The 71837-nt window shown below is 38.6% G+C and overlaps 4 protein-coding genes across 4 annotated transcripts; all 4 read left to right on the top strand.

Moving 5' to 3' along the window:
* The first annotated feature begins 24516 nt into the window (after nt 1-24516).
* LOC9310542 (DNA polymerase alpha catalytic subunit) lies at nt 24517-30408 on the top strand. The gene is made up of 16 exons (XM_021023487.1): nt 24517-24600; nt 25739-26605; nt 26674-26844; nt 26964-27047; nt 27137-27211; nt 27303-27367; nt 27484-27574; nt 27669-27854; nt 28101-28264; nt 28371-28485; nt 28752-28928; nt 29000-29113; nt 29359-29478; nt 29568-29876; nt 29949-30038; nt 30211-30408. The coding sequence occupies exons 2-12, from the start codon at nt 25784-25786 to the stop codon at nt 29042-29044; spliced, it is 1995 nt and encodes a 664-aa protein (XP_020879146.1). The 5' UTR covers nt 24517-24600; nt 25739-25783; the 3' UTR covers nt 29045-29113; nt 29359-29478; nt 29568-29876; nt 29949-30038; nt 30211-30408.
* A 9567-nt stretch (nt 30409-39975) lies between these two features.
* On the top strand, nt 39976-42978 carry LOC110227807 (DNA polymerase alpha catalytic subunit-like). Its single transcript, XM_021023488.1, has 14 exons — nt 39976-40084; nt 40199-40291; nt 40520-40642; nt 40719-40816; nt 40888-40933; nt 41027-41140; nt 41253-41336; nt 41419-41625; nt 41714-41790; nt 41900-42110; nt 42218-42271; nt 42331-42450; nt 42531-42605; nt 42697-42978. The coding sequence occupies exons 2-14, from the start codon at nt 40226-40228 to the stop codon at nt 42835-42837; spliced, it is 1416 nt and encodes a 471-aa protein (XP_020879147.1). The 5' UTR covers nt 39976-40084; nt 40199-40225; the 3' UTR covers nt 42838-42978.
* Nucleotides 42979-43511: 533 nt separating this feature from the next.
* LOC9308415 (pollen-specific leucine-rich repeat extensin-like protein 4) lies at nt 43512-53236 on the top strand. The gene is made up of 3 exons (XM_021021468.1): nt 43512-43731; nt 52322-52631; nt 52780-53236. Exons 1-3 carry the CDS (start codon nt 43512-43514, stop codon nt 53234-53236), a joined length of 987 nt encoding a protein of 328 aa, XP_020877127.1.
* A 1749-nt stretch (nt 53237-54985) lies between these two features.
* On the top strand, nt 54986-57986 carry LOC9308417. The gene is made up of 2 exons (XM_002872302.2): nt 54986-56254; nt 57291-57986. Exons 1-2 carry the CDS (start codon nt 55357-55359, stop codon nt 57791-57793), a joined length of 1401 nt encoding a protein of 466 aa, XP_002872348.2. The 5' UTR covers nt 54986-55356; the 3' UTR covers nt 57794-57986.
* The last annotated feature ends 13851 nt before the right edge of the window (nt 57987-71837 follow it).

The raw sequence follows: 71837 nt of genomic DNA on the forward strand, positions 1-71837 counted from the left end.
ACTTCTCCTCCACCTACAAATATTTGGAACCATTACAATGTTTGGCTAGCGGTTTTGGAGTCATATATGACAAGATCCAGTGTTTATGAATAAGTATAAGAACTAGGCTTGCGGTCGGATTCTGAAAGTTAAAGTCGAATGTGTATGTGTAGAAGCTCCCGAAATTCTTATAGAACTTCTCCCCCAGCCATTAAGCTTTGGAAACCATTATAAAGCTTGGCTAGCACTGTTGGAGGCAGATATAACAGGATCCCTAATTTACGATTGAGTATAAGAACAAGGCTTTCGGTCGGATTCTTATAGTAAACTCCTGTGTGATTTAGTACAAGGTCCAAAAAACACTTATAGAACTTCTCCTTCACCTACAAAGATTTGGGAACCATTACAATGCCTGGCTAGCGGTTTTAAAGTCAAATATGAAAAGAACCTGTGTTTATGATTGAGTATAATAACAAGACTTTTAGTAGGATTCTTCTAGCTAAACTCATGTGTTTGATTTAGTACAAGCTCGAAAAAAGACTTATAGAACTTCTCCTCCACTTACAAATATGTGGGAACCATTACAATGTTTGGCTAGCGGTTTTGGAGTCATATATGACAAGATCCAGTGTTTATGAATAAGTATAAGAACAAGGCTTGAGGTCGGATTCTGAAAGTTAAAGTCGTATGTGTTTGTGTAGAAGCTCCAAAAAATTCTTATAGAACTTCTCCCCCAGCCATTAAGCTTTGGGAACCATTATAAAGCTTGGCTAGCACTGTTGGAGGCAAATATGTTAGGATCCCTCGTTTATGATTGAGTATAAGAACAAGGCTTTCAGTCCGATTCTTATAGCTACACTTGTGTGTGATTTAGTACAAGCTCCAAAAAACACTTATAGAACTTCTCCTCCACCAACAAAGATTTGGGAAACATTACAATGCTTGACTAGCGGTTTTGGCGTCATATATAACAAGATCTAGTGTGTATGAATAAGTATAAGAACTAGGCTTGCGGTCGGATTCTGAAAGTTAAAGTCGTGTGTGTTTGTGTAGAAGCTCCAAAAAACTCTTATAGAACTTCTCCCCCAGCCATAAAGCTTTGGGTACCATTACAAAGCTTGGCTAGCGATTTTGGAGTCAAATATAACAGGATCACTTGTTTATGATTGAGTATAAGAACAAGGCTTTCAGTCGGATTCTTATAGCTAAACTCGTGTGTTATTTAGTACAAGCCCCAAAAAACACTTATAGAACTTCTCATCCACCTACAAATATTTGGAAACCATATGCTTGGCTAGCGGTTTTAGAGTCATATATGACAAGATCCAGTGTTTATTAATAAGTATAAGAACTAGGCTTGCGGGTGGATTCTGAAAGTTAAAGTCGTGTGTGTTTGTGTAGAAGCTCAAAAAAACACTTATAGAACTTCTCCCCCAGCCATAACGCTTTGGGAACCATTACAAAGCTTGGCTACCGGTTTTGGAGTCAATATAACATGATCCCTTGTCTATGATTGAGTATAAGAACAATGCTTTCAGTCGGATTCTTATAGCTAAACTCGTGTGTGATTTAATACAAGCTCCAAAAAAACACTTATAGAACTTCTCCTCCACCTACAAAGATTAGGGAAACATTACCATGCTTGGCTAGCGGTTTTGGAGTCATATATGACAAGATCTAGATTTTTTGAATAAGAATAAGAACAAGGCTTGCGGTCGGATTCTGAAACTTCAAGTCGTGTGTGTTTGTGTAGAAGCTCCAAAAAACTCTTATAGAACTTCTCCCCCCAGCAAAAAAGCTTTGGGAAACATTACAAAGCTTGGCTAGCAGTTTTGGAGTCAAATATAACAGGATCCCTTGTTTATGATTGAGTATAAGAACAAGGCTTTCAGTCGGATTCTTATAGTAAACTCGTGTGTGATTTTAGTACAAGCTCCAAAAAACACTTATAGAACTTCTCCTCCACCTACAAAGATTTGGGAACCATTACAATGTTTGGCTAGCGGTTTTAAAGTCAAATATGAAAAGAACCAATGTTTATGATTGAGTATAAGAACAAGGCTTTCAGTCGGATTCTTATAGCTAAACACATTTGTGATTTAGTACAAGCTCCAAAAAACACTTATAGAACTTCTCCTCCACCTACAAATATTTGGGAACCATTACAATGCTTGGCTAGCGGTTTTCGAGTCATATATGACAAGATCCAGTGTTTATGAATAAATATAGGAATTAGGCTTGTGTTCGGATTCTGAAAGCTAAAGTCGTGTGTATTTGTGTAGAATGAAGCTCCAAAAAACTCTTATAGAACTTCTCCCCCATCCATAAAGCTTTGGGAACCATTACAAAGCATGGCTATCGGTTTTGGAGTCAAATATAACAGGATCCCTTGTTTATGATTGAGTATAAGAACAAGGCTTTCAGTCCGATTCTTATAGCTAAACTTGTGTGTTATTTAGTACAAGCTCCAAAAAACAGTTATAGAACTTCTCTTCCAACTATAAAGATTTGGAAACCATTACAAAGCTTGGCTAGCGGTTTTGGAATCATATATGACAAGATTCAGTGTTTATGAATAAGTATAAGAACTTGGCTTGCGGTCGGATTCTGAAAGTTAAAGTCGTGTGTATTTGTGTAAAAGCTCCAAAAAACAATTACAGAACTTCTCCCCCATCCAGAGAGCTTTGGGAACCATTACAAAGATTGGCTAGCTGTTTTGGAGTCAAATATAACAGGATCCCTTATTTATGATTGAGTATAAGAACAAGGCTTTCGGTCGGATTCTTATAGTAAACTCATGTGTGATTTAGTACAAGGTCCAAAAAACATTTATAGAACTTCTCCTTCACCTACAAAGATTTGGGAACCATTACAATGCTTGTATAGCGGATTTAAAGTCAAATATTAATAGAACATGTGTTTATGATTGAGTATAATAACAAGACTTTCAGTAGGATTCTTATAGCTAAACTCTTGTGTGATTTAGTACAAGCTCCGAAAAAGTCTTATAGAACTTCTCCTCCACCTACAAATATTTGGAACCATTACAATGTTTGGCTAGCGGTTTTGGAGTCATATATGACAAGATCCAGTGTTTATGAATAAGTATAAGAACTAGGCTTGCGGTCGGATTCTGAAAGTTAAAGTCGAATGTGTTTGTGTAGAAGCTCCCGAAATTCTTATAGAACTTCTCCCCCAGCCATTAAGCTTTGGGAACCATTATAAAGCTTGGCTAGCACTGTTGGAGGCAGATATAGCAGGATCCCTAATTTACGATTGAGTATAAGAACAAGGCTTTCGGTCGGATTCTTATAGTAAACTCCTGTGTGATTTAGTACAAGGTCCAAAAAACACTTATAGAACTTCTCCTTCACCTACAAAGATTTGGGAACCATTACAATGCCTGGCTAGCGGTTTTAAAGTCAAATATGAAAAGAACCTGTGTTTATGATTGAGTATAATAACAAGACTTTTAGTAGGATTCTTATAGCTAAACTCATGTGGTTGATTTAGTACAAGCTCGAAAAAAGACTTATAGAACTTCTCCTCCGCTTACAAATATGTGGGAACCATTACAATGTTTGGCTAGCGGTTTTGGAGTCATATATGACAAGATCCAGTGTTTATGAATAAGTATAAGAACTAGGCTTGCGGTCGGATTCTGAAAGTTAAAGTCGTATGTGTTTGTGTAGAAGCTCCAAAAAATTCTTATAGAACTTCTCCCCCAGCCATTAAGCTTTGGGAACCATTATAAAGCTTGGCTAGCACTGTTGGAGGCAAATATGTTAGGATCCCTCGTTTATGATTGAGTATAAGAACAAGGCTTTCAGTCCGATTCTTATAGCTAAACTTGTGTGTGATTTAGTACAAGCTCCAAAAAACACTTATAGAACTTCTCCTCCACCAACAAAGATTTGGGAAACATTACAATGCTTGACTAGCGGTTTGGCGTCATATATGACAAGATCTAGTGTGTATGATTGAGTATAAGAACAATGCTTTCAGTCGGATTCTTATAGCTAAACTCGTGTGTGATTTAATACAAGCTCCAAAAAAACACTTATAGAACTTCTCCTCCACCTACAAAGATTAGGGAAACATTACCATGCTTGGCTAGCGGTTTTGGAGTCATATATGACAAGATCTAGATTTTTTGAATAAGAATAAGAACAAGGCTTGCGGTCGGATTCTGAAACTTCAAGTCGTGTGTGTTTGTGTAGAAGCTCCAAAAAACTCTTATAGAACTTCTCCCCCCAGCAAAAAAGCTTTGGGAAACATTACAAAGCTTGGCTAGCAGTTTTGGAGTCAAATATAACAGGATCCCTTGTTTATGATTGAGTATAAGAACAAGGCTTTCAGTCGGATTCTTATAGTAAACTCGTGTGTGATTTAGTACAAGCTCCAAAAAACACTTATAGAACTTCTCCTCCACCTACAAAGATTTGGGAACCATTACAATGTTTGGCTAGCGGTTTTAAAGTCAAATATGAAAAGAACCAATGTTTATGATTGAGTATAAGAACAAGGCTTTCAGTCGGATTCTTATAGCTAAACACATTTGTGATTTAGTACAAGCTCCAAAAAACACTTATAGAACTTCTCCTCCACCTACAAATATTTGGGAACCATTACAATGCTTGGCTAGCGGTTTTCGAGTCATATATGACAAGATCCAGTGTTTATGAATAAATATAGGAACTAGGCTTGCGTTCGGATTCTGAAAGCTAAAGTCGTGTGTGTTTGTGTAGAATGAAGCTCCAAAAAACTCTTATAGAACTTCTCCCCCATCCATAAAGATTTGGGAACCATTACAAAGCATGGCTAGCGGTTTTGGAGTCAAATATAACAGGATCTCTTGTTTATGATTGAGTATAAGAACAAGGCTTTCAGTCCGATTCTTATAGCTAAACTTGTGTGTGATTTAGTAAAAGGTCCAAAAAACACTTATAGAACTTCTCCTCCACTACATTTGGGAACCATTACAATGTTTTGCTAGCGGTTTTGGCGTCATATATGACAAGATCTAGTGTTTATGAATAAGTATAAGAACTAGGCTTGCGGCCGTATTCTGAAAGTTAAAGTCGTGTGTCTTTGTGGAGAAGCTCCAAAAAACTCTTATAGAACTTCTCCCCCAGTCATAAAGGTTTGGGTACCATTACAAATCTTGGCTAGTGATGTGAGTCAAATTAAGACCTAAGACTACTCTCTCAAATAAGAGATCAATTGCAGTACTTTAGGGTCGAATTCCACAAAGCTCTCGTGTTCACACAATAGACTAACAGGTTTCGAATTAAGCTAAACAAGTAAAGATTGCAAATTAAAATAAAACAAGTAATTAAAATTGAGATGTATATCAGATGGGAAAACGTCAAGTTTGGGGAATTCTCAGGAAATAAACTAATAGTAAATCTAGCAAATTAATTAGGAATATTTAACGAACCGTTTTAGAACTCGAAACACTAATGAATAGCTAACCACCTCTCGATGCGCTAACTAACAAATCTAATATCAATAATTCCACCTCTCGATGCGAATTTCTAGATCTAGACTAGCATTAAATTCAGGTTTGATATGTTCACCTTAGTAGATAGGCCGATTCTTATTACAAACCTATAAACCAGGCTCATCTAAGGTAGTTACAGTAACAGGTGCCCTCTCGGATCAAATACCTATTATCCTAAGATCAGGTTCTAGTTAGCTACTCTAGAACAAGCATTAAGAACAACCTAGATGAAGAACTCTATGGATTAATCCTAACAGGTAATCAATTTACTAGTTCATCTAAATCCCTAATGAGAATCCCTAAACCTAACAAGCAAACTACTCAGACATGGAGATTGAAACAAACAACATGTTATGAATAGAAAGCATAAAGAAATTAAGAGAAGAAGTAAAAGAGTTTAAGAAATCTTCTCTGAAGGAGCTCTATCCAATTATCTCCCAAAGGGTTCAAGCTCCAAAGTACAATAGAATGAGAATATGAAAGATGTCTTTAAAACAGAACCCTAAAAATCCATATATATGTCCTTAAAAACGTGCAGGGACTTCTTTGAAAATAGGGAAAACTTCTGGGGCAAATCTTCAAATCTTCATAACTTCAATAAGACGTGAAGTTCAATTGCCGTCAGATCTTGGTTTTGACCAACACCAAGGGTGGTGTTGTTCGACACTTGCACGTATTTTCGTCTCCGGATTGCTCGCGCAGCATAACTTCTCGGTTTTGCTCAAGAATGATTCATAATCTCCAAATTGGTCCCGAACGTGTAAAAACCTGAAAAGACTCAAAAACACTCTAGAAACAACAAAAAGACTCTAAAAACAATACATATATCACGGCTAAAACCGGTAAAATCCGTGATATATCAACTCCCCCAGACTTAGCTTTTGGTTGCCCTCAAGCAAAACACAAAAACCGAACCTGTGGAAGAAGTTTGAAAACAGAGAAACTCCCAATTTCTCTAGCCTATTGCCTTGATCATTCAAACCAAATCCATATGCCTAGCAGATCGCATCAAATCCTAACCACCATGTAATTCTCCGCAAGCATTCTCAACATTCCAAATTCCAAACCAAATTCCACAATTATATCCTATAGCCCTCATCGCATAAATCTCATCAATAAAATCAGTACTCAAGAACCTTCAAGACTCATTCCCGTACTATACCATGATAAATCAACATTTTTCAATATTTCCTTGGTACTCTTTCTCTCCCCCAGACTTATTCTTTTTCAAACCTTTTTTTTTTTTTTGAACTTCAAAGGTGTAGGCGAATAATGGTATCATCGGAAATTTTCCTACCCTCGCTTCCAACCTTCATGTGATCATTCCTCTTGAAGTAAAATAATGAGATCACGGGAAATTTTCCTATCTCTTTACTCCAAAAAAAAATCTTCTCAATCTTTTTTTTTTTTTTTTTTTTAGAATAAGGGAGAGGAGCACCATTCTTTTTCCACATTGGTCTCATTTATCAGGTATGAACGAGGAGCCAAGTTCTACGAATACTAACCGTATTAACGAGGTGAAGAGCATGAACTTTTCCCAGGCTTTAGCGGATTGTGTTGGAAACGTGGATGTCTTCTGGTCTATCGATTAACTCTCTGGATTTTCCATTAGTCGGATTGATTTGAATATGCAGCATAAAACTAACCAGGCCATAACCTAGAGTAAAAGATCATAATTTCCAACAAAATTTTGACTCAATAAAATGACTCAAAAGAAAAAGAAAAATAAGAATAAGAATAAAAAAAAACGTAATTAGTAACTGCCTCCCCCAGACTTAAACGACACTGTCTCCAGTGGCATTCAAACCCGAAGTTGGCGAAAAATAACAAAAAGAGAAATAAAAAAAAATAATAGAAAAAACGAAAAACATACCAGTGGGTTGTCTCCCACTAAGCGCTTATTTTCAGTCATTAGCTTGACTGTGTCGGGATTCTGTCATTAGGTGGATCAGATGGTGGCAGCAAATACTTCTGGGAAAAACGTCTCATCATCCGTGAAGGTGTATAAGCGGTTGGTGCATGAGATCTACCAAGGAAGTGAGGAATATCAGCAAGGCGGGGCTTAGGTATGGGTGGTCTGCTCTGTTTTCCTGCACAATCATCAAAAGAACGAACAAGCGCTCGACGAGAAACTCGTGGCTTGCTTAACCGTGAAATAGTCTTGAAAAATTTTAAAGTCTGATTGATGAAATCAGGAGGTTTAGGTGGAGAACGTAAGTACCATAACTATTTAGGAGGAGGATGGAGTGGAAGAGATGCAGTGAAAACAGCGATTACAGCCCAAAAAACAGCTTTGTTTGACGATTCTGCTTTAGCCCGTGTCGGGTGTCGATCGACACTAGGTGAGTGTCGGTCGACACTACTGTCTGGTGTCGACTTGTTGGTGTCAAACATGCTCGATTCTGCTCCGTAAAACGTCGAAACTTCGTCTATTCCTGAGGAGTGTCGATCGACACCCAGGTGGTGTGGGTCGACACTAAGACTGCGTGTCGAGTGATCCTGATGTCGAGCCATGTAGATTTTGTTTCGTCACAGTTTGATTTCTCGGATTTCTGTACTGATGTCGGTCGACACCAATTGGTGTCGGTCGACACTACCTCTACAACCACAAAATCAGCATCATTCTCCTCAATTTCAACGAACTCAACCTCGCCTTCCATTAAAACAGCATGGCAGGCAGTCGTGATGTTGCTCTTACTCCATCTAGGAACAATACTAACATCCTCTCTGTTGATCCGAGCATTCAAGGCTTGAAATTTCCCGTTGAAATCATCAATTCGTTGATTCGTCCTCTCTTGGCTCATTAGAATCTGTTCTAGCATGTATTCCATCCTACTCGCAGAAGTGGGTGGAGGGTGGGCTTGGTAAGAAGAACAACTGTATCGATCTGCATAGAACCTATCAGGCTTGTTGTAATCACCAAGTGGAATAGCACATCCATCTGCAACAGCTGCAGCTCTGTCTCCTCCTTGGTGTCGAGCGTCACCGTGGTGGTGTCGATCGACACCCTCTGCGATTTCTGGTAGCACGTCGCCCTGTTCATCAATTTTCTGACCATCCTCGTTGTATGCCTGACCATTTTTGTCACGTAACACTCCAGCAGCATCAGGTCTAACTATTAGCATCTTGTTGTAGCGTTCGAATTCCGTAAGCTCCTGTCACAAGTCAAAGAAGAAAAAGAACGCGTAAGTAAAAATAAATAAAAGAAAAGTTTAGACTAAATTCTCGACCTAATCTAATGGTGAAGCGAAGAGAACTTCGGCAACGGCACCAAATTTGATATGAGTCAAATTAAGACCTAAGACTACTCTCTCAAATAAGAGATCAATTGCAGTACTTTAGGATCGAATTCCACAAAGCTCTCATGTTCACACAATAGACTAACAGGTTTCGAATTAAGATAAACAAGTAAAGATTGCAAATTAAAATAAAACAAGTAATTAAAATTGAGATGTATATCAGATGGGAAAACGTCAGGTTTAGGGAATTCTCAGGAAATAAACTAATTATAAATCTAGCAAATTGATTAGGATTATTTAACGAACCGTTCTAGAACTCAAAACACTAATGAATAGCTAACCACCTCTCGATGCGCTAACTAACAAGTCTAATATCAGTAATTCCACCTCTCGATGCGAATTTCTAGATCTAGACTAGCATTAAATTCAGGTTTGATATGTTCACCTTAGTAGATAGGCCGATTCTTATTACACACCTATAAACCAGGCTCATCTAAGGTAGTTCCAGTAGCAGGTGCCCTCTCAGATCAAATACCTATTATCCTAAGATCAGGTTCTAGTTAGCTACTCTAGAACAAGCATTAAGAACAACCTATATGAAGAACTCTATGGATTAATCCTAACAGGTAATCAATTTACTAGTTCATCTAAATTCCTAATGAGAATCCCTAAACCTAACAAGCAAACTACTCAGACATGGAGATTGAAACAAACAACATGTTATGAATAGAAAGCATAAAGAAATTAAGAGAAGAAGTAAAAGAGTTTAAGAAATCTACTCTGAGGGAGCTCTCTCCAATTATCTCCCAAAGGGTTCAAGCTCCAAAGTACAATAGAATGAGAATATGTAAGATGTCTTTAAAACAAAACCCTAAAAATCTATATATATGTCCTTAAAAACGTGCAGGGACTTCTTTGAAAATAGGGAAAACTTTTGGGGCGAATCTGCAAATCTTCATAACTTCAATAAGACGCGAAGTTCAATTGCCGTCAGATCTTGGTGTCGACCGACACCAGGGGTGGTGTCGTTCGATACTTGCACGTATTTTCGTCTCTGGATTACTCGAGTAGCATAACTTCTCGGTTTAGCTCAAAAATGATCCATAATCTCCAAATTGGTCCCGAACGTGTAAAACCTGAACAGACTCAAAAACACTCTAGAAACAACAAAATGACTCTAAAAACACGACATATATCACGGCTAAAAACGGTAAAATCCATGATATATCAGCTAGCGGCTTTGTAGTCAAATATAACAGGATCCCTTGTTTATGATTGGGTATAAGAACAAGGCTTTCCGTCAGATTCTTATAGCTAAACTCGTGTGCAATTTAGTACAAGCTCCAAAAAACACTTATAGAACTTCTCCTCCACCTACAAATATTTGGAAACCATAAAAATGCTTGGCTAGCGGTTTTGGAGTCATATATGACAAGATCCAGTGTTTATTAATAAGTATCAGAACTAGGCTTGCGGTCGGATTCTGAAATTTAAAGTCGTGTGTGTTTGCGTAGAAGCTCCAAAAAAATCTTATAGAACTTCTCCCCCAGCCATAACGCTTTGGGAACCATTACAAAGCTTGGCTACCGGTTTTGGAGTCAATATAACAGGATCCCTTGTTTATGATTGAGTATAAGAACAATGCTTTCAGTCGGATTCTTATAGCTAAACTCGTGTGTGATTTAGTACAAGCTCCAAAAAAATTATAGAACTTCACCTTCACCTACAAAGATTTGGGAACCATTACAATGCTTGACTAGCGGTTTTAAAGTCAAATATGAAAAGAACCTGTGTTTATGATTGAGTATAAGAACTAGGCTTGCGGTCGTATTCTGAAAGTTCAAGTCGTGTGTGTTTGTGTAGAAGCTCCAAAAAACTCTTACAGAACTTCTCCCCCAGTCATGAAGCTTTGGGAACCATTACAAAGCTTGGCTAGTGGGTTTGGAGTCAGATATAGCAGGATCCCTTGTTTATGATTGAGTATAAGAACAAGGCTTTCAGTCGGATTTTTATATCTAAACTTTTGTGTGAATTAGTACAAGCTCCAAAAAACACTTATAGAACTTCTCCTCTACCTACAAAGATTTGGGAAACATTACAATGCTTGGCTAGCGGTTTTTGAGTCATATATGACAAGATCTAGTGTTTATGAATAAGTATAAGAACTAGGATTGCGGTCGGATTCTGAAAGTTAAAGCTGCGTGTGTTTTTACCTATATACTACAAGAAAACCTGCAATTTGGGACTCTTTGTTGTGACTATTTTTATGTTCGCAAAAAAGCGCGACTACTTTGTGTCTGTTTTGCCACTGTTAAACAACTACAAAAGAAACAGATGGAAACTAGTCGCTTATTAGCGACGGAAGTAAAGAGTCGGCCAACAGTCTCAATTTTGCGACTACTATCCGACCGTTTAGCGATTCTATATATTTGGTCGCAAACAGGTCGAATTGTGAGACTAATTAGCGACTTGTTATTTGGTCAGAAATGTTAGTCGCAAACCGGTCTCTACTTAGAGACCATTTTGCCACATATTTCGAATGTCTCTTGATGATGTGTGTTTTGAAAAACAGAATTAAGACTATAAATATTCAGTGTGATATATTTATTTACTTGTTTGCGTAATAAGTTAACGATTTATTAAACTTCACAATTTGGTAACATGCTTTCCATAATTTAAAGACAAGTTCTGGGTTCGATATCTACAGAACTCTTTTTTTCCACAACTTCTGGGTTCGATATCTACAGAACTCTTTTTTTCCACAACTTGACTAAACATCAAAAAACGGTCGCAATTTTGCCACATATTTGCGACTAACAAAGATAATCGAATTTCCACAACTCTCGATATTAAACATTCGAAATATCAGATTAGAGGTTTGTATATATGATTTCTTATACGTTACTACTTAGATATGATCGAATTTAGTTATAAAATACCTAACCAACCTTTATAAACTAAACATTCAAAAGTTCCAAAACAATTTAAAATAAATCTAAAAAAAGTTGTGAAACCAAAGGTTAACAGCCTAACACTTATATTTGTACTCTATACTACAAAACTAACAGTTTATGAGTGATTTCTATCACTTGAATGAGTCAAAATCCATAGATATATAAATTTTGTTTTGTGACGATTTCTTGTCAGTCACAAGTTAATCACACTTTGTGACTATTGTGTAACTTTAACGCGACTTGTACTGTGTGTCACTCCGTGTACTAGTCAAACCTAGGTTGTGACCATAATCTGACATATTGTGTGACCATTTTACGACTGATATTGTGACCCTTTCGCGTCTAGCACCTGAGATTAGCGACTATTTTGCTACAGATTACCAACGCTTGATATTTTCAATTCAAAATTTGTAAATTGAGGTTTGGTTACATGTTTTCTTATATTTTACTACTTTGATTTTATTGAAGTTAGTCAAAAAAGACTTAACCAACCTCTTGAATTTCAATGTTTACAATCCAAACATTCAAAATTTCCAAATCCATATGAACTAATCATGCTACTTTATGAACATGATAGAGAATTTTGTAAAATTTCTAAAATAAGTTGAGAAAGCCAGGTTTGACCAACCTAACACTTATATATGTCCTCTATTGTGATATAAGACTCGGTTAAGAGACTTATAAGAGCGCAAGGACTGACTCGAGTGATGGACTCGACCTAGGTGATCGAGCAGAAGCAGTTTCGACCAAATAACTCGACCAGGGGATCGAGTATGACTAACTCGACCAACTAACTCGACTTGAGGTCGAGCTTGATTGTTTTAAGCGTGGACGAGTGAATATGAGGAGGATTGATGTGAAACTTAAGCTGGCTGTAGCGCACTCTCTTAAGTTTCAGTGGGTGAGTTTATACGACAAGACTCAAAGGGATGAGGCCTGAAGTCGATGCGGAATCAAACAAGCTGGCTGTGACGCTCTCTCTTGTGAGATCAAAAGATGGATGTTAAGTGGATCGATGGCACCACAGAGATGATGGAAGGATCTCTGATACAGCAAGATAAACTCGAGCTTAGGTGAATCACACAACCTAAGAACAAGCAATAGTCTCTGCAAGGCGACGGCTTGAGAGGAAGAAAGTTCTACTTTATTAATATGAGAAAAAGCGTGAATGTTACAAAGCTGCAGGGGAACCTTATAAAGGGTTCTTCAGCTAGCCCTAGGGCGACTCAAATAACCAAAAACGACACAGCAACAGGACTTATTCGAAATTAAAAGAAAAGGAAAGTACTTAAACAACAAAAATGGAAAATAAGCAAAAATAAGCTAACTACGGTGCGCACTTGCTGGGGCTCGTTCCCTGGTCTCTTGGTATGCTCAAACCACTAGGAGAACTCATTCTTACCTGCACAAATCATAAATATTGAAAATACCTGGTTTTGGCTTGAAATGAGCTTGCTTGAGGCTGAAGTGGTCTTGTCTGGGTCTGGTCCGTCCAGCTTGATTTCCTTGATGCTTTCCTCCTCTTGGAGTCCTTTAAACTCTAATAGATGAAGATCTTCAAGAGTTTCCACGTGATTACCTTCAAGCTTGTGTTCTTGTTCTACTTGAAGCTTGTTAGATCCATGGCTTGTCTTGGACGTTACTTGCATCTCTGACGTGTTCTTTGTTGAAATCTTGATGTTTTTAGCTCCTGCACCTGCCAAAGAGATACACTTACAATGGGTTTCGGTTGGAGATGCTTCCTTGAGGCTAAGACGTGCAAAGTCCTCTGTTAGGTCCAAATCGGGTGCACTTGAGCTCTCTTGCAAAGTTATTGATTCTTGAATGTTTCTGGACATCTCTCCAAGTTCCATGGTGGGGAGAAGAGTCTCTACAGCCTTGTTGAACCCTTCCTTGAGCCTTCTTGCCTTAGAACGAGTCATTGGTCCATCTTTTACTTCGGGAATCTTTGGTTTGTCTTGGTTTGGTTCACAGCTCAGGTCAATGACCTCATCATCTTGGCTCTTGAGAATCTGTTCTAGCAGGTATTCCATCCTACTCGCAGAAGTGGGTGGAGGGGTGGGCTTGGTAAGAAGAACAACTGTATCGATCTGCATAGAACCAATCAGGCATGTTGTAATCACCAAGTGGAATAGCACGTCCATCTGCAACAGCTGCAGCTCTGTCTCCTCCTTGGTGTCGAGCGACACCGTGGTGGTGTCGATCGACACCCTCTGCGATTTCTGGTAGCACGTCACCCTGTTCATCAATTTTCTGACCATCCTCGTTGTATGCCTGACCATTTTTGTCACGTAACACTCCAGCAGCATCAAGTCTAACTATCAGCATCTTGTTGTAGGGTTCGAATTCCTTAAGCTCCTGTCACAAGTCAAAGAACAAAAAGAACGCGTAAGTAAAAATAAATAAAAAAAAGTTTAGACTAAATTCTCGACCTAATCTAATGGTGAAGAGAACTTCGGCAACGGCGCCAAATTTGATGTGAGTCAAATTAAGACCTAAGACTACTCTCTCAAATAAGAGATCAATTGCAGTACTTTAGGGTCGAGTTCCACAAAGCTCTCGTGTTCACACAATACACTAACAGGTTTCGAATTAAGCTAAACAAGTAAAGATTGCAAATTAAAATAAAATAAGTAATTAAAATTGAGATGTATATCAGATGGGAAAACGTAAGGTTTAGGGAATTCTCAGGAAATAAACTAATAGTAAATTTAGCAAATTAATTAGGATTATTTAACGAACCGTTCTAGAACTCAAAACACTAATGAATAGCTAACCACATCTCGATGCGCTAACTAACAAGTCTAATATCAGTAATTCCACCTCTCGATGCGAATTTCTAGATCTAGACTAGCATTAAATTCAGGTTTGATATGTTCACCTTAGTAGATAGGCCGATTCTTATTACACACCTATAAACCAGGCTCATCTAAGGTAGTTCCAGTAACAGGTGCCCTCTCGGATCAAATACCTATTATCCTAAGATCAGGTTCTAGTTAGCTACTCTAGAACAAGCATTAAGAACAACTTAGATGAAGAACTCTATGGATTAATCCTAACAGGTAATCAATTTACTAGTTCATCTAAATCCCTAATGGGAATCCCTAAACCTAACAAGCAAACTGCTCAGACATTGAGATTGAAACAAACAACATGTTATGAATAGAAAGCATAGAGAAATTAAGAGAAGAAGTAAAAGAGTTTAATAAATCTTCTCTGAGGGAGCTCTCTCCAATTATCTCCCAAAGGGTTCAAGCTCCAAAGTACAATAGAATGAAAATATGAGAGATGTCTTTAAAACAAAACCCTAAAAATCTATATATATGTCCTTAAAAACGTGCAGGGACTTCTTTGAAAATAGGGAAAACTTCTGGGGCAAATCTGCAAATCTTCATAACTTTAATAAGACGCGAAGTACAATTGCCGTCAGATCTTGGTGTCGACCGAGATCCATAATCTCCAAATTGGTCCCAAACGTGTAAAAACCTGAAAAGACTCAGAAACTCTCTAGAAACAACAAAAAGACTCTAAAAACAATACATATATCACGGCTAAAACAGGTAAAATCCGTGATATATCAGCTAGCGGTTTTAGAGTCAAATATAACAGGATCCCTTGTTTATGATTGAGTATAAGAACAAGGCTTTCAGTCGGCTTCTTATAGCTAAACTTGTGTGTTATTTAGTACAAGCTCCAAAAAAATCTTATAGAACTTCACCTTCACCTACAAAGATTTGGGAACCATTACAATGCTTAGCTAGCGGTTTTAAAGTCAAATATGAAAAGAACCTGTGTTTATGATTTGAGTATAAGAACTAGGCTTGCGGTCGGATTCTGAAAGTTAAAGTCGTGTGTGTTTGTGTAGAAGCTCCAAAAAAACTCTTACAGAACTTCTCCCCCAGTCATGAAGCTTTGGGAACCATTACAAAGCTTGGCTAGTAGTTTTGGAGTCAGATATAGCAGGATCCCTTGTTTATGATTGAGTATAAGAACAAGGCTTTCAGTTGAATTCTTATATCTAAACTTGTGTGTGAATTAGTACAAGCTCCAAAAAACACTTATAGAACTTCTCCTCCACCTACAAAGATTTGGGAAACATTAAAATGCTTGGCTAGCAGTTTTTGAGTCATATATGACAAGATCTAGTGTTTATGAATAAGTATAAGAACTAGGCTTGCGGTCGGATTCTGAAAGTTAAAGTCGTGTGTGTTTTTACCTATATACTACAAGAAAACCTGCAATTTGGGACTCCTTGTTTTGACTAGTTTTATGTTCGCAAAAAAGCGCGACTACTTTGTGTCTGTTTTGCCACTGTTAAACAACTACAAAAGAAACAGATGGAAACTAGTCGCTTATTAGCGACGGAAGTAAAGAGTCGGCCAACAGTCTCAATTTTGCGACTACTATCCGACCGTTTAGCTATTCTATATATTTGGTCGCAAACAGGTCGAATTATGAGACTAATTAGCGACTTGTTATTTAGTCAGAAATGTTAGTCGCAAACCGGTCTCTACTTAGAGACCATTTTGCCACATATTTCGAATGTCTCTTGATGATGTGTATTTTGAAAAACAGAATTAAGACTATAAATCTTCAGTGTGATATATTTATTTACTTGTTTGCGTAATAAGTTAACGATTTATTAAACTTCCAATTTGGTAACATGCTTTCCATAATTTAAAGACAAGTTCTGGGTTCGATATCTACAGAACTCTTTTTTTCCACAATTTGACTAAACATCAAAAAAAGGTCGCAATTTTGCCACATATTTGCGACTAACAAAGATAATCGATCACATTTATCAGAGATTTAGCGACTACGTTGCTACACACTAACAATTCTCGATATTAAACATTCGAAATATCAGATTAGAGGTTTGTTTATATGATTTCTTATACGTTACTACATAGATATGATCGAATTTAGTTATAAAATACTTAACCAACCTCTTTAATTTCAATCTTTATAAACTAAACATTCGAAAGTTCCAAAACCATTTGAAAATAAATCTAAAAAAAGTTGTGAAACCAAAGGTTAACAGCCTAACACTTATATTTGTACTCTATACTACTAAACTAAGTGTTTATGAGTGATTTCTATCACTTGAATGAATCAAAATCCATAGATATATAAAATTTGTTTTGTGACGATTTCTTGTCAGTCACAAGTTAATCACACTTTGCGACTATTGTGTAACTTTAACGCGACTTGTACTGTGTGTCACTCCGTGTACTAGTCAAACCTAGGTTTTGACCATAATCTGACATATTGTGTGACCATTTTACGACTGATGTTGTGGCCCTTTCGCGTCTAGCACCTGAGATTAGCGACTATTTTGCTAAAGATTACCAACGCTTGATATTTTCAATTCGAAATTTGTAAATTGAGGTTTGTTTATATGTTTTCTTATATGTTACTACTTTGATTTTATTGAATTTAGTTAAAAAAGACTTAACCAACCTCTTGAATTTCAATGTTTACAATCCAAACATTCAAAATTTCTAAATCCATATGAACTAATCATGTTACTTTATGAACATGATAGAGAATTTTGTAAAATTTCTAAAATAAGTTGAGAAAGCCAGGTTTGACCAACCTAACACTTGTATATGTACTCTATGCTACTAAAGTGAGTGTTTACGAGTGATTTCTATCAATAGAGTGAATCAAATCCATAGATTTTGAATTTTTCGTGTTGTGAGTTTTTATTGTCTGTCTCAACTTAGTCACACTTTGCGACTAGTTTGTGACATTATCGTGACATGCACCTATATTGTGACTAATTTACGACAAGTTTTGTGACTATTTGTCGATGAATATTGCAACTGTTTTGCAACTTTAGTTAAATTTTATGAAATTTTGCCAGGTATTTGGGCGCTTAATATTCCCCCCGAAATAATTGATGTTGCGATTGTTTTGCGACTAAAGAGAGACTCCTTTCGTTAATTACTAGGCAAAACACCAACTCGACTTTTCATTATCTCACAATCGATCTTCTTCTTCTCTCTCGATCTAGGGTTTCGTCAACCACAAACACTCTCTCACTTTGCGATTCTTCTTCTTCTCTCTCGATCTAGGTTAAAGTTTCTGATTTGCCCATGCATCTATGGGAAGAAGCAACACTAAGGGCCATTGGAAAAAAGTGGGATTCATCCGTTATATTGACGTGGACTCAGGAAGTATCAATGTTACAGTAAATGGTTTCAATCCTCTTGTCTTTCAAATGGTGGTGCCATTTGATACAGGTGATGAGGTGGTGGTTTCTTTAGAGTACGAGAAACTAGCCAATTTCTGTAATCATTGCTCTAGGCTTACACATGATATGGGATCAAGTCCAGACCTGCAAAAGAAAGTTGGAAGCAGGTCGTATGAGGAATATGGGGATAGAAGAGGTGTATCAAGGCAGCAACACATTACAAAACAAATGTATCAAGGGCAAGAAGGTGGATGGGAAAAACCCAGAAAGCCTGCTGCTAAGAGAGCTCTGGAATTCTCTGGAGAGGAATCTAGGGGAGGTTTCCATAACCAAATGGAGGTGGGAGATAATAGTAAGCATCTTCACCGCCGTTTTGATAAAAACAGGCACTTAATTGGGGGCAAAAAAAGAGTTTCCCTGGGACTTGGGCTGAAAGCAGTGAAGCTAAGAGGAATGGAATACCGAAGGTAGGTTTTTCTGTAACTCAGCATCAGGCACAAAGTACAGGTAATGCAAGAAATGCTGCAGGTCTAGCTTGGCTGAAACCGTTGTACCAGCCTAAATCAGTCTCTAAGGAGACGCAGGTTACCCTAAAGGATATTGGAAGTCCTAAAATCCCTGAGTTAAATGAGGTTCAGAGTGCTTTGGCAATGGAAGATGTTCCAGAGATGCAAGTAAAGAATCTCAAGGCAGGCTTACAGCTCTCGGAAAGTAATGACGATTTACTAGAGGATGGAGAATATCAAGTCGGTGAGGACAGTGATGTCCAGGCTACGAATGAGGATATTATTGAAGAGCAGGGGAAAGAGAGTCCCACGGAGAACAAGAGTGTTTTGAAAGGTAATATTCAAGCCTCTAATCTTTTTCATGCTGATATTGAATATGTTAGTCAAGGGATGAAAGGTATTAATCTAAAGAGTATTAAAAATCAGAAGAGTAGAGATGTTAATACTCTCGGTTCTAAAGGAATAACTGGTAATAAAATTTTTGCTATGTTTGTGGCTTCTCGAAGGAAAAGATTGTTGGCTAAGGTTATGTCTCTTAAATCTGCAGATGAAGTAAACAAACAAATCAGGTGGACCAAATCGAGTGTTGAAGAAAGGGATGGTGGATCTCCCAAAACCACAGGCTCATACGTGAAGATATGGAGCTGGAACTGTCAGGGAGTAAGGGATCTATGGAGAACGCACCAGCCATATATTTTATTTTTATCAGAAACTAAAAGATGTCTTTCTTATTTACAAAAATTTCAATCTCAATTTGGTTATAATAATTTGTATTCGGTTGATCCTCTCGGTGCTAGTGGAGGTTTAGCTTTATTCTATAATAATGAAATAAAATTACGTACAGTTTCTTTATGAGAGCAATCGGATTATCGATGTTAAAGCATTATTTGGGAAACAAATTGTGTTTATGTCGTTTGTTTATGGCGAGCCTGTTGCTACAAAACGCGATATCGTATGGGAAAAAATAACACAACTAGGTTCCAATCGGAAAAAACCTTGGCTCATGATTGGAGATTTCAATGAGCTTACTGGAAATCATGAAAAGACAAGTGGTATCTTACGATCAACAGCTTCTATTGTCTCTTTTAATCTTATGATTCGTCATAACGGTATGTTAGAATTTCTATGTTACGGAGATCAACTATCATGGAGAGGCAATAGGAACCAACAAATCGTCAAATGTAAGCTTGATCGAGCTCTAGGGAATGAGGACTGGCATAATTTGTTCCCGTATTCTAAAGTGGATTATTTGGATATGATTGGATCTGATCATAGACCGATTTTGTTGAGTTGTGAAAAGTTTTGGAAGAAGAAAAAATGACAATTTAGTTTTTGATAAGCGATGGGTTGGAAAAGATGGCCTTTCTGAGGCAATAGATTCATGTTGGAATCGAACAAAATTTTTTAAAATACTTGTTTTTGTGGATAAAATAAAAAATTATAGAAATTCTATTTCTTGGTGGAGGAAAAATAATATCCCAACGGGTCAGGCAAATATTTCTTCTCTTAAAATGGCTTTAGAGGAAGCAAAGAACGATGATTCGATCCCGCAGGGGGAAATAAGAAGAATCGAAAGTAAATTAAAGGAAGCTTATCATGAGGAAGAGCTGTATTGGAAACAAAAAAGTAGGAATTTTTGGCTAGAGGTGGGAGATAAAAATACGAAATATTTTCATGCTTCTACAAAAAAAAAAGGGGAAGAAATAAGATTTCAAGTCTATATGGACCAAATGATATTTGGGAGGAATCAGAGGCAGGAATGGAGAATATAGCGACAAACTACTTTAAAGATCTTTTTAATGTATCTAATACAAATGGTATAGCCGAGGTGGTTCAGGAGGTGTCTCCAATTATTATGGAGAACATGAATAAGGAATTAACCAGAGATATTACAGAAGCAGAAGTTAGGAAAGCTTTATTTTCCATGCATCCGGAAATAACACCAGGTCCAGATGGAATGACAGCTTTGTTTTATCAACGGTTTTGGCATTCTTTAAAGGAAGATCTGGTTGTATTGGTTCGAGAATTTTTCCGGACAGGAAGTTTCGATAAAAGGATAAATGAAACAAATATTTGTTTAATTCCAAAGACGGAAAGGTCACAACGCATGACAGAATTTAGGCCGATTTGTCTGTGTAATGTGAGTTACAAGATTATATCTAAAATTCTGTGTTTGAGGACCACGGTTAATTTCGGAGACCAAATCGGCGTTCGTATCAGGTAGACTTATCACAGATAACATCATGCTGGCACAAGAAATGTTCCATGGTTTACGTACGAATCATTTGTGTAAAACATAATTTTTGGCTATTAAAACAGATATGAGTAAAGCATATGATCGGATAGAATGAGATTTTTTAGAGGCAGTTATGACGCGACTAGGATTTCACTCTAATTCGATTTCTTGGATCATGTGGAGTGTTAGTTCAGTTTCATATCAGGTTTTGTTGAATAGGCAACCTAGGGGAAATATTATACCCAAAAGAGGTTTACGGCAAGGTGACCCTCTATCACCCTATTTATTTATTTCATGCATGGAGGTGCGGATTGCTAATATCAAAAAAGCGGAACGAGAGAAAAAACTAACCGACATTAAGATAGCAAAAAGAAGTCCTATATCACATTTGGTTTTTGCGGATGATAGTCTTTTCTTCTGCAAAGCAGACACTGAGCAATGTAAAACGGTTATGGATATTATTGGAAATTATGGAAAAGCTTCAGGGAAAGAAATAAACTTCAGTAAATCTTCGGTTATATTTGGTAAGCGTGTAGAAAACCAAAAAAAAGAGCAACTAAAACATTTCCTTGGTATTACTAAGGAAGGTGGAATGGGTACCTATTTGGGTATACCAGAGAGCCTTGGGGGCTCAAAAAGTAAAATCTTTAACTATGTCCAGGAAAGACTTAATGAACGGATCAATGGTCGGTCAGCCAAGTATCTGTCAAAAGGTGGAAAAGAAACAATGATTAAGTCTGTTGCTTTGGCTCTTCCAACATATGTCATGTCTTGTTTTAAAATTCCTCAAGAGTTAACATCTAAGTTAACAAGTGCTATTTCAAAATATTGGTGGAGTTCCAACGAGAGAGATCCTGGGCTCCGTTGGTTAGCATGGGAGAACATGTGCAAGGATAAAGAAGAATGAGGTTTAGGATTTCACTCCCTTGATAAATTTAATGATACCATGTTGGCTAAACAGTATTGGCGATTAATCCAAAATCCGAATTCTTTAATAACCCGAGTGCTTAAAGGTAGATATTTTAGAAATATTCATCTTTTACAAGCAAAAAAAACCAAACTCTCCATCGTTTGGTTGGAAGAGTATTTTTGCAACAAAAAAACTGGTTGAAATGTGAGCAAGATGGAACCTAGGATCTGGTTTCAGTCTATCGCTATGGCGGGATCCTTGGATTCCAGATATTAATCCTCGTCCTGCTAAAGGCAGATGAAAAATACTCCATCCAAATCTGATGGTTAACCATTTAATTAATCTGGTATCTAAACAATGGCACCTACCTATTCTGCAAGAATTTATGGACCCGAAAGATATCCAAATCATTAGGGGTCTCCCTATAAGTCAAGTGTATAAGCTGGATAAGCTTATTTGGCATCACACAAACTCAGGAAGGCATACAGTAAAGTCAGGTTATCGACTTGCCCAAGCTATGACAGATTTGGTTGAGTGGGGTCCAAGTTGTAAAATGCTACAAGCACAAGCATGGAAAATCAAAGCTCCTCCAAAAATAAAACATTTTTTATGGCAAATAGTTTCGGGATCCTTGGCAGTTACTTCTAAGTTAGCTCATCGTGGGATACGATGCGATATTATCTGTCAACGGTGTGAGATGGCTGAGGAAACAATTAATCATACGCTCTTTGAGTGCCGACATTCTCGAAAGATATGGGAGTTATCCGAGATTCCTTTAGTAACATGGTGTTTTCCTCTAACTTCGGAATATTCAAACCTAGATTACCTTTAATGGAGGTTACCACCTCCTCCGGAGGGGAGGGATAAAAATTATTGTTATGCCTGGATTTTGTGGTTCATATGGAAAGATAGGAATAGAAAGGTTTTCAAGGGATTATAATCTGAACCCATAGATATCTTAAACCACGCTCTGAATGAAAAATTAATGTGGGAAGAAGCTCAATTGGATCCGATTGAATCTTGTGCATTTAGGGAAACTTTAGATGGTCCAATTCCAACGATTAGATGTCGGACTGACGGCTCATGGAAATGTTTGGATCCAACTATGGGGCTTGGTTGGTGGTGTTTTCAAGGAAATGATCATACAATACTGCTTGGTGCTAAGTGTCTTTGTAGGTGTCCCTCTCCCCTTCACTCGGAGTTGGAAGCTTTAATTTGGGCTATGGAAACTATCCTTTCAAGAAGGATTGATTGTCAAGCGTTTGAAACAGATTATTTAGAGTTAATCTCGATGGTTCAGTCCCCTGAAGAATGGCCTGCTTTCTCCAATCTGCTAGATGATTTTAGTTTGCTCCGTGCTTCTTTTCCTCTTTTCTCTCTTTCTTCTATTTCACGTTTATGTAATTCTAAGGCGGATTGTTTAGCTCGATCTTCTAGACTTCTACTTTCGGAAGTTACTTTTGTAAACTCTTCTCCTCCTGATTGGGCAAACTATTCATTGAGTGACTTTTTAATTAATGTGTGGTTGACAAAAAAAAAAAAACTAAAGGTTAAAATGGTTCATAAAATAAACCAAAAGTTGCAATAACCAGTCATAAAAGGTCATAAAAACGAGGGTTCATGATCCAGTTAAATTAGTAATAGAACAAAAAAAGTGTTGCTAGGAGAAGAGTATCCTATGAGATATTTAAAGAAAATATTGTACAAAAGATTTTAAATGTAGTTATCTGAAAATCATTGTATTACTTATTATTTTATTTTATTTAATTAAAAATAAATAAAATATTAATTGCAACGAAATATTTCAGTATTTTTTTTAGTTAACAACCTCTATTTTTTTTTGTTCTTGTTCTTTCTGGATCCTAAAATTCAAATAGAAAATTGAGGTGAATCAGAAATCTAAAGGAGGTTTCATGGCCAAGGGTAAGGATGTTTGAGTAACAATTATTTTGGAATGTACCCGTTGTGTTCGAAATGATATTAAGAAAGAATGTGCAGGAATTTCTAGATATATTACTCAAAAGAATCGGCATAACACCCCTAGTCGATTGGAATTGAGAAAATTCTGTCCACATTGTTATAAACATAAAATTCACGGAGAAATCAAGAAATAGATCAAGGGTCTAAGTGGTAACCAAGGAATCCGGTTGCATATGGTTGAATTGCTAAATTTAGCTGAATTTATTTGTGATTTTTTGCGGAATATGGCTGAATAATTTAAAGTTCAAATGATAACTACTGAATATGGCTGAATTTTTTGAAAATGAAGATAATCAAATAAACTTCTAAAATTTTGAATTAGAAAAAAAAGATTCCAACAATATTAGTTAAAAACGAAATATTATGAAATACTTGTAACTAGTAAAAAATAAAGTTGAATTTTGAAGCAATTTAAAATTACTATATTAGAGATATAATCAAGTTACACAAACAAGAATTTGATTTATGCTTTTAAATTAATCAAATTCTCTAAAATATCTAAAAGTTCTTAAGATTACAAAAATTATCGAAAGTTTTAAGTTAATATATTTAAAGTTTTATCAAACATAATTATTAATTATATTGGTGATTTTGGTGAAATCTAAAGTTAATATATTTGATAATTTAATAAAACATAATTATCATTTAAAACCATAAAATCTTAAAATCAATTTTCACTTTTTGGTAAAAGTGAAATTATAATATTTGTATAATTTAGAATTTTTTACTAACAACTTTTACTATTAAATTTAAATATTTATATTTTCAAGAATAATTTAATTTTTTAATTAAAACAAAAACAACCTAACAAAAATAACCTCAAGTCTTCAAATGATGTAACATTATTTTATACTAGCAAAATTCCTCAACAATTCCTCAGAAGTCAAAACTAATGAATAATGCTAATGGAGATGTCTTGTTACATGAATCTCAAGTAGTCAGCCGGTTAGATCCATCCGGTTTAATTACCTTATTTTGCAATTCATGTCATTGGTTTAAATTAAACCAAAATTGAAAGCCATTATTTTTCTGAAAATCAATCGATAGACAAACTTTCCTCTTCTCTCATCAATCTACTCTCTCGCCGCCATTAGTAGGAGTCCGAGCCACATATGCCACTATTTGAAAAAAATTAATCTGGCGTGCCATCTTATAATCTGAGTGCCACCATAAATGTGATATCTCCAAATTACCCTTAATGAATTAGGGCGAATTGGTACGGAATAGTACAACTTGGTACAACTAAGAAATAATAATACAACTGGTACATATGAGAGATTGTAAGATGATTGGTCCAAATGGTACAACTGAGATATAATAGTACAATTAGTACAAATAGGTATAACTATATATAAATAGGAACAATTGGTACAAATGGTATTACTGATATATAATAGTACAACTGATACAAATGGTACAACTGACATATTAATAGGGACAACCGGTACAAATATATCAATAGTACAATGAATACAAATGGTACAACTGATACATGGACAACTAGTACAACACATACAGGAACAACTGGTACAAATGGTAAAATTTTAAAAAATTATAATTTTAAACCCTAGCGCCGTCACACTCACTAATTCGTTTCTTCTTTGCTTTGTTCATTGACGTCGCCGCCGATTCTACACCAACGCCGATTCTCCTCCACCGTCGATCCTCCTCCACCATCGATTCTCCTCCACCGCCGATTCTCTTCCACCGCCGATTCTCCTCCACCGCCGATTCTTCTCCGTCACTACAAAGCCGATTTGGGAGAAATCTAGATCGGGATTGTTGTTAATCTCAGATCTGTGAGAAGAACGAAGATCTATGGATCTAGAATGAGAAGATCGAAGAGAGGGAAGAAAGATCCATGGAGAAAAAGAGGTTTCGTTGATGGTTAGAAGAGGAAGAAGAGATTTAGGGTTAAGGTTTCGAAAAATCTAGAAGAAGAAGAAGAAGTCGCCGATGAAGGAGAAAGAGACGGAAGAAGAGAAGCGTGAAAGGAGAAAGAGATGGAAGAGGAGAAGCGTGAAAATGAAATAGAAGAAGAAGAAGATAAAATAATTAGGTTTTAGGTAGGCAATGGCAAGGATACGTAAATACTGAATTAGGGTAAAGGTTTTTTGACATTTACTACAGATTTTATATTAAAAAATAAATAAAAAATATAATATAATATAAGAGTGGCATAAACGATTACTTTTTCTGAGGAAGTGGCATTAGTGACAAAAATTCCATTAGTAGACGGTCAGAGGTTTGGGATTTATCTATCTCAGTAATCTCCGTTACATGTCTGCCGAGAACTCGGGCTCGGAGGCGTCCAGTCGGAAGGAGGCCCTGGAGCGGCTGAAAGCTACTCGGAAAGGAGGACTTCGGAATAGTGGTGGGTTCAAGATTAGGCTGCAAAAGCCTATTTTCGATACAGTTGGTGATGAAGAGTATGAATCACTTGTTTCCCGACGGCGTGAGGAAGCTCGCGGGTTTGTGGTGGACGATGGGAATCTGGGATATGTGGACGAGGGTGAGGAGGAGGATTGGTCGAAGCCCAGTGGTGGTGCAGATTCGGACGATGGTGGCGGGAGACTGCAGAGGAGGAAGACTGAGAAGAAGAAGAAGAAGAAGAATAAGGCGAATCTGTCGCTTAAGGCTACGGCTACTATTACAGGTAAAGGGAGACTTTCTTCCATGTTCACATGTTCGAGTTTTAGCAAGACTGATAAGGTAAAATGTGAGAGTATTCTTGATGAGGTATTAGCTGAGGTTACTCCTGATGATATCGATAGAGAAAGACATCATAAGCGAAGGAAACAACCAGCTGCACTGAACAAGAAAAATCTGAGAATGGAAATGCAGGATTCAGAACCAACACCCTCCATTGTTTCCATGGAGAAAGAGCAAGCTACCTCGACAATGGAAATGCAGGATTCACCCGAATTTGAAGTCATCCCTCCTCATGATTCTAGACAAAGTGATGCCAATCAGGTGTTTAAATTGAATGCTTGCCAAAAGGAATTTGATTTGGGTGCTGATGGATCACTTCTTTTTTACATTCTTGATGCTTACGAGGAGCCTTTTGGCGCTAGTAAGGGTATAATATATCTGTTTGGGAAGGTGAGTCTCTTCTATTCCCTTGTGCTTTTAAGTTGTTCTTCTTTGGATTAATTCGGACACACTCTCAGGTTAAAACGGGAGATACATACAAGAGTTGTTGTGCGGTAGTTAAGTATATCCAGAGATGTGTTTATGCTATCCCAAATGATACCATCTTTCCTTCCCATGAAATAATGACTCTCGAGCAAGAGGTGAAAGAGTCTCGACTTTCTCCTGAATCCTTCCGAGGGAAGTTACATGTGAGTTTCACTACTTGTATTACTTATTGGTTACATGTGACTTTGACTACTTGTGTTACTTATTGCTTAGATCTCTCTGTCCTCTATTATTTACTGTTTTTTTGGCCGTGTCTTCTCAGGAAATGGCATCCAAACTGAAGAAGGAAATTTCTCAGCAATTGTTACAACTCAATGTTTCAAATTATAGCATGGCACTTGTCAAGGTTTGGTTCTTTACTCTAACTTTCCATGTATTCTAGCAGCAAAACTTCTCTTTTGACTCTCTGTTCTGCTCTCCTTTGATGAACATCAGAGAAACTATGCATTTGACAGGCCTGATGTGCCTGCTCGCGAACAATATGTTTTGAAGATAAATTATCCATTTAAGGTACATTTCATCTTCAAAAGTTGTCTGTTCTTTTTTTTTTTTTTTAGTTTCCGTACTCAACACAATAATACTTTTGTCTTTGTTGTCATAGGATCCTCCACTTCCAGAAGACCTTAAAGGGGAGTCTTTTTGCGCTGTGCTCGGCTCTCATACCAGGTTTTGGCATCTTACTGCTAAGTTTATTTACCTTTCCCTGTTTTTGATAGTCGATTAGTTAAGTTTCCATTTACTGGTCCTTTGTAAGCTTCTTAATTAACTTAATTTATATGCAGTGCTCTGGAGCTTTTTATCCTCAAAAGGAAGATCATGGGACCTTCATGGCTCAAAATTTCAATCTTTTCTGCCACTTTAAAATCTCAACGAGTAAGGCCTTGAAAAAGTACCATGATCATCCTTGCTAGTGATTTTTAGTTCTGTTTTTTTTTTTCCCAGTAATGAGGACTTGACACTTGTGCAGGTGAGCTGGTGCAAGTCTGAGGTTACTGTTGAATCTCCCAAGGTTATCACTGTTTCAATTCCGGAGGAAAAAACGGTTCATCCTCCTGCTGTCATTACAGCCATTAACTTAAAGACCATAGTCAATGAAAAGCAGAACATCAGCGAAATTGTTTCTGCGTCTGTTCTCTGCTTTCACAACGCCAAGGTTTGTTCTACAACATTTGACCTAAGCTTCTTATCCGTCGTTTCTCTCTGTTAAAAATATGGATGTTTCCATGAGTGTTCGTCACCTCAGATGGTTATGCTACTACGTTCTTAAGTATGATCATGACATTACCAGTCACAAGTAGTTATTTCAGATGTGTTTTTTGTGTGTTTGAGCTGGTTTGTGGACGATTTTCTCTTATGTCGACATGAGTAGCTTGACATTTGATGTTCCTTGGTCTTTCAGATTGATGTTCCAATGCCAGGTCCAGAAAGAAAGCGATCTGGTGTTCTGAGTCATTTCACTGTTGTCAGGAATCCTGAAGGAACCGGCTACCCAATTGGTTGGAAAAAAGAAGTGGCTGACAGAAATTCAAAGAACGGCTGCAGTGTTTTAAGTTTTGAAAACAGGTATTTCGCAGCTCTGTTGCTGTATAGGCTGTGCTTTTGATCCATATATATCTTTGGCAATTCATGTTGCTTTCATCCAACATTTCTTTTCTTTTTCTTACTGCAGTGAAAGAGCATTGCTGAACCGATTGTTTCTGGAGTTGAACGAATTAGACAGTGATATTCTTGTGGGACATAATATATCAGGTTTTGATCTGGATGTCCTTCTCCAAAGAGCCCAGGTAAAGCAAATACTCTTTTTTACCATTTAAAAAAATGGCTGTGTCTTCAAGGAACTATAGCGTGCTCCGGTAGACGTGATGCTATATTAGTTTTGTAAGGACTTGTCTTCTATGCAGAAGTAACATTAATAAGCTAGCAAGTTCTTATTTTATGCATTGTACATCATTTAGTCCCTTTTCTCAGTCTCTCCTGTTATGATGGTGACGTAACAGAGATACGAACATAACTTCTGTTTTTCTCTAAAAACTGAATGATTATTGTGCAGGCTTGCATAGTTAAGAGTAGCATGTGGTCGAAAATTGGCCGTCTCAAACGCTCTTTCAAGCCTAAGCTTAAAGGGAACACTAATTTTGGGTCCGGAGCTACACCAGGGCTTATGTTTTGCATTGCTGGAAGACTCTTATGTGATATAGATCTATGTTCTCGTGACTTGTTGAAGCAGGTAGATGCTCAACTCTTATAAGCAGTGAACTGAAGCTTCGTCCCTCACCTATATGCTTCTGGCTGTTGCAGGTCAGTTATTCATTAACAGACCTTTCAAAGACACAGCTGAACTAGGACAGGAAAGAGATATCGCCTAATGATATTCCCAAAATGTTTCAGTCATCGAAAACACTTGTGGAACTTGTAAGTTCTTTAGTTTGTCCACTCATGTCTATTTTATGGATACAAACTAGTACTACCTCACTAGAGACGATAGGTTATGATTCCTTGCAAGCGAAATAATTTATTGCATACTGGAGAAGGATAATGATCCAGTCATACGTAGAAGTAAAGGAGTAGCAGATAACATCAGTTGACGTAAGGTTGATAAGTGATGACTGCATCTTAGTTTCTTCCTTGCTATAACCTTTCGGTTTTCTTCGGTTCAGATTGAACGTGGTGAGACAGATGCATGGTTATCCATGGAGCTCATGTTTCATTTAAGTGTTCTTCCTCTCACTCTCCAGCTTACCAACATAAGTGGCAATCTCTGGGGGAACACTCTTCAGGTAATGAATGACTCAGTTCTAGCTCTCCCTCTCTCTCTCTCTGAAACGTTATCTGGTGACTTAAATTTTTTTTTTTTGTTCATTACTAGGGAGCCAGGGCGCAAAGAAATGAATACTACTTACTACATACATTCCACTCGAGAAAGTACATTCTCCCAGACAAAATTTCGCAACATATGAAGGAAAGAAAGTCATCAAAAAGAAGAATCAATCATGGTCCAGAAGACCACAATGTAGATGAATTGGATGTTGACTTGGCTTTGGAAAACGATCAGGGCAACAAAACAAAAAAGGGTCCAGCCTACGCTGGTGGATTGGTCTTGGAGCCAAAGAAAGGCTTATATGACAAATATGTGTTGCTTCTCGATTTCAGTAGTCTTTACCCGTCTATTATACAGGTTAGTAGACCGTTTTCTATTTCTCATGGCTGTTTCCACTTGATTGGTACATAACGGTCATTGTAATTTCAGGAATATAATATCTGTTTCACGACTATATCATGATCAGAAGACGGAGTTCCTCGTTTACCCTATAGTCAGACACCTGGAATTCTTCCCAAGGTATGTTTACACTAGTTTCTTTCTATTGTGACTTCTCTCGGTTCCGTACTCGATCTTTTATAGGTCTTCAAACACCAAATCTATAAGTCAGGCCAACCAAACCAGAAATTAATAGAAAGAAACAAAAACTCAACAAGCGAAAATAACATATTTTGCCTCGTTTTCTCTCGAGGTATATGCGGAAAGTCATCAGAATAATGCGACCCAACAGTTCATTGTATTGGTGATTGCTGTGTGCTGTAGTTCGATTAAACTAATCTTGACTTCATGTTCTAAACTATAGCTCTATGCATTTATTGGTGCCACGACTTTGAGTTTCTCTCCTTGTTCTGTTATGCCAAGTCTAATAAAGATTAGATCATAAATTTCACAACATGTCTTTGTTTTAGTTGATGGAACATTTGGTCAGTATAAGGAAATGCGTCAAACTAAAGATGAATGATAGTAAGATTTTGACTAAGATCAATTATCCTTAAAGTACTATCATGTCATTGCAGTATTTAAGGTGTCAATCCAAATGGGTGTGATGCTAGCAATCAAGATGCAATCAGATATCACAGAGTCAAGCCAAGCAATAACAGGTTTTGGTGTTGTTAACAGTCCTAAGTGATCATGCAAAAACAGAAATTATAACAGAACTAGCTAATATACTCGACCAACACAGCCTGATGCCAAGCACTGGGTGTGGTCGAGTATCAGGTCGAGTAACAGCAGAAACTGCAATAAAACTACTCTACCACACAGTCCGTTTGCCAGACACTGGATGTGGTCGAGTAACAGGTCGAGTACTAAATGGAAACTGCAATAAAACTACTCTACCACACAGTTCGTTTCCAAACCGCTGGGTGTGGTCGAGTACTTCAAGTGAAATAAGTAAAAATGCAAAAACTAAGCAACAAGTAACGAGATCAAGCAATCAATAGCGATGTGAACAAAGAAATCAATTGGAAGAGAAATTCCCGAGGATGGGGTAATCGAGTAGTGAAGTCTCCTTAATCTAACAGGTGGTTAACATGCTCAACAAACTATCCCTAGACAACAAGTTCAATAGCCAAATCAAAGTGCTACCGCAACAGAGATCCTCAAGCAAAGCTAGTCCCAGACTCAATCACCATTGACGAGAGCTAACCTAACAGGCATTACGAAACAACAAGTCTAAGCCAAAACGCTCCCTGTAACCAATACCTTGGTACTGAGCCACGAATCTCTGGAATTAGTGGTTCAGACATTTCATCGAACACCTTTTGGGTGCGGAAATGTCTGGGCTCAGATTCCAGTTGATCAGAAAGCAATCAGCATTAAGAACAACTAATCCAGAAGGGATCTACCAATCAAACTCAACCACCTAGCAGATCAAGGATTCTAAACTACTCTAACCCATCCTCAAGAACCCTAATCACTACTCAAAACTCATGAACATGAACATAAACCCAGAAATGCATAAAAACTTCATACAAGCAAGATCTCAACAAGATGAACAACTTTGTAGAAGAAATCAAAAGCAAATACTCAATAGATTAAGAGAAATCTGGATTACAAAGATGAAGAAACACTAATTGTTCTGCAGAAAATAACTTAGACAGAATAAAACTTAGTCTGAAAATTATGAGAAACAACCTATTTATAGCAAATACTAGGAAACCCTAAATCACAAGACGACAAAGTATTAAGGCGGTTTACGGAGATACTCGACCCTTGTGATCGAGTAGAGAGGTTGAATAAAGTTGACGCCTTTGCGATTTCTTGCTCTGGGCATGTCGTGATCGAGCATTTAGGTCGAGTATGTGCTCGAGTTCTGCTTCATCCTCTTCTCTTCCTTATGCTCAATGTCTGGTTGAGTTGGGATCTGAGAAGACTGTGAAGCTTGTGATCAAGTGGCTGCGGGGAGGTGGTGATCGAGTAGATTGGTTGGTGGCACGCTCTGGACTGCTTCTTTAACCCTGCGATCGAGTATGTGGGTAGACTGGCAGGATGGACTGCCCTGTGATCGAGCAGAACTGTGAATTGGCAGGATGGACTGCCCTGTGATCGAGCAGAACTGTGAACTGGCAGGATGGACTGCCCTGTGATCGAGCAGAACTGTGAACTGGCAGGATGGACTGCCCTGTGATCGAGCAGAACACTCCTGATGGTCTGCTGAGCTGACTGCTTCCCTCTCTGCTACTGGTGATCGAGCAGAATGGTCCAAATGTGACTTTCAGCTATGTTTTTCCTCTTTCTGAACACCAATAGCCCCGAAGCACCTGAAACAACTCAAATATGCAACATGCATGCAAAACTACCCTAATCATGCAAAGTGATGACAAATGATGAAGAATGGTATGAAACAATGACGAAATGATGATAAAGTGATGCTAAATGGATGCTCAAAACAAGTGAAATATAGACATATCAACTCCCCCAAACTTAGTCTTTGCTTGCCCTCAAGCAAACAATTAAGAACAAGCTAGAGGAGAGGTTTGAAAGCGGGGACTCAGAACCAAAGCATGCAGACAAAGCAAATGAACTCAATGTCCAAGTTAGTAATTGTGGAATGCTTAGAGACCAAACTCTACTTAAAAACTTTAGCCATATTCATCACAAGACAACCTAACATTTGTTCCAATCTACACACACCTTCAGATCATCAATTCCCTTTAACATTGATTAAGCTCAAACCATGAATCAAGCAAAACATTGTTGAAGAACTCATTTGGTTTAAAGGACAAGGCTGAGAAACAAAGATGGTCCCTCTGTAAATGGTTTCAGACTTTTTCACAGTAACAGGGAACTCTCATGAATGGACAGAGCTTTAGTAGAATGCTAAAGGTTAGAACCAACCTACGCATACAAGAACAGACCCCATCTACCCAAATAACCATAATCATATCAAACTCTATAGATGGTCCTATCTCTAAACCCCAGAAATGATCCTAATTCTACCCTTTTGCACTCAAGGCATGTTTCAATAATCTCTTGGATCAACCCATTCTTTGTTTTTGGTTTTTGTTCTAAGGAGAGGTTTTCTTTTAGACTTTCTAGCGGATTGGGACTTTCTTTAACAACTAAGGCTCTTCTTCTCATCTCATGACTTAAGACAACTCTAGGCTTTTGCCTTTCTTTTTACTTTGCACAGAGCCTAACTTCTTTTATTTTCAAGCTTCCCAATTCCTTTACTAGACTAACATGATATTCTTTTCTGTTTCACTTCCATCTCCTAAGAACAATAACACTTGTCTTTCTTTCTCAATTTTATTCCAAACACATTCCCAAACCCAAAGTAAAACTCCCACCTAGTCCTATCTAGCCCAAAAAGCGTGGACTAGAACTACATGGGATACCATTCTTGTCGGTTCATACCTAACACTTTCTACCAAGCTCAATCCGGAAATAGGCCTCACACACACACAAATTTATTCAGGGCTTGAAAGAAAGGTTAGGTTCAGGGTGGGGGAAACTGTTCCAATGATGGGAATCAGCTACTTGGATTAGCAAGAGTGGTAGAAGGTGAAAGAAAATCCAAGTATGTGTATTGGTAGCCACAAGTTCAACAACAATGCAAAGACATGATAATTATAAGTCAAGTTCAGGTTCTAATAGATAGGGAAAAGAATCACATCCAGCATGCTTCAATTAAAACAAGAGAGTCAAGTTGTGAATTCCAAATATGGTGCAGTCTTAATTCAAGTTCTATCACAAGCATTAAACAACTAGTAACGAGGGCATTGAATTCATTCAGTAAATGAGCATGCTTACAAGGTTATCTCATCATCATCCCCTATGCATATGCAACAATCCTATATGACACATTCTAGATTCAATCTTAAAATGAAAATGCAACTACATGAACACTCTATTTTTGTGAAACCATTTTCAGAAATTTTTCAAATTTTTAGGGTTTTTTCAATGACATAGATGAATGCAGACAATATGTACAATGCAAGAAAAATTTGAAAACAAGAACAAAGCAAACACATCAGATACTTCCTGAGCCCTCCCCCAAACTTAAATTACACAGTCCTCTGTGTAACAAAGATTTGGAAGAGAGTACTCAGGACAAATAAATAAAGAAAGAAGACATGAGATGGTATAAACAATGGGGAAGTGGAGTTGTTACCTCAACTGAAGAAGGAGTTGATGTTCTCATCAATGCTTGCTTGTGTAAACATCATACTCGACCATGTTTCTTCATCAGCATGTGGCCTCGCATGATAGAGTGACATGTTGAAACTTCAAAAATCTTGAGACTAAAACCCCATTGATACTCGATCACACAGCTTCACTTGCTCTTTGCCGGATGTGGTCGAGTGTTCTGTTGCACACTCAGAGCCAGAATCCACTTCACTCAGCTCATGACACTTATCTCCTGAAAACATTACTAAAACGCATTAAAAATAACAAGGAAAATAGAAAATATGTACAGGGATAGACATGGGACTTCCTCCCAAGTGAGCTTGTTTTAAGTCTCTAAGCTTGACTTCTCACACTCGTTAGGCTTAAGGTGGTTTGCAGAGGGGAAATGAGGTCTCCTCTCCTTCTTCAGCAGATGTATCGTCAAACTCAACATGCTCTCTTGATAGGTCTGCAATTGGATACTCAGTGGCCATATCCTTGAAGAAATCTTCTTTTTGATCGAGAGGATGGTCTTCTTCTCTAGACCATTTCAATGTGAATTCACATCCCGCCTTGCTGACCAGAGTAGTGGCTCCATCATTTTGGACGTCCTTGGTGTTGAGTAGCACTAGGTTGGCTTTTCCATGGAGCTCCTTGATTTGATCCTTCAGCTCTCTCACAGTGTCTGTTAACTCCCTTATGGCTTTGTCTTGCCATTTTGACCTCTCCTTTAGCTCCAACCAATCATCAGATGCCAGAGTGCTTGCTTTGAGCTGTTGTTCGAGTTGTTCGGTCGAGCATGAGCTCTCAGGGCAAGTTGGAGTCTTCTTCGAATTGTTGGTGGAATCAGTTGGTCGAGCATGTGTTGAACTTACTTCATTTCCTCCCATAAACTTTGTTTCGGACCCCATCAGACCCTTGTAGACCTCTGAACCAACTGCTACCTTGTGTGAGTCTAATGACTTCTCAGAACTCAAAGTTTCACTAGGGAGATACCCAGCTTTACCACTCTTGGTCAAAACAGTTTTTAAGTAATTTTCTTCAGCAAGTTCCTCTAGCAGTTCATCAGCTAGCCGATCCATTTCCTCAAGTAAGAAGGTCTGTCCTCCTATTGTTGGCTTCTTCATACCATCATTGATGTCAAACTTCATTTTAAAATCTTTCCCCAGATTAAGATCAATCTTCCCTTGCTTAACATCTATGATTGCTCCCGCTGTAGCCAAGAAGGGCCTTCCTAAGATCAAGGGATCTTTTGGTTCTTCATCCATGTCTAGCACTACGAAGTCTGTAGGCACCTCCACATTTCCAATCTTGATAGGCAAATCTTCTAATAACCCATGAGGTAGTCTAATAGACCTATCAGCCAAGATCAAGGAGATATTGCAGTATTTATACTTGTTGAAACCCAACCTCTTAGCTACTGAGAGTGGCATGAGACTTACTGATGCTCCTAGGTCACAAAGACATTTATTGAAAGTCAATGAACCTAGGGAGCATGGTAGAGTAAATGAACCAGGGTCTCCTTGCTTTTCTGGGACAACCTTCTTCTGTATGATGGCACTGCACTCATGGCTCACAACTGTTGTTCTCTGAACCTCTTGAATTCTCTCCCTGATCAATTCTTTCAGAAACTTGTGGGAATCCGGAATAAGCGTGAGAGCATCAACAAGAGGTATCCTGGCTTCAACGTTTTTGATGTTCTCTGCAAACATAGCTCTGTACTTATCTGCCAACGCTTTCTTTTGTCTACCAGGAAATGGAAGTGGGGGCTTGTAAGGAGGAGGAACAAAAACCTTCTCCTTGTTCTTAGCAGCAACTGGTTTTTCAGCAGGTATAGCCGCTACTCGAGTTGTTGATCGAGTATGTCCATCGAGTACTTCAGCTGGTTTGTCAACTTGATCTTCATTGAGACTGAAATCCTCCCCATCTTGGTCTGCACTGTCCTCAGTGACTGGCTTGGGTCCCTCTCGGGTGGATAACTCTCTTCCACTCCTTAGGGTGATAGCATGAACATTAGCATACTCCTTTGGATTCGGAATTGCTTTCCCTGCGAGTTGCCCTGGAGGTTTCGGAGCAGAAGTGGATGCAAATTGTCCCTCTAAGTATCGGACCTTGGAGCTCAATGCTTCTACTTTTACATTCAGGTCATTGTAGCTACAATCCAACTTATGGTGTAATTCAGATATCTTCTTAGCAATCTCCATGGAGCCAGATGCTTGTCCTTGGAGAAGCTGTTGTAGCATTTGCTTCATGTCAGAGTCAGGAGAAGCAGAACTTTGATGCTGCTGAGGTACATACCCAGGTGGTGGTTGCTGCTGGTAGTTCCCCTGAAATTGTTGCTTGGGAGCAAAACCTTGGTTGTATGGAACAAAAGGTTTATGCTGACCCTGCTGTTGTTGTGGAGGATACACTTGATCCTGTGGATTAGCAACGATGGTGCTGCGGTAAGAAAGGTTGGAGTTGTTAGTCTTGAAGTTGTTATACCCGTTGTAGCCGCCTTGATTGTTGATGTAGCTGACCTCTTCTAACTGGTTTCCCTCCCCATCTTGGACTTGATACTGCTCGTCATCAAGTAGAAAGTGCACATTCTTCTGCTGGCCAAGGATAAGCCTATCAAGTTTCTCATTAAGAGCTTTCATCTCTTTACTATGCTTTGCATCTGAATCTCCAATACCTCTGTTAGAGCGATCAAAATCCTCGTTATAATTACCATCGGATTGAGCTAAGTTCTCAATTAATTCCCAGCCGTCTTCAACATCCTTATTCAAGAAATTCCCATTAGAAGCAGTATCCAGCAATATTCTGATCTTGGGCAAAACTCCCCTGTAGAGTGTGCTTAGTAGAGAAGCCCTCTTGAAACCATGGTGTGGACACTGTATAGTGTAGCCTTTGAATCTCTCCCAGGCTTCACAAATGGATTCAGACTGCTTTTGGGTAAAACTGGAGATTTCATTCCTAAGCCGTGCAGTTCTTGAATTTGAGAAGAACTTTGTTAAGAAGGCCTTCTTGCAATCGTCCCAAGATGTGATGGAACCAGCAGGTAACGTCTTTTCCCATTGGTGTGCTTTGTCTCCCAGTGAGAAGGGAAACAGGCGCAGCTTGAAACTGTCCTCACTAACACCGTTTATCTTGGTTAGGCTGCAGAGCCTATCGAAGTTATCCAAGTGGTCTAAGGGATCTTCCAGAGGCAGACCATGGAACTTGTTTCCTTGAATCATCGAGATGAGACCACTTTTAATCTCGAAGTTGTTGTTTTGGATAGCAGGAGGCACGATTCCTTGCCTCTGATGGTGGTTTCTTGGTGCATCTCCAGCACCAATGTTTGCAGGCAGATTGTTGATATCTTGTTCATCAGCCATTCTGAAAGGATGGTTGTGTTCAAGGTCTGTAGTGTCTCTCCTTTCCCTTAGTTCTCTGTCGATACGGTCAATGTTGTCGTTGAAAAGGAGGTTCTGGTTGCCTTTTGATCGAGTTTGCATACAGCAGGGTTGTACCTGGATCAAGAAGACAACAAGAAAAACAAAAAGTTAGTAACCGAAGTGAAAATTGAAATAGAACTTGATCTAAGCAAGTCTGAAATCTCAAATGTAACAAACAAACACCCAAATGGCAACGGCGCCAAATTGATAGTAAGATTTTGACTAAGATCAATTATCCTTAAAGTACTATCATGTCATTGCAGTATTTAAGGTGTCAATCCAAATGGGTGTGATGCTAGCAATCAAGATGCAATCAGATATCACAGAGTCAAGCCAAGCAATAACAGGTTTTGGTGTTGTTAACAGTCCTAAGTGATCATGCAAAAACAGAAATTATAACAGAACTAGCTAATATACTCGACCAACACAGCCTGATGCCAAGCACTGGGTGTGGTCGAGTATCAGGTCGAGTAACAGCAGAAACTGCAATAAAACTACTCTACCACACAGTCCGTTTGCCAGACACTGGATGTGGTCGAGTAACAGGTCGAGTACTAAATGGAAACTGCAATAAAACTACTCTACCACACAGTTCGTTTCCAAACCGCTGGGTGTGGTCGAGTACTTCAAGTGAAATAAGTAAAAATGCAAAAACTAAGCAACAAGTAACGAGATCAAGCAATCAATAGCGATGTGAACAAAGAAATCAATTGGAAGAGAAATTCCCGAGGATGGGGTAATCGAGTAGTGAAGTCTCCTTAATCTAACAGGTGGTTAACATGCTCAACAAACTATCCCTAGACAACAAGTTCAATAGCCAAATCAAAGTGCTACCGCAACAGAGATCCTCAAGCAAAGCTAGTCCCAGACTCAATCACCATTGACGAGAGCTAACCTAACAGGCATTACGAAACAACAAGTCTAAGCCAAAACGCTCCCTGTAACCAATACCTTGGTACAAAGCCACGAATCTCTGGAATTAGTGGTTCAGACATTTCATCGAACACCTTTTGGGTGCGGAAATGTCTGGGCTCAGATTCCAGTTGATCAGAAAGCAATCAGCATTAAGAACAACTAATCCAGAAGGGATCTACCAATCAAACTCAACCACCTAGCAGATCAAGGATTCTAAACTACTCTAACCCATCCTCAAGAACCCTAATCACTACTCAAAACTCATGAACATGAACATAAACCCAGAAATGCATAAAAACTTCATACAAGCAAGATCTCAACAAGATGAACAACTTTGTAGAAGAAATCAAAAGCAAATACTCAATAGATTAAGAGAAATCTGGATTACAAAGATGAAGAAACACTAATTGTTCTGCAGAAAATAACTTAGACAGAATAAAACTTAGTCTGAAAATTATGAGAAACAACCTATTTATAGCAAATACTAGGAAACCCTAAATCACAAGATGACAAAGTATTAAGGCGGTTTACGGAGATACTCGACCCTTGTGATCGAGTAGAGAGGTTGAATAAAGTTGACGCCTTTGCGATTTCTTGCTCTGGGCATGTCGTGATCGAGCATTTAGGTCGAGTATGTGCTCGAGTTCTGCTTCATCCTCTTCTCTTCCTTATGCTCAATGTCTGGTTGAGTTGGGATCTGAGAAGACTGTGAAGCTTGTGATCAAGTGGCTGCGGGGAGGTGGTGATCGAGTAGATTGGTTGGTGGCACGCTCTGGACTGCTTCTTCAACCCTGCGATCGAGCAGAACTGTGAACTGGCAGGATGGACTGCCCTGTGATCGAGCAGAACTGTGAATTGGCAGGATGGACTGCCCTGTGATCGAGCAGAACTGTGAACTGGCAGGATGGACTGCCCTGTGATCGAGCAGAACACTCCTGATGGTCTGCTGCCCTGTGATCGAGCAGAACACTCCTGATGGTCTGCTGAGCTGACTGCTTCCCTCTCTGCTACTGGTGATCGAGCAGAATGGTCCAAATGTGACTTTCAGCTATGTTTTTCCTCTTTCTGAACACCAATAGCCCCGAAGCACCTGAAACAACTCAAATATGCAACATGCATGCAAAACTACCCTAATCATGCAAAGTGATGACAAATGATGAAGAATGGTATGAAACAATGACGAAATGATGATAAAGTGATGCTAAATGGATGCTCAAAACAAGTAAAATATAGACATATCAATGAAAAAGGAAACAGGTCTCAAGTGCCGGGAGCTTGACATTCGGCAGGAGGCATTAAAGCTCACAGCCAATAGGTTTGTATTTACGGGTTTAGCTTTTGCTGGCAATAATGCCCATTCACCACATTTTTTGATATTAATGTTTCATTCTAAACGCAGTTTCTATGGATATCTTGGGTTTTCTAATTCAAGATTCTACGTTAAGCCTTTAGCAGAGCTCATAACACTATAGGTAAGTTTTGCTTTCTGTGTGTTTCTTGTGATAAAATTTTCTTTGCTTTTCTCTGTTCTCATGTGATCCGGCTAAGTCCCAAACATTGCAGGGAAGGGAGATCCTGCAAAGAACCGTGGATTTTGTCCAGAATCATTTAAACCTAGAGGTATCTCCTATACCTTGAGTCGCACGAAATGCTATTCAGCAGAGAAATTAATTTAATGTGTTAAAATTTCTGCTTTATCAAGTGTAAAATTGAACTTCTTGCTTTGTTATGTAGGTGATTTATGGTGACACGGATTCAATCATGATTCACAGTGGACTAGATGATATCGAAGAGGTCAAAGCCATTGGAGCAAAAGTCATCCAAGAGGTTGGTTGGATAATAGATTTACCTCCAGCTTTTTACCCTTACTTCAAACCTTTCTATGATTAAACCAATATGCATTAAATGTTTGCAACTTTGATTTTCGGTTTCTTGATGCATGAAACATCACGCAGTGGAGAACTCAAATTGGTATAACTGTTATTGGGGAGGGGCTTTTTGGTGCAAATTGCTGACATTTGATATGGGTCTCACCTTCTCTTTTTCAATTTCTAGGTCAATAAAAAGTATAGATGTCTGAAGATTGAACTTGATGGCATATATAAGAGAATGCTTCTTCTTAGAAAAAAGAAGTATGCCGCCATCAAGTTGCAGTTCAAGGACGGGAAGATTTGCGAGGTAATATCTAATTTACACATTCTGACTACCTTTTATTTTAAACAATGTTTGGGTACTAGATGCATTCTAAATGCAGGAAATTGAAAGGAAAGGTGTGGACATGGTTCGTCGAGATTGGAGCTTGCTCTCCAAGGAAATTGGAGATGTATGCTTGGCTAAAATCTTGTGTGGAGGGTACGTTCTAGAACATTCACGAAAAGCATTATTTTTACTCTCTCTTACAAAGCACAACAAAATCTTTGCAGGTCGTGTGAGGATGTTGTTGAAGCAATTCATAACGAACTTATGAAGGTAATCTTTGTTAACTCCCCCCATTTATTAACCTTTGATAATTAGTTTGGTCTTCTTTATCATTCAATACATGACACTTTGTCCATGCAACAGATAAAAGAGGAAATGAGAAATGGGCAAGTTGCACTTGAGAAGTATGTCATCACCAAGGCATTGAGTAAGTCACCAGAAGCTTATCCAGATTCCAAAAGCCAACCACACGTTCAGGTGAGTATGAGAGCCTATTTATTTGCATTATTGCTCACCCGAATTATGCTTAAAATTTGTAGTTGTCACATTTTCCCGAACTCTGATTTTGTGGTTGAATTGTTTTTCTCAGGTCGCGCTCAGAATGAGGCAACGTGGTTATAAAGAAGGTTTTAGTGCTAAGGATACCGTACCATATATAATCTGCTATGAACAGGTTCCCAACATAGAAGACCAACTTAATACTATCCGATACCAAATCTTCTTTCTACTAAATTTCTTACCTTTCCTCATTGCAGGGTAATCCTAGCTTAGCAAGCTCAGTAGGGATCGTCGAACGTGCCAGGCATCCGGCTGAGGTGAAATCAGAAGACAGCAGATGGTTGGTTGACATAGATTACTACTTGGCACAGCAGATTCATCCGGTGGTATCTCGTTTATGCGCAGAGATTCAGGGCACAAGTCCTGAGAGGTTAGCCGAGTGTTTAGGACTTGACCCATCAAAGGTAAAGCTTTCATTTAAGCCAATCTCCAATTCCATATATAATGATTGGAAATAATGTGTTCTTTTTGTCTTTTTGTCTTTTTCTATAGTATCGAAGCAGATCAAACATTACTACGGGCAGTGATCCTTCTACATCCCTCTTGTTTGCTACGAGCGATGAAGAAAGGTAACAATATCTTATCCCATTTGTGGGTTGCTTTCATGCTTCCTTCCTATAATATATTTTCACCAGGATTTGCGTTATTCTTATAATTCAATATCTGTAATTTACACAGATATAAAAGCTGTGAGCCGTTAGTATTAGCATGCCGTAGCTGCTCAACTGCTTTGAACTGTCCATCGATTACTAGCTCAGTTTGTGCGTCGATCTGTAAGAAATCTGATACAGAGGAATCTGATTCTATATTCTGGCTTAAACGGCATTGCCTGAAATGCGAAGCAGAAGGTAGCACGAGAAGAATATCCCCTGCAATGATAGCTAACCAGGTAGGCAAAGCTATGTAGAAAAGGATCCATAATTTCTACGTTTCTCAAATTAAAATTCTTTTGCAGAACAAATGCTTTGGTAATTAACTTATTATCATGCATTTCAGGTGAAAAGGCAGATTGATGGGTTTGTGTCAATGTACTACAAAGGCATAATGATGGTGCACATAAAACCTTCTCACTTGCCTTGTTTATATACATTATTCTGAACACCCGTTAGTGTGACGATGAGTCTTGCAAATACACGACACGCAGCCCCAACTTTCGTCTGCTCGGTGACCGTGAACGGGGAACAGTTTGCCCAAACTATCCTAACTGTAATGGAACCTTCTTAAGAAAGGTATAATAAGCCCTCATCCTCCTTGTTCTTTCTGTTGCTTTATAGGACAAGTTTTGACTCCCAAGCCTTTGTCTTTACAGTACACTGAAGCAGACTTGTACAGGCAGCTATCCTACTTTTGCCATATCTTAGACACACAATACTCTCTAGAAAAGGTTTCTACTTTCAACCTCAGTGCTTCTAATGTACGTGTTATCACAAAATCAATTTCTCTTCTCTAGATCCCTAATAACCTCATGGCAGCAGATGGATGTTGGTGTCAAAATTCAAGTAGAGAAAGCAATGACGAAGATAGGACCTGCGGTTGAGTCAACAGCATCCATGGCTCGAAGTATACGAGACCGCTGTGCCTACGGATGGCTGCAACTGACAGACATAGCCGTTTGAGAGTTGTAATAACCGTAGTTGAACTTATATCATCTTTTGACATCATCTACGGATGGCTGCTACTCGGTTGTGTTCACACATAAAGCTTATTATTATCGTAGCACTTTGAAATACAAGACTCGAACACAACCTTGAGAGTCACTGAGTATCTAGCCTAAAACCACACCACATAAAGCATTCTTTTTTTTCTAAGCACAACCAACATTACACTTCAAAAGATAACCATCATGTAGGAGCCTGATCTCATAAATTTTAGATTAAAAAATTTTGCATGTTAGTTTAAAAAATCTTTATAGGAAACAAATCTAATTATAATCGTGTAAATTTGAATTTTTTGGCAAATATTTTATTAAATCTTTGTTCAAAAATTTATTAGATTAGATTTCAATGCAGATACAGAACCCCAATGAGGTTGAATATTACGCGATGATAGAGGTTATTACAAGGGATCAAGCCAAGCAAAGGGAGGAAAAATTCAAAACGCTTTGGAGAGTGAAAGCCAAATCCTCCTAATCCAAACTATGCAATACTGCTGGACCACTCGGCTGATCTCTTTTTTTTTTTTTTTTTTTTTTTTTTTTTTTTTTTTTTTTATTCAATCAACCCAAAAGGGCAATGGGCCTTGGCCTACACTCGAAAATAAAGCCCAGTTACAGAACCGGTACACCAGAAAAATGCCGGAAAAGAAAAGCGACTCGACCCTTGTTGATAACCGACCGCAGAGAGACCAAACCCTAAATCCGACGAAATCAAGGCCGACAGCTTTGTGGCCGCATCGGGAGATTGAAATAACCGTAGGAAGATTTCGGTTTCCGGCAGCTATCTCTCTCCTCCGACGCACCAATCCACCACAAGCCTCTCAGAAAGTTAGTCCTCCGACGGCACGGATCGACGGTGACAGATCCTGACCTAGCAACATGTCACACTTGGAGTTAACCTCGCTTTTCCAACACCGGAGATTCCGATATCCCAGAGTCATGAGCTTCGATCCGGACAGTGGACACACCCGATACGGCGGATCTAGAAGACGGTGGCTCACCCAGAACTTTTAAATCCGACCCCCGCATCGGCCATCGCAGATCTCAGATCCACCGCTAGCCACCTGTCAAATCAACAAAACCCACCTTATCCCCGCTAACTTCCGCCGTAGACGCAACTTCTAGGCCGACGGCTAAGCCTGAAGAGCATCGAAGCCACTCCCAGCGTCCTCAACCGGGAGGCACCGCTTCAAAGCTCTTCCTCCGCCATTCCATAGCCACGACCACATCAGCGGGGCCACGACCACATCAGCGGGGAAGCACCACACCTCTGTTGACAGAGAAGCAACATGACTCACTCCTGGCCACCTCCGAGGAACCTCAGCCGGCGATTAAACCAGAGTTACCGGAAACCTAGATCTAAAACTCGAAATCGCCTTCAAGAGTGAGAAAAGGGCACTATTATCGATGCAACGATTGTGCTCCGGAATCGACTCATTTCTCACTCGGATGATCTTTGAAGGTGATTGCAACGAATTGACACAACTTCTCCATATATAGTAACGTACTTAACCAACTTTGGAATGCACAACTGGATCTGTGATATCTTCCATTGGAAGAACAAGTTTGAAAGCGCGAAGTTTCAATGGATAGGAAGGACACAAAACAAAGCAGCCGACTACCTGTCAAAGAGCCCCATGCCTAGAAACACAACTTACGTGTATCATTTCTTGGTTCCCCATATAAAAATAACAAGTATCTTACATGAAGATTTTTGTATGTCCACTCAACATTAACATTTTCAATAAAAGATGTTAAAAAGAAATAAAAAAAAATAATGATTACTAAAACTGAAAATCAATTGGTTAAGGCCCATCAAGATTCCGGTATGCTCACGAAAGTTTAGAATTGAAAATTGGTTAAAGTCCGTAATATACACACCGTGAACCCTAAAGAGAGAGAGAGTTCCCGATGTCGTCTTCTCCGTCATCTTCCGCCGCCGATGACGGAGGAGACAACTTAGAATTAAAAAAAATAAAATCAAGATATATTTCACGAAAAATAATGATAAAGAGACATAACCCTTAGAAACATTTATTAAGAACTATATTCTTATTAGAAACATATTACGGTGAAAACTATTAGTAGACGTATTTTTTCAACTTCTTAAACAATTATAAATATAGGTATATTAATATATTCAACAAAACATTATGATGTTGACAAAAAAAGAAGAAAACCAAATATTATCATTGAAGTAAACAACATTTTAAATTGTGTTATGTTAAAGAGAAACAATCCTCGGAAATTTTTTAACAAATAACCATAATTGATTGTTATTTTGACAAAAAGAAGATAATGATATAGATAACAAAGTATATATATGAATGTTAGATAGCGAAAGAATGCAATTTTATATAAAAAGTATCAAACAAAAAAAAGTAATAATAAATATACACGGATTTTCTAAGAAAAGTAAAGAATATATATAGAGTTATAAAGACATGAAAGTTTAAGCAAATAAATAAAAAACTGCTTGTGCAAAATAAAGATGAGCGGTGACTCTAGGGTTTTGGGTTCTGAAGGGCAAGATGCAACCATGGTTGACGTTGGAGGGAGCGGGAGACCTCCAAGGGATCCACCGGATGAGCCTGGTTCGTGGGTGAAGAAAGTGGTGGGCACGAGTGGTGGAGGCATGCCGGTTCCGGAGAGAGTGTTGGATGACGAGTTTGTCTCATCGAGGATGCGGGTAGAGTTCCCGAATGGAGAAGAGGGTGAGCCCATAATCACGACTGAGAGGGAGGTGTTGGAAGCAATGAATGGTTTGTGGAAGCAGTGCATGATTGTTAAGGTGTTGGGTCGTCACGTATCGATTTCTAACTTGAGAAGGAAGTTAAGGGAGTTGTGGAAACCGAGAGGAACGATGTATGTGTTGGATCTTCCTCATCAGTTTTTTATGATACAGTTTGAATTGGAAGAAGAGTATTTTGCGGCTCTAACAGGAGGTCCTTGGAGAGTGTTTGGCAGGTACCTTATGGTACAAGCATGGTCTTCGGAGTTTGATCCGCTAAGAGATGACATTGTAACTACACCAGTTTGGGTGAGACTGTCAAATGTTCCGATTAACTTTTATCACCGGTCGATTCTCATGGGGATAGCTCGGGGGTTGGGGAGGCCACTCCGTGTTGATGAGACAAACTTGAAGTTTGAAAGAGCTAGATTCGCAAGAATTTACGTAGAGGTGAATTTAGCGAAGCCACTAAAGGGAACACTTATGATTAATGGAGATAGATATTTTGTGGCGTATGAGGGGCTATCGCAGATTTGTTCGAAATGTGGATTGTATGGTCATCTTGTTCACTCATGTCCCCAAGGGGTTCTAGTGCAGACAGCGACTGTGGAGGTTTCTAGGGCAGAAGAAGTCAACCCAAACACGGCATTAGTGACAAGGCAGGAGAAGCCGGTGGAAGATGGATTTACAATGGTAAGGAGATTGGGGAGGAAAGGGACACTAACGGTGAGTCCGACTCAGTCAACAGCGGGTGGGTCAGGAGGTAATTTGGGAAGGAATCTCCGAGAAATCCCGAAGATTATGGCTCGGGATAATATTGCGATATCAAATCGTTTTGGTAACTTGGAAACAGATATGATCTCTGCGGAGTTAAGGGAAGTAGTTATTGTGGATGAGGCAAATAAGGAAAACAAGCTTATTTCGCAGAGGCAGAGAAAAGGAAAGAGTGTGTGCCAAGGCAAAGATGGGTTGGTCGCAGGGGAAGAGGAGATAAGAAAGGTGGGTTTTAAGAGTGGGCCTAAGGAGAAACGGGCTGGCAGTCTTAAGCCCAATGATCACAATCGAATGTAAGCCAAACAAAACCTGAATAGGCCCACAAGAGGATTGGTGTTTGGCCCAATTGGAGGTGATGGGGGTTTGTCTGAATCGGGAAAACGCCTAAGTGTGGAGAATGTAAACGCGGGAAGAGAAGGAGGAGCTTTCTCTCAGAGCAGTATTGGGGATATGGAGATTGTGACCGTGTCGGAAAGTAATAATACGGATGTGGAGAATGTATTACCTGAGGCTAAGATGTAACAGAGGGAAAGAGAACCGAGATTGCAGAGTGACGGGAAGGGAGCTTCTACGGGGACGCTAGGAGCATAGCAGGGTGCCCCGGTAGTTCGATTGTTTTTAACAGATAATCCAATGAAAGATTGCTTATTGTGGAATTGTCGGGGAGCAAATAAACCCAATTTCCGGAGATCAATTCGATATATGTTTAAGAAGTTTAAGATTGATATCGTTGCCCTGTTTGAGACTCATGCGAGAGGAGACATAGCAAGGAGCATTTGTTAGGGTCTAGGACTTCAGCATTCGTTTCGAATAGATGCAGTGGGTCACAGTGGTGGACTATGGCTCTTGTGGAGAACAGAACTTGGTGAGGTTTCGATTAGAGAGTCGTCAGATCGGTTTATCCACGCTAGGATTATTAACGGCTTAGATATAATCCATTTGATTGCGGTTTACGCTGCCCCAACTTTGAGTCAGAGAAGCGGTTTATGGGAGCAGCTAAATCAGATAATTCAAAGGGTTCAAGAACCGCTAATGGTTGGTGGTGACTTTAACACTATTGTTCGGTTGGATGAGAGGAATGGCGGGAATGGGAGACTCACCGGATTCGTTAGCTTTTGGAGATTGGATCAATGAATCTTGCCTAGTGGATATGGGATTTAAGGGAAACAAATTCACATGGCGGAGAGGGCGTGTGGAGAGCACCTATGTTGCGAAGAGACTTGACAGAGTGATTTGTTGTGGTCAAGCGCGGTTAAAGTGGCATGAAGCTGTGGTTTAACATCTACCATTTCTGTCTTCGGACCATGCTTCCCTCTACATAAGACTGTGTCCGGAGGCAGTAGGAAATCCGAATAGACGTTCATTTAGATTTGAAGCAGCTTGGTTAAAACATAAAGGTTTTAAAGAGTTGTTATCAACATCATGGAATGCTAATTTGGATACTTCGGAGGCTCTGAAGCGGCTGAAACGGGTTTTAAAGAAATGGAACAATGAGGTGTTTGGAGATATTCAAAAACGTAAGGAGAAGTTGATGAATGATATCAAGGTGGTCCAAGATATAATAGAGATAAATATGACGGATGCATTGTTAAGCAAGGAGGAGGAGCAAATTAAGGAATTTGATATAGTTCTCGAGCAAGAAGAGATCTTGTGGTTCCAAAAGTCAAGGGAAAAATGGATAGCATTAGGCGACCGGAATACCAAATACTTTCACACGTCCACCATTATCCGTAGAAGCAGAAACAAGATAGAAATGTTGAAGGATGATGGAGGAAGATGGATTTCACAGCCGCATGAACTTGAGGAATCGACCATTAATTATTATCAACGGCTCTATTCCCTGGATGATGTGGATCCGATAGTAGAGACATTACCACAAGAAGGGTTTGTGGTATTATCTCGGGAAGATTTGATGAGTTTGAACAGGCCATTCTTGGCAAAGGATGTTGAAGAATCGGTAAGAAGTATGGGTAAATATAAAGCACTGGGACTGGATGGCTACCAGCCTCTGTTCTACCAAGACTGTTGGGACGTGGTGGGACAATCAGTTGTTCAATTTGTCTTAAATTTTTTTGAAACAGGTTCTTTAAAGAGTGGACTGAATGATGCTCTCGTTGTATTAATCCCGAAAATTGCAAAACCAGATCGAATGGAGCAGTTCCGTCCAATAAGTCTGTGTAATGTTCTTTTTAAGACAATTACAAAGACATTGGTAATGAGGTTAAAGAAGATAATGCCAAAGCTTATTGGCCCTGCACAAGCGAGTTTTATACCGGGGAGGTTGAGCACGGATAATATAGTAGTTGTCCAGGAAGCCGTTCACTCAATGCGGAGGAAACAGGGCAATAAAGGATGGGTGCTACTTAAATTGGATTTGGAGAAGGCTTATGACCGAATACGTTGGGACTTCTTGGAAGACACACTTCACGCAGCGGGGTTACCGGAGATTTGGATTGGATAGATTATGAAATGTGTTATGAACCCGGAGATGAGCTTGTTATGGAATGGAGAGAAGACGGATGCTTTAAAAACCCCAACGGGGCCTCAGGCAGGGAGATCCATTATCTCCATACTTATTTGTAATGTGTATGGAGCGGTTGTGTCATCTTTTAGAGAAGTCGATTGAGCAGAAAGAGTGGAAGCCAATAAGTTTATCTCAAGGGGGACCGAAGCTCTCGCATATATGCTTTGCGGATGATTTAATTCTCTTTGCAGAAGCGTCCGTGGGGCAGATACGGGTGATTAGACGAGTGTTAGAAAGCTTTTGCAAGGCTTCGGGTCAGAAAGTTAGCCTCGAAAAATCAAAAATCTTTTTTTCAATGAATGTTCCTAGAGACTTGGAGAGGTCAATCAGCACGGAGAGTGGGATTGGGTGTACTAAGGAACTGGGCAAATATTTGGGTATGCCTATTTTGCAGAAAAGGATAAATAAAGACACTTTTGGAGAGGTCCTTGAGAAGGTGTCTTCAAGGTTAGCGGGCTGGAAAGAAAGATTTTTGACCTTTGCGGGTAGCGTAACTCTAACCAAGGCAGTTCTTACTTCAATTCCCGTACACACGATGAGCACCATTGCTCTGCTGAAAGCTAATCTGAACCAGTTGGATAAGATATCAAGATCGTTCCTTTGGGGAGATGGCACAGATCAGAGTAGACTTCATTTGATTTCATGGGACAGAATATGCTTACCAAAGAGAGAAGGAGGGTTAGGCATCCGGCGGTCCGATGAGATGAATAAAGCTTTATTATCGAAAGTGGGGTGGCGGTTGATACATGATCACATAAGTCTTTGGGCTAAGGTGCTTCGGAGCAAATATAAAATTCATGGATTTTATCTAAAGGGACTTGGTCATCAACGTAGAGGAGTGTTGTAACGGGCCTAAAAGAAGTGATTTTAGCTGGTATGAGTTGGGTGATAGGAGATGGATGGCTCATATGATTTTGGAGGGATAAATGGTTAGTCGATAAACCTTTATCAGAGCTGGCAACATGTGAAATACCCAAGACTGTTCTTAACATGTGTGTTCGGGAGCTTTGGAACAATGGCAGGGGATGGAATATGTCACAAATAGGCCTGTATGTATCAGAAAACATCAAATTATGGCTCCGAGCTGTAGTGTTGGATGATGTAACGGGAGCCAAGGACAGAGTATCATGGGGTGAAAGCAGTGAGGGGAGGTTTTCAGTGAAGTGGCATATACATTTATTACATGTGATAGCTCTCCGAAACAAGATATGCAGCAGTTCTTTAACCGTGTATGGCAAGTCACAGCACCAGGAAGGGTCAGATTGTTCCTTTGGCTAGTCGTGAATCAAGTTATCATGACTATCATGGAGAGGCAGAGGAGACACTTGAGTGCCACAGGAGTGTGTCAGGTTTGTCGAGGAGGGAATGAAACCATTCTTAATGTTCTCCGTGATTGTCCCGCGATGGAGGGAATATGGCGACGTATTGTACCGGTGAGGCTGCAACGGTCCTTCTTCTCATCATCAGTCCTTGAATGGGTCTTCGGTAACTTGGGCAGAGTAGGAGAGATTGATGGTATGATGTGGACCATGACATTTGCAATGGCGGTCTGGTGGGGGTGGAAATGGCGTTGTGGGAACGTCTTCAGAGGGACAGGCCATTTTCGGGATCGTGTGCGCTTTATTAAGGAGTTAAGTAAGGAGGTGACTCAAGCATACTTGAAGATCGGAGAACAAGTGCAGCTTGTAAACCGTGTAGAGAGACAAATATGATTGCTCGAGTAATTACCCGATACACTTAACCACAAGGCAGTTTATACGGGGTCGATCCACAAGGACCAAAGATACTCTAAGGATTTCCGAGACTCGTTCTTAACTAAAGCGAAGAGTGTTTTGTTTGGGTTTTCAGATCGTAAAATAAAAATGCAAATAAATTAAACGATTTAACTTCAAGATTTAAAGACATTGGGCATTAGGGTATTTCAGAGATCAATAAACAACGGAAACATGAGACAAGGAATTCAATAGTTACGAACCGTTCTCGAACATGAACACAACTAGACTAATTCTCTTTTAAGACATTAATCACTAAATTTAACTACTCGATTACTAAACTTTCGCATGTAATTTCCTAGTCAAATTCGCATTAGCAAACAAGTTCATTAAGTTCACAATGCGTCCTAACGTCAACTTTCATTGGCTAGGAATACATTGCTCAATTTATATTCTTTCAGGCATTCTATAGAACACTTTTGATGCATAGAAAAACCTATAATCTACAACAGGGTGATCAATCCTATTCTAGCATTAAGAACATGTGAATCAAAGAACCTAGAGAATGAGAATTCCTAACAACAATCAATCCATTAATCCATTAAATCTCCTAATTAGAACCCTAAAACCCAATAGGATAACTACTCATACATAGAAAAAGAGATAACAAAAATCAATGAAGAAAACATGATGAAATTGTAGAAATAACAAGAAAGGATTTAGAAATCTTCTCTAAGTGTCAAGAGGATAGATTCCTTTGCCCAAAGTTGTATACAAACCAAAGAACCAAGTTTAGAACTGAAAAATATCAAAGATAATGTCTCAAAAGTCGAGCTTAGGGTTTTAAAACAATAGGAGACGAGCCGGGTCGGATCTGGAGTGATTCGGGTCAAATCTGGGCCAAAAATACGTCTGGGGAACGGATCGATCGATCCCCACATGGGATCGATCGATCCCGAGCTGGCGGATGATTTTTCTTCGACGGACAAGAGTTGGATCGATCGATCCCCTCCTGGGATCGATCGATCCCAAAGCTCCTGGGGTCAAGCTCTGCACCTGCTTCAAATGCTCGCCAGATTGACCTGTCTTCACTAATTCGGGTGTACCTCTTGGATGCACCGTTAGATTTCCGTCAAACTACTTGGAAAATCAAGCTAACATCTTCATCTACCTTGTGTCAAAAATTCAGAAAGATCTAAATGTGGGAAGTCTTCCATCTGAGGCCAAACGTCTGACACTTCTAAACGAAACTGCATCTCCAAATGTGTGTTTATATCCCGAAACAGCTCGTTTTCTTCCAAAGCACCTAAAACCTGTAAAGACTCGATAAAAGACTAAAAGACTCTAAAAACACAGTTTGACTCTATAAAACGGAAAAACGGTCTATTTCCCCCCGAGAACTATCGTATCTGGCCAGATAAAGCCCGATCTTTGACCTCTGTCTATATACCCATGAAACGGAAGTTAAATGTTTATTTCCAAACCAATTGAAAGTTCGAGAGCTTAATGTCCATAAATCCTGGTTTCGTCGGTTTAGTACGTAAACCCGAGACGGAACCATGTTTTGGTCGTAACTTAACCAAAAAAAAACCGATTCCTTATCAAAACCCACCCATTGTCATTGTCATCCCTAAAATCAAAATCCCCAAATTCAAATTAAGAACCCTAAAAAATCTGAACTCTCAATTTTCGAATTGAAAACCAGATTTCCAGTTTAGGCGTACATCGTTGCAAACAGGCGGTGTGAAATCGTTAATCGGGTCTTTACATGGAGTTGCTTCAATGGAGAAAGACAACAAAACCAAGAATGGTTTAGATGTAGGAGAAGAATCAGATAGAGAGAAAGGAATGAAATTACATATTCATATTCCTGATGGTTTACCAAAATCTGAACAAGAATTGGAGGAAGAAGAGAAATCGAAAATGCCGGATTCCGCTTTCACTAGATTGCTTAGAACTAAAGGAACTATCCCTGCTTGGTTCTCTCATGCTCCGGATCACGAAGCAGCCCTTGGGTATTTTCCAATGTTTTGTTCTAAGCCATGACTAAACCTCCATTTTCTTTCTCGCCCTTTGGCTGCATCCTCTTTTTCTTTTCTTTCTTCTTCTTCTTCTCTTCCATTTTCGAGAAGTTGAGCCTAATCTTAAGTTCATTGACGTCAGATACAATGATTTTGAAGGTCAGGTCCCTCCTGAGCTTTTCAAGAAGGATCTCGATGCCATTTTCTTGAACAACAACAGATTCACATCTACCATTCCTGATTCCCTCGGAGAATCCCCAGCCTCCGTTGTGACCTTTGCTCACAACAAATTCAGCGGTTGTATCCCTAGAAGTATTGGAAACATGAAGAATCTCAACGAGATTATCTTTAAGGACAACAGTCTTGGCGGTTGTTTCCCATCAGAGATCGGGAAGCTAGCTAATGTGAACGTGTTTGACGCTAGCCTGAACTCCTTCACCGGTGTTCTACCCCCAAGCTTTGTCGGGCTTACCAGTTTAGAAGTGTTTGATATCTCTGGGAATAAACTCACTGGGTTCATGCCAGAGAATATCTGCAAGTTGCCTAAATTGGTTAACTTGACGTACGCCTACAATACTTCAACAAGATCAGGGTCGTGAAGGACTAACGACATCGATCAAATTCGGGGGAAAAAGTGATTTGGGGATTCTAGGGTTCGTAGAGAGCAATTTGGGGATTTTCGATTTTTGGTTTTGATGTGTTTTTTTGGGTAATGGGTCATAAACGGGTTGTAATTTGGGTTTAGATTGGTTCTAATTAGGTTTAATTGGTTAAAGCATCGGTTTGGTATACATTAAACCAATTAAACCCAGCGCTATGGGGTTTCAAATCTCGAACTTAGGATTCATGGACATTAAGCTCTCGAACTTTCAATTGGTGTGGAAATAAACATTTAACTTCCGTTTCATGGGTATATAGATAGAGGTCAAAGATCGGGCTTTATCTGGCCAGATACGATAGTTCTCGGAGGGAAATAGACCGTTTTTCCCTATAAAACATATGATGTAGGAAAGAAAACAAAGACTCAAAACCGATAAAAACATAACATATCAAAATAGCCTGGACGCTACCGGCGGAGGGATGGTTCAAGCTTAACACCGATGGTGCTTCACATGGAAATCCCGGGTTGGCGACCGCTGGTGGAGTGTTGAGAGACGAAGAAGGTAATTGGTGTTCGGGTTTCTCTCTAAATATTGGATTTTGCTCGGCACCGTTGGTGGAACTATGGGGTGCATATTACGGATTATATATTGCATGGGAACGTCGTGCGACTCGTTTGGAGTTGGAAGTGGATTCTGAGATCGTTGTTGGTTTTTTGACATCGGGGATTAGTGATTCTCACTCGTTGTCCTTCCTAGTACATCTGTGCTACGGCTTTTTATCAAGGGACTTGATAGTCCGGGTTACGCATGTGTATAGGGAGGCTAATCGTCTAGCGGATGGATTAGCTAACTATGCATTCTCTTTACCATTAGGCTTTCATTTGTTTGCTTCGATTCCGGATGAGATTCGTCTAATCTGGTTAGATGATGTTAACAGGTTTTCACGCCCTAGACTTGTTCGGTTGTAGTTCTTTTAATTTTATTTAATAAACTATGGGAGACATTGTCTCCCTCTTCACACCAAAAAAAAAAAAAAAACTGCTTGTAAAAGACACCATTTTTGGATTGAATATTTTGTGACGAAAAAACACGTAAGAAACATGGTAAAAAGATACAACTCTAAATGAACAGATATAACTTTAATTAATGCTCACAAAAATCTTTTATAAAGAGTAAATATTGTAACATTTCATCAATATAACAAAATTGTAATAGTTCACCAAATAAACTAAATGTTGCAACAGTTCATTAAATAAACCAAATGTTGCAATGGTTCATTACATAAACCAAATGTTACAATGGTTGGTCAAATAAGTCGAAATGTCCATTCGTTCGTCTAATAAATCAAATGTTACTATGTTGAATAAAACGGTAACAACAATTCATTTAAATATATTTTAGTAATTAAAATTTTAATTTTTTTTATGAAGAACTATAACCGAAAGACGTGACCGTAGATATCAATTATACTAAAAATTGTTACGATTCGTCAAATATACTAAATTGTGCAACTGTTCGTCAAATAAACTAAACATTACAACGATTCATAAACAAAACCAAAAGTTGTAATGATTCATCAAATAAACTAAATGTTGTAATGAATCATTAAATAAACCAAATATTGCAATAGTTTAATTAACCGGTTACATTTTAATTTAAATACATTAGTAAAGAAAATAAAAAATAATAATTTATAAAAAGTTAACTGAGAAACACGACTTAGATAAATTAAATGTTACAACGATTTATAAAATAAACAAAAAAATATAATTGTTCGTAAAATAAACTAAATGTTGCAATAGTTTTATGAAGAATTATGATAAATACACGTAATCGTAGAAGACATGTATCCAGTGCAACTTTATTAGAAAACATAACCGCAAAATATATTTTTAATTGAATTTTTTTTAACGAAAAGGTAGGATAAAATGACAGAACATAAATGCAAAAAATATTTATTAGAATTGTTATTAATTTATTATTATATTGATTATTTTTTGCTGTTCATATGGTTTTCTCTTGTACTCTCGATCTTCCAACTTTGTTGAACGGGTCCGACGATCTCCTTCTTCTCCCTTCATCCCTCTCTCTATCTCAGAAATTATTCTATCCCAGAGATGCTTCGTTGGGCCCATTTAACGGCAGGGATTCTCTCCGTTGTCGTCCTCTCTTCTCTCCTCGTAGTCTTCCTCCGTCGCTGGTGCTGTCTCCGCCGATCAGAGATCACCACAACCGCAGCCAGTCCCATTCGGAGCAATAGCTTCCAGGCTAGAATCTCAAAGCTCCACCAGACGAGCCTCATCCACCAGCTAGATACCTCCGACATCAAGCGCAGAGGAAATATTAAAAACTATTCAATCTCCAGAAGCGCCACTACTGGAGGATTCCCGTCGAAACCTGGCCTATTCATCTGGACGGATCACCCGGCTTTGGTGACCGAAGCAGTGGATAATGGGTGGGCAAGGTTCGGATTCGCTCTCCATGAACCTGCTCCTTTGGTGACCGGGACCTCGCCAGGGTCGGTTCTTCTAGGGCTTTGCACGACGGCAGGAAGCGAAGATCCTGGTGTTGTAATCACATGGGAAGTGTCAAACGGCTCTGTTGATTTCACACAGACGATCAAGTTTAATCAATCGTTCAAGGAGACGGTCAACGCAATAAAACCCTTGATGGTTCTCCGAGGAGCATTACCACTTCCCGGACCACAACTCGTAAGTTCTGCTTTCCCACAAGAGGCTTACTTTGAAATTACAATCCTTGAAATCACCCAACGCCACCACGGTGAGGGTGGTGACGTAAGTTGTGAATTAGTGGAAGGTGAAAAAACTAAGTTGTTCAAGAGCCAAGGACTAAAACTTGTCCAAAGAAGAGAATGGGATGGAGAAAACGAAGAAGCCGTTTTGTCTCTAGGACTAGCGACTGGTGGTTCCTTCGGTGCCGCCGGCGAAATACGACTACCAGGAAAATTCCCGGCTTCTATTGGGTTCCAATCGAACGGTGCTATCTATCTCGATGGTACGTACTTATTTTTCTATTTGCATCATTTAGTTTCATGATCTTCAAACTTGTTACTTTAGGAGGAAGAAAAATCAGTTTTACGGAGAAAAGCTTTAGCAAAAAAAGTAAACGGTAAAATATACTCCCTCTGTTTTTAAAAGTTGTCGTTTTAACTGTATTTAGACAAATTAAGAAAATGTATACAATGACTATATTAACCTCATAAAAATGACAAGTAATTATTTACAAATAATTTGTGTTCAATAAAATGAGGATAATTTGGGTAGTTATTGGCATAAATTACATTATTACCTTAAAACGACAACTAATTTAAAACAAAAAAAAGCTCTAAAACGATAACTATTCAAAAACGGAGGGAGTATAAAAGTTGGCCGTCCTTTGAGAATTTTTATTTTTGGTAATGAGAAATGGAGACCCACTTAGGAATATAACGTCGTGGTCACAAACCAACCTTCCACATCATCTAGAAGCCCCAATTCTGATCACACGTCATTGCTTCTGTTGACCAAAGACAAACAAGGCAAACAACTCTATTTATCAATTAGAATATGATCTCGGCTCTGCGTTGACTTTGCTTTACTGATTTTTCATTTTTGTTTTTTTGGGTAATGACGCTGTACTGATAATAAAAAATATAATGATAAAAACCTATGCAATTAGTGTTTTTCCCTTGTTAAAAAATACATTTTCTTTCCTGTCATGTTTGATAGTTACAAAAATAGTTTAATATCCTATATTTAGAACTGAAAAAAAGTTTTTTAATTTTACTTTCACCAACACAGTAAAACTGTAAAACGAGTTGATTTGATAAGTTGAATTACATAAGCTAAAAAATCATAGTTAATTTTTTTCTGATGTTAAAGACAAATATAGCTTCATCGATCCTGTCTTATAAATTGGGTAAAAATGATTCTATTTCCGAACTGTTTAAATATTATATATTTTTTCCCTTCATAGTCTTTACAAAATTTAGTGGAGTTAAGTCCTATATATATAGAATCTTAAGTATTACTCTTTTTTTTTTTATGTTTAGGAATGAAGCTGGTTTGTGAATCGGAGAAACATGAGTGGGCGAAGGAAAACAAAGTGGTTGGTTGTGGTTACGATCCCAGGAAGAAGAAGGTTTACTTCACAGTCAACTCACACTTGGTTCACGTCATTAACTGTAAAGCAGACGAGTTTGGGACACCTCTCTACCCCACCCTTGCTTCCAACACAGAGGCCACAGTTCTTGTCAACTTGGGGCAATCTCCATTTTATTACGGCCCGGCAAACGGGCAGCGCACATCCAACCCATGTGCTGGTGCTGTAGCCGGGCTCGAGGACAGCAAAGAACTCTTCTCCATTGGAAGAATAGATTCTCACTATTTGAGCAATTTTTTCATTAACAGAGGAAATAGTGACGAGATTGCAAGCGGGAGGACCACCGTGGGAAATAGTCATAGACGTAAGCTTGACTATGACGAAGAATCAGATGCTGATCTTTTCGAGATTGCGCTTGAACGGTCTGGAAAACTAAATCCATCCAAGTTATAGCATTTTAAATGAAGAACATGATCCTCATACATTATATGCTTATTGTACAAATAACTAGAGACTCCAAGTCATTGATAATCAACACTTGAACATAGAATTCTTCCTACTCTGTTGATCATGAATAATGTTTGAGATTTTTTTTTGTGTAAATCTTTACATTTAGGAAACTAATCATATCATGGCTATCACAGAATTCTGGTTTGTTCGTGCGTTCGCTTACATCATTTCTTTTAGACATAGCGGGTGGAGTCCCCCTTTGTCTAATGACTGATTGCGAGCTTGCTTTCTAGAGCGTGGATTTCCCTAAGAAACTAAGCCTCAGCCCTCACTTGTCTTTAATCAAATGACCATCCAAGCGAATATTTTATCAAAAACAAGCTTATAAGCCTTGAATCCGTGTAATACTGCATAAACCTTGGCTTCCAATCTTATATCACTTTGAAATTATACTAGTAAAATCTATGCATATAGCCACAACCTAGCCACAACAAATCCCTGGCTAAATATAATTAGCCACGAAAAAACTACGAACAAATCACGAAATTTCGTGGCAAAGCCGTGGCAAAGCCGTGGCATATTGCCAGTAAATAGCCACTAAAAATAATCATGGCAATATAGCTACACGGATGTAGCCATAGATTATCTGTGAAAAATAGCCAGGACCGAAAAACGCGGCAACCTTTTGACTATAGTTGCTACGAAATTGTCCGTAGCAAAAATCCGTGGCTAATTTTAAATATGTTCGCTTCCTAAACTTACAATAATGTGATGTGAATTTTGACATAAAGCAGAACTAAAATATCCATCAGTCTTATTTTGTCTGTTGAGTTTGATCGAAAGGTGAACGAATATATTTGTTTCAACAAAAACCATGAGTGATTGATATTTTTTGTCAATAAGCCACAGATTAGCCACAGATATTTTCCCTCGGACGATGTGATAATTGTTGTTTGCCACGATTTCTTTTGTGGCTAAGTAGTGGGTAATTCGTATTATAAATACCAACACATCTGCCAATTGTTTCATATTCTCTTTCCATTGTTTCTAAAAAAAATGAAGAATCTTACTTTGCAAAAAAAAAAAATTTTCAATCTAAAAATGTCTAATTATTTTGAGTCGAGAGAGTGGATGGATCGACATATAGATCCAGATAATAATTTGGTATCAGAAGAGTTTAGAGAAGGAGTTGAAACATTTATTCGTGCGTACGTGTAATCAACAATCTTACATGGAGTGAAGAACTTTATGGTGTCCATGTGTCTGGTGTAGGAACATAAAACGGCGTGATGCGCAAACTGTTTCCAAGAATCTACATTGCAATGGATTTAAGCGAAATTATTATGTCTTGACGATCTATGGAGAAAATTGTTATGATGTCGGTGAAACATCGGCGTCTAGGAAATTTTTTTTTCCGGTTGAAGAAGAAACATGGGATAGTTAAGTTCCGATCGACATTTATGGTAATGTTCCAAATGGAGATGTTTACATGGGGCTAGAAGAAGTACCAAATTTTCAGGAGGATATGCCGGAGAATGTCAACGAGGAGCCACACCATGATAATGTTTTCCAAGCGTTAGACGCAGCTAATCAACCTCTTTACAACGGGTGCATTAATGAGATTTTCCAATTGTATGTGACGTCGCGTGTGATGAACATAAAGTCAAAGTGGAATTTGGCCGAGGCATGCATCGATGAGATATCGCAAACAAATAAAGATGTTTGTCCCATACAAAAAAATACACAACACTCATATAGTTTGCACCATTATGCAAACTATAACATAAAATTCATTCTCGCCCTTAGCGAGATCTCCACATTAATTCTAGGTTCGATCATATCCTCTGACCTTTGAACCTATCTAGTTCCACTGGACTCGTCAGTCTATTATTGAGCTACAAAGAACCTGTCAATTCAATGTAGACTATTTTTCCTCTTTTCCATTTTTTCCACTGTTCATCATCTCAAAAGATGGTAATTCCACTTCCTCATATATCACATATAATAACTTATCATCACAATGACATTAAATCAATCATACTATATTACTAAAAGAATCATCATATCATCAATCCTAATTAACAAGTCATTACTATTAAGGAAACAGATCTAATCATATGCAACTGAATCATGAATCATAAAAATAGAAACTTGTAATCACATATCCGCAGATCACACCCTAACCTTTTTCTTTTGATAACGAAGAACAGTTCACTTAAGTATCCAAACAAACGCACTAGTTACTTCACAATGGACTGTTCACTTCTTAATCCCACCGTTGAATTTCAAGCTTGTTGTACCACGAAGCTCTCCCCAAAATTTCAGCTTGATCGGATTAGTTTTGAACCTCCAAACACTGCCCCAAAGAACGTACCTCAGATCTGTTATTTTAGGGTTTCAGATTAACCAGTTTCTGATGTTTCTTGCGCACAAAGAAAACGTCATGCCGGTTAGGGTTTACCTTTTCTTGTGAATAAGACGGCTCCAGTGGGTTCCCTGACATTTCCTCTATCGGTATCCACCGTCTGCTTGTCTTCGACTAATCATATTTGACCGGAATATGTTCTCCAAAAGGCCAACTTGAATCTGAAATCTGATACTTAGTTATTTCGAGGTTCAGAAACTGTGAATTTTTGTCAACTTTAAATACGTTTTCCGGATGGAAAATACCTCGTAACGACGATCCGTTGGTTGCTGTGTCTTCCTTGCAGCGAGACCTATCTAGAGACACCAAAATCGTGATCTGGTTTCTTCAGATCTGACGGAAAATCGATCCTTAAAACACCTACTTGGAACAGTTTTCACCCTTCTTCACAAAGAAACAGATAGCATGATATATAAACCACAAATTCAATGGCTAAAAGAGTTACTTTAAGAAGATTAAATCATAGCCATGATAGGATTCCTAACCTAACGAGCCGGTGACGAAATCTGCGACAAATGCATCCACTTCTCCACTTAAACACGATCGGAACAACAACAACAACCAAACTGACAACTCCGATCTCAACGATGGTGGCTTGAAGTCGTGACTTGCTTCAGTTTCTCAAAGCTAAGAACGATGGTGGTGATGCGCAAGCGGCGGTGACAACAACGACCGTGAGTGATGAGTGATGGTGATCGACGGTGACAAGTGATGGCTCACAACGTGACAACGACAAGGAAAAATTGCTGACTCTCAACTTGACAAGAGCAACGAGCGATGGTGGTTTTTGTGCTCAAGGCTTTAGGGCCTGACTGGTTTAAACGCAGAGGTTGCGGTTGCGGTTGCGGGAGTTTGCGGAAGCGGGCGGTTGCGGTTTCAAGCGTTTTGAACGACTGGTTTAGCATTTGAAAATGGTTGCGTTTGCGAAAGTTTTTTGACTGGTAAACCAGTAGATGCGGTAACAGTTAAATTAAAAAATGACAAAAAAGTAAAAAGTATTAAAAAAAAAAAAAACACCAATATAATTATGGTAATATTAGAAAAATTGAACATGCTTAATAATTAAAACCATAAATAAAGTACTATATAATTATTTAAAAATAAAGAAATTTTGTAATAAGATAGTACTTTTTGCTGTGTTAACACCAAAAATTGCATCAAGTAATGGGACAAATTGTAAATAACGTTGAATTCAATCAAAAAACAAGTGATTTTCTATTTGAAAAAACAAATCGAAACATATATTCAATCAAAAAGCAAAACAATACATAATGAAAAGAAAAAACGATGCCATGAAAAATATTCAAAGAGTTACACATGAAGTGATGAATGAATAACAGGATATATGATACTTACGTTTGATTCTTGATTTTCATCAGTTTGGGTGGAAGACCTTGAGAAAATAAGGTTTTAGTATATTGATTAGGGTTTCTGATGAGAACGTGATACAAAGATGAAAGATATATATATATATATAGGATTAATATATTTTATAATAATTATAAGTAAACGTTTGATTTTTTTTTTTTTAAATCCAACCGCTACCGCCCGCAACCGCAAACGCTTGCGGGAAGGAGCTTCTGAAATTCAGCGATTTCGAGCAGTTTGAAGCGGTACGAAACGGTTTCTATGATTGGTACCAACCGCTAACAACCACAACCAACCGCTAACAACCGCTAGGATGGTGCTAGCGGGAGAACCAATCAAGCCCTAGTTATTGCTACGGTTAAGATATAGATGTGTGATGACTTAGGCGGCTCAACGAAGAGGGAGATATATACGCTTATACACATCCACGTGCACACACACTTTCACGTTAGCTTAGGTTTGGGTTTGGTTGGGCTCATAATGGGGCTTATTGAGGAGTTGGGTCTCACAGGTATGGTATAAATAGAAGTATTTCTGTAACATCAACTCTATTTGTTTTTTTGGTACAACCTATTATGTTTTCAATATTTTAAAGAAAATTACCTATAATATTTGAAAGGAAGTGAACTTTCTCTAGATACTGGATTGGACATTAGCATACAACAAAGTGCTACATAGCTCACAAAATGATAAAAAGTGACGATTGGAGTTCGTTAGCTTCATTTGTTTTGTGGCTTTTTCGTCTTACAATTTCTTCTTAGGGTTTTTAATTTCAGCGTCTTAACAATTGCTTCTACAAGAAAATACATTAAATCATAACTCTTAACAACTGTATAGCTCCCTCTCTGATAAAGTTTGTAATCGAAGTGGTAAGTCAAGTAAGCTTAACCCCAAATCTTGCAATAGCTCCCATGAAATTTGAGTCATATGTTAGTTTATCTCCTCTCTTTACTTTTCATATATTAAGTGCTCACAAATTAATATATGTGTCGATAAATGGATTCCTTATTTTTTATTTGGTATAGAAGTGAACTAATGACGAATTTGTTTCGTATAAGAAGAGGGTTTACATCTTTTGGAGGATTATATCATCGGCGAAGACGAAAATGAGTGTTTTCAGGGTAAAAACTCTTTAAATCTAGCCAGAGTTTTTACTTCTACTGCTTCCAATTTAGCGCATTGATGTTTTCTGTTTTCTAATTTTGGCAAATCTGATCGGAATTTTGTACTCGCAGCTTTACCAGTACCATGTTGACAGAAGAGCTCTCCGACGTAGAAGAATAAGCAACCGAAGATTTACAGGATGAAGCTCTGGGCGACTAATAGGATCACGAATTGGATTAGTGATAAAGATCGGTAGGGAAACCGCTAAAAAAGATCCGAACATGTGGGCTTCGTATTCGGCTTAGTGTTTAAGCCCATTTCCTCTTTATTGTCTAGTATTTAAGCTTTTCTTCTTCCTTGTAATGGTTATCCAAAACGATCAACAAAAATGATAAACTATCTTCTCTCTACTTCTTCTTCTTCCTCCTTTCTATTCTTCTAATTCCTCATCTACATCTTATCTACTTTCTGTTATGAGGTGAGTCAAATTAATCCTAAGACTAATCTCTCAAATAAGAGATCAATTGCAGCACTTTAGGGTTGAATTCCGCAAAGTTCTTTTGTTCACACAATAAGCTAACAGTCTCGAAATTATACTAAATAAAATATTAAGTAAATTAAAATAAAACAAAGCAATTATATCAGGTGAAAGATCAAATAGATTAAAACGTCAGGTTTAGGAAAATTCTCAGGAAATAAATAAATAGTAAATCTAGCAAATTAATTAAGATTATTTATCGAACTGTTCTAGAACTTAAATCACAAATCTATAGCCAATCAGCTCTCGCTCGCATTGAATAACTAAACCTAATATCAGGAAGTACCCACTCTCGTATAAACTACTAAAATTAGACTAGCTTTAATAACAGGATTTATATGTTCACAGATATTCCTAAACCAACTCTCGTATGAATCTAGTAATTTCTGCCCACCTGATATAGTTCCAGAAACATGCGCCCTCTCGGATCAAACCTATTATCCTATGATCAAGTTCTAGTTAGCTACTCTAGAACTAGCATTAAGAACAACCTAAGGTGAACAACCTAATAGATCTACTAATTCATCTAAGTCCCTAATGAGAATTTCTAAACCTAACAGGGAAATTACTCAGACTTGATTAATGAAAGATAAAACATGCTTGAATAAGATTGCATAAAAGAAATCAAAAGAAAAAAAAGTTTAGAATAAATCTTCGCTCTATAGGGATTTGAAATCTCTGAAACTAGCTCTCTCCAATTATCTTCCAAAGGGTTCAAGCTCAAAGAATTACAAAGCAAATTGTAGAAAAAAGATTGATAATGAATAATGAAAACCCTAAAAACTATTTATATTGTCTCCAAAAACGTGCAGGAACTAAAGTTGCACATAGGAAAGTCTTCTAGGTTGATTCTTCAGGCTTTAAAACTTCTAAACCGTCGAGACTTTTGCTGGGCCGTGTGTGGTGTCAATCGACACCAGGGGTGTCGGTCGACACCAGGGTGTCGGTCGACACTGATGTCTTGGTCTGACACCGAAATCGTTTCTTTAGCTCTTAAACTCCAGTTTAGCTCCATAATGGTTCATTATCTCCAAATTTTTCTTGAACGTGTAAAAACCTGAAAATACTAGAAAATACTCTAGAAACAACAACAAAACTCTAAAACTGACACATATAGCATGGCTAAAAACGGTAAAATCCTTGATATACCAATTTCCCCATACTTAGCTTTTGTTTGCCCTCAAGCAAACACACAAAAACCAAACTCGTGGAAGAAGTTTGAAAACATAGAAACTCCCAATTTCTCTAGCCCATTACGTTGATCATTCAAACCAAATCCAAATGCATATCAAATCGCATCACATTCTAATCACCATGTAATTCTCCGCAAGCATTCTCAACATTCCAAATTCCAAACCAAATTCCACAACTATATCCTATAGCCCTCATCGCATAAATCTCAATAATAAAATCAGTACTCAAGAACTTTCTACACTCATTACCGTACCATACCATGACAAATTCAACCATTTCAATATTTCTTTTGTATTCTTTCTCTCCCCCAGACTTATTCTTTTTCGAACCATTCTTCTTCTTTTTTTTTTTTGCTTTTTTCTTTTTTTGAACTTCAAAGGTGTAGGCGAATAATGGTATCATCGTAAATTTTCCTAACCTCGCTTCCAACATTCTTGTGATCATTCCTCTTGAAGAAAAATAATGAGATCACGAAAAATTTTCCTATCTCTTTACTCTAAAAGAAAATCATCTCAATCTTTTTTTTTAAGTATAAGAGAGAGAAATACCATTATTTTTCTACATTGGTCTCATTTATCAGGTATGAAGAAGGAGTCAAGTTCTGAGAATACTAACCTTACAAACGAGTTGAAGAGCATGAACTTTGCTCAGGCTTTTACGGATTATGATGGAAACGTGGATTTCCTTTGTTCTATCAATTAACTCTCTTCATTTTCCATTAGTCGGATTGATTTGAATCTGCAGCATTAAACTAACCAGGCAATATTCTAGAGAAAGAGATCATAATTTTCAACAAATTTGGACTCAATAAAATGACTTGAAAGAAAAAGAAAAATAAGAATAAGACTCAAAAAGAAAAACATAATTAGTTACTGCCTCCCCCGGACATAAACGACACTGTCCCCAGTGGCTTTTAAATCCGGAGTAGGCGAAAAAAAAATAGATAGAAATAAAAATATACCAGTGGGTTGCCTCCCACTAAGCGCTTGTTTTCAGTCATTAGCTTGACTGTGGTGGAGCTCAGGATCTAGGTGGAGCAGGAGAAGTGTTGGAAGACTTCTCAAAAGACCGACGCCTTGCCATCCATGGTAGAGTGTAACCATTCGAAGCGTGCTCATGTCCAAGGAAGCTTATAGAAGTTGCAGCGTCCTTTGTTCCTTTTTCTACATCAATAATAGAAGAAACAAGCACTCGAGAATCTCGTGGCTCGTTTACCAGTGAAGCCTTCTTCGAATATATGGAAGTATGAATTGAAGAAGTGAAAGGATGAGGAGGAGATGAGTAATACCTTTGCTGATCAAGACGTGGATGGCAGAGACGAGGTGTTGTGTATGGCTCGGGAACAGCTCCCGAACACTTGGCATTTTCTGCAGTCCCACGAGCTATATTTGCGGAAATCCGCTTCTCTGCTCGCAGTTGGTGTCGATCGACACAGGTGGTGTCAGTTGACACCCATCCATCTGAACGACACTAACTTACAGGCTGAGCAATTTCGGCTTTTGTTGGTGTAGTAGAACCCAATTCCTTTGCAGATTCCCTTATAGATTCAACAGAGAACGACTTACCGCTGATAGTTGGAGGTGTTCTTGATCCATCCATCTCGAAATTCATCTTAAAATCAGACACATCCAAAGAAATCTGCCCTTTCTTCACATCAATCTTAGCACCAGCTGTGGCTAGGTAAGCTCTACCCAAGATAAGAGGATCTTTGGGTTCTTCATCGTAGTCCAGCACTACAAAATCAGTAAGTATGAGATATTCACCAATCTGATAACAAGATTTTACTCTAACAAGTATCAATTCCTAATACACATGCCATTGTAGTATATTAGGTTATGTTATCAATCCAATCTCAGTGTGATTGCAAGCATTCAAGATATGCACAGAAAGCAAGTAAGTCAAGTCAAGTGTGAAAAGGTTTTGTGTGTTTCTATTCAATCCTAAGCAACCGATTAACATGCAAATACCAAATTCAAAAGCATAAGAAAGTAAGCTAAAACAAGTAAATAAGAGCATCAATTAAACTACAGACCAAAAACTACCATGCATAAGCTTTAGAAAAGAAACTAGCAATCTAACAATGCAGAGAAACGTGCTAGGCCTAACAGGTCGAGTAGGTAAGTCGAGTAGAGTAACAATGACAAACAGAAACGAGATTCAAACAATCAAACAAGGCAAGCTCTTAAGAATGGGGTTATGGTTATAATGGACTCCTCAATCCCTTTAACTAGCTAACAAACTCAATCAAACTATCCCTAGACAATAGATTCAAAGACAAATCAATCCACTCTCGTGGCAGAGATCCTCAAGCTAAGTCACTTTCAGACTCAATTCTCATTGATGAAATATAACCTAACAGGCAGTAAGATTCAATCTAATATAGTCAATGAACATTCTAATCATCCAATATCTTGGGCTAGAGTATGTAAATCTATGGAAAAGTTTGTTCAGACATTTCATCAAACACCTTGTGGGTGTGGAAATGTCTAGAGTCAACTTCCAATTGATCAGAGAGGAAATAACACTAAGAACTACTAAACCAAAAGGGGAATCATGCAATTAAACACTTAGCTAGCTAAAGAAACAGAGGATTCCACTAACAACCTATCCCATCCTTAAGAACTTTGCAGAACTACTCAAGAACACTGAAGAACATCATAGCAACAAACCCATAAAATGATTCAAACCCAGAATTCATTAAAAAGCAAGTATGTTATAGATAAGAGAGAGATCTATAACTTTGATGAAGAAAGCAAGTGCAAAAACTCAAGGATTCAACAGGAAAAACGATTACAAAATCTAGGGTTTTGAGAGAAAAGCGGAAAAACCAGCGGGTAAAGAGAATATCCCCTGGATAAAAGGGTGAACTCTTATTTATAGAAAATACTAGGTTACCCTAATTGGCAAAAAGACAAAATCAGAAGGCGGCGGACACCCTACTCGACGTCAAGTCGAGTCTGTCTCGTCGAGTGGGTGTGATCTTCAAAGTTGGCGCCTTTCTGATATCCTACTCGACCTCAAGTCGAGTCCATGTAGTCGAATCCCTTCCCAGAAAGCTTCCTGACGTCCTACTCGACATGGAGTCGAGTCTGGCTGATCGAGTCCGGTTCTGGATCCTCTTGAATGGCTTCATTCCTTCTAACTCGACTTCAAGTCGAGCTCCAACATCGAGTTATCTCCTCCTTGTTCTATTAAGTTCCAAATAAGCTCCAAAGTACCTGAAACACATCCAATATGCAATATGCTATGCCATGCAATGCAAATAGTACTAAGTGATGAAAAGAGCAGGAGAAAGACTATGAATGCAATGAAATAGAGAGGAAACTAAGCTAAATGCATAAGAAATGTATGCTAAAAGGAGGTAAAATACAGAGATATCAACTCCCCCAAACTTGTCTCTTGCTTGCCCTCAAGCAAATAAATAGAACTAAGCTGGAGAAGAGGTTTGAAGGTGGAGACTCAAAACCGAAACATGCATATAGAGTAAGTGAATTCAATGTCCAGGTTGCTAATTCTAGAATTCAAGGTTGACTGATCTCTACTTAAAAACATTAGCCATCTCCTTCACATCTCAACCTGGCTTCTGCCTTAATCAATTCAAGCATTTGTTGGGGTCAGATCCTACACATCTTCGGTAGGATCCACTTGGATCTGTCCACGTCATTATTACATAATAATCCTCTTGGATTTCTAGATGTTTCATTGCGAGAATCGAGCTCGACCTGTCGGAAGTTCGATTCAGTTTATTAAAGAGCTCGATCTTTACTAGTACGGAGTTCGCTCTTATTCAACATATAGTTCGCATAAAAGAAGGCCGAAGCGAGGAGAATATTGTTCGAGGTTCGCGGCAGCGTCAAGACGCAGGAGTTCGGAGTCAACAAGAAAGAGTTCGGAAGATCCACGCGAAGTCCAAGATGGTTCAAATTCAAGTCGTTTCAGTAAAATTGTAACCTACATGATTAATGCGGATCAATGCAATTATGAGCAGTAAATGACAGCATTAATCATGTTTTCTCTATAAAAACAACTTCAAACGCATGTGTTTGGGGAGAGAACAACTTTTTCCTCTTACGATCAAGCAATACAACATACTCTTCTCTTTAAAATTTTGCAAGGCCTTTTACTATTTTATTCTTGCCAAGATCTTTCGCTTTATTTAGTTTCTTGGTTACTTTTCTTTTGAATTCCTTATTTTCATTTGTTGATTTTAGAGTTTTTCTCCACAAAAATACTTAAAGACAATCGAGTGTGAATCCTACATCCACATTTTGGCGCCGTCTGTGGGGAGTTACCGCAAAACTCTTTAATCTCAAAATCTCTCTTTTTCAAACCAAGAAACTATGGCTGATCAGCAAGCTTTGAGCAATGCAATTGCCTCGCTTATTTAGTCAACCACCGATCTGACCAATCAGATAGGTACACTCGCTAGTGCCAACGCCACTTTTGGTGAAAGGTTAAACTCAATCGAGCAAACTTTAACGAGTGTTCAAAATACTCAAACAAATTTTTCAAACGCGCAGAACGTTGTTTCAAGCCGTTTAGATAATTTGTCCTCAGCACAAACGACGGCGTATCAGCGCAGGCTATTCCAAACTCCCACACTAAACAGATCCGGGAGCACTCAAACTCCTCCTACGGGCCGTCCTGCTAGTACTAGCTATCAGACAACCGTTGGAGATGGGTCCAATCCAACCGGGGATGAAAATCCCCAAAATCAGGGCAATCTTGCTATTGACGAAGGACTCCTTATGGAAGAACCTGATGTCATCCTTTCCGATGATTTCGTCAAAGTTCGTCAAGAGCTTGATGAGATGAAGTCGAAGTTTCATCAGGCGACCAGTTCAGCACCTGAGATCGATCGAGTAATCGAAGAAACTCGACGAACACCCTTCACTTCGAGAATCTCAAACCTTCGGATCAAAGATTCTCGAAAGGTCAAATTACCAACTTACGATGGTAAAGGTGATCCTAAAAATCACCTCGCTGCTTAATAGATCGCTGCTGGCAGAATTGATCTAGAACCAGACGAGGAAGATGCCGGATATTGCAAACTATTCTCAGAGAATCTATTCGGATCGGCTTTATTATGGTTCACTCAGTTGGAGCCTGAATCTATTGATAGTTATGAGGAATTGTCCTCCGCATTCCTAAAAACAGTATTCCATGTTTATGAAAAAGGCAACCTCTGATGCAGATCTATGGAATTTAACCCAAGGTCAGAACGAACCACTTCGCAAATATATCGCTAAATTCAAAGAAGTGATAATAAAAATTCATGGGGTATCACACGCTGCAGCCCTTTCTACTTTAAGGAACGAACTTTGGCATGAATCCCGATTTCGGGAAGAAATCATTGTCAATCGTCCGAGCACTATCCAAGATGCTTTATTCAGAGCAACTAATTGGATGGAGGCAGAAGAAGAAAAGCTTAGCCACGCTAAAAAGCATCGGCCAGCTAAATTAGCCGTTGCGAATCCAACTAAAAAATTCGAACCAAAAGATCAAAAACGATTCGGAGTTAATCCCGCTACCAATGCTGTAGGGAAACCCTCCCCAAGCAGAGGAAGATACAATCCTCCTAATACTTGGGTTAGAGACGAAAGTGCCTATTACGACATTCACAAAGTAAACAGGCATTCTACAAAAGATTGCAGGATACTCAAAAAGCACCTCACCGAACTGTGGGTAGCTGGAGAGCTCGCTAATTTCAATATCGAGGAATTTCTGGAATCGTATCACAAAGAAAAAGAAGATTCCGAAGCTTCTAATCCTCCTGAGAAGAAACACAAGCCCAATGGGCCCGTAACTTCGAACACTCCTAAGAAAAGGATCGATGTTATAATGGGAGGATCCAAATTATGCTGAGATTTGATCAGATCAATCAAAAGGCACAAGAAATCAGCAGCAATTCAAACCGTTGTTGGTTTCCAGTCAAATGAACAAACACTTTCTATCTCTTTTGATAATTCGGACACTCAAGGATTAACAGGACCTCATGACGATGCTCTTGTGAACTTGATTGCTCGAGTAATTAACTCAATACACTTAACCGTTAGGCAGTATATTCGAGGTCGATCCACAAGGACCAAAGATACACTAAGGATTTTCGAGACTTGTTCTTAGCTAAAACTAAAAAGTTGTTTTGTTTGAGTTTTCCGAATTGTAAAATAAAAATGCAATTAAATTAAACGATTTAAGTTTCAAGATTTAAAGACATTAGGCATTAGGGTATTTCAGAGATCAATAAACAATGGAAACATGAGACAAGGAATTCAACAATTACGAACCGTTCTTGAACATGAACACAACTTAGACTAATTCTCTTTCAAGACATTAATCACTAAATTTGACTACTCGATTACTAAACTTTCGCATGTTATTTCCTAGTCAAATTCGCATTATCAAACAAGTTCATTTAGTTCACAATGCGTCCTAACTTCAATTTTCGTTGGCTAGAAATACATTGCTCAATTCACATTCTTTCAGGCATTCTATCGAACACTTTTGATGCATAGAAAAACCTAGGTTCTACAACAGGGTGATCAATTCTATTCTAGCATTAAGAACATGTGAATCAAAGAACCTAGAGAATGAGAATTCCAAACAACAATTAATCCATTAATCTATCGAATCTCCTAATTAGAACCCTAACACCTAATTAAAAGACTACTCACACATAGCAACAGAAACAAGACAAATAGATGAAAAAGACATAATTGAATTGCAATGAAAATAAGAAATAGGGTTTAGAAATCTTCTCCAAATTGTCAAAGAGGATGAATCTCTAGAATCCCAAGGTTGCTTACAAGAGAAAAGTCTCAGAAAAATTGCAGAAAGAAAATGTGCCCAAGAAAATTAGGTCTCTGGGGTTTTTATACCCAAGTACAAAAAAGGAAGACAAAACCCGGTTTAGGAAAACCGTCTCGGGACGTCGAGGCTCGGATCGATCAATCCCATGGGTGGATCGATCGATCCAGATATGCTGAAACAATTGGTCTTGGACGGATGAGGGTTGGATCGATCGATCCCATGGGTGGATCGATCGATCCAGATATGCTGAATCAATTGGTCATGGACGGATGAGGGTTGGATCGATCGATCCCCTCCTGGGATCGATCGATCTCGAGCTACTGGAACTTTTGGCTTCATCGTCACAATTGGGATCGATCGATCCACGCCTTGGATCGATCGATCCCCAGCTCCTGGTGATCTCTTGTACCGTTTCTCCATTGTTTTAGCTTCGAATAGGCTCAATTATGCACAAGATGCTCCGAATCCAGCTCGAGCACCTATAGCCTGCAAAGGACTCAAGACACAACCGAAAAGACGCAAAAGACGGACTTTGACACGATAGATGACTCAAAACATGGACTAAACCAAGACTCGAAACCGTTAAAAACGCAACACATCAAACTCCC

The sequence above is a fragment of the Arabidopsis lyrata genome, assembly GCF_000004255.2.
Source record: "Arabidopsis lyrata subsp. lyrata unplaced genomic scaffold ARALYscaffold_6, whole genome shotgun sequence".
NCBI classification, from domain to species: Eukaryota; Viridiplantae; Streptophyta; class Magnoliopsida; order Brassicales; family Brassicaceae; genus Arabidopsis; species Arabidopsis lyrata.

What these genes read in the sequence shown, in the direction of transcription:
- LOC9310542 (XM_021023487.1), top strand. Translation starts at nt 25,784, where the DNA reads ATGTCTGCCGAGAACTCGGGCTCGGAGGCGTCCAGTCGGAAGGAGGCC. An exon ending in GTGCTCGGCTCTCATACCAG is followed by an intron (nt 27,368 to 27,483) that starts GTTTTGGCATCT and finishes ATTTATATGCAG; the next exon opens with TGCTCTGGAGCTTTTTATCC. An exon ending in TCCTTCTCCAAAGAGCCCAG is followed by an intron (nt 28,486 to 28,751) that starts GTAAAGCAAATA and finishes ATTATTGTGCAG; the next exon opens with GCTTGCATAGTTAAGAGTAG.
- LOC110227807 (XM_021023488.1), top strand. Translation starts at nt 40,226, where the DNA reads ATGATTCACAGTGGACTAGATGATATCGAAGAGGTCAAAGCCATTGGA. An exon ending in GAGCAAAAGTCATCCAAGAG is followed by an intron (nt 40,292 to 40,519) that starts GTTGGTTGGATA and finishes TTCAATTTCTAG; the next exon opens with GTCAATAAAAAGTATAGATG. An exon ending in TTCATAACGAACTTATGAAG is followed by an intron (nt 40,934 to 41,026) that starts GTAATCTTTGTT and finishes TCCATGCAACAG; the next exon opens with ATAAAAGAGGAAATGAGAAA.
- LOC9308415 (XM_021021468.1), top strand. Translation starts at nt 43,512, where the DNA reads ATGCCGGAAAAGAAAAGCGACTCGACCCTTGTTGATAACCGACCGCAG. An exon ending in TCCGACGGCACGGATCGACG is followed by an intron (nt 43,732 to 52,321) that starts GTGACAGATCCT and finishes ATTGAAAACCAG; the next exon opens with ATTTCCAGTTTAGGCGTACA. An exon ending in GATCACGAAGCAGCCCTTGG is followed by an intron (nt 52,632 to 52,779) that starts GTATTTTCCAAT and finishes CATTGACGTCAG; the next exon opens with ATACAATGATTTTGAAGGTC.
- LOC9308417 (XM_002872302.2), top strand. Translation starts at nt 55,357, where the DNA reads ATGCTTCGTTGGGCCCATTTAACGGCAGGGATTCTCTCCGTTGTCGTC. An exon ending in CGGTGCTATCTATCTCGATG is followed by an intron (nt 56,255 to 57,290) that starts GTACGTACTTAT and finishes TTTTATGTTTAG; the next exon opens with GAATGAAGCTGGTTTGTGAA.